The following is a 69,161-nucleotide window of genomic DNA, read 5'->3' as shown; positions in this document are numbered from 1 at the left end:
TTTGAATATAAATGCAAAAAATAGAGATAAACGTAAACGGAGCTTAAATAATGGGATTTTTTTAAAGATTTTGACTTGGATGGAGGCAGGGGTTTATTTTAAGCAATATAAACCTTCTAGAAATCTAAATCTAACTATAGAAATATATAAGCAATATATTAAGATATGTACTAAAATAGAATAAAATATAATAGAAATAAATGTAAGAAATTATAAAAATTCAGTTATACATCAATATACATTATAAATCCGAATGTGAATATAAATATGAAAAATATAAAAATAAAATACATTGAAATGCAGTTTAAAAGAAAAGGTTTTTTCTTTTGGTTCTTGTTGGGTTAGAGGCAAGGGGTTTTTTTTTTGTTGGCGTTCTTTTCCGCGCGGGATATTTTGGGGCATTTGCTACCGAGGATGTTCCGGAGGGGACGGCGCCCGTTCTTTTTGCCGCCTGCCCCGCCCGCGGCCCCGAGGCGAGCGGCGGCCCCCGGCGGTGGCGGGCGGCAGTGCTGCCGCCTTGTGGACAGAGGTGGGTACTACAGACACAGCCCGCGGGCGCCATCTTGGGAGTGGCTTGGCGCGGACTCGGCTTGACCTTCTCAAGAGGGTGCAAAAACGAGGACAAGAAAGTCGAGGACCCGTGTCTGTTTTCCACACTGCCTGAATTGCCCGCACCGCCGGCGCCCCCCTAGGGGATTTTCCGCGGCAGTTCTGGTGCCGTGCACACGGGCTGTGGGGTCAGCAGCACCGCGAGCCTGCGGGATTTTGGCACGAGCCGACAGGCATCGGCAAAACGCCTGTCTCCGTCAAGGTCCTCACGGGCCGCCATCTTGCGAGTGCTTGTCGCGCACTCTCTTGACAAGTGCTGCCGCCTTGTGGACAGAGGGTGGTACTGCAGCCCCCCAGCCAGCGCCCGGCAAAACCACCGAGACGGGGCGGGAGCGAGCGGCGAGTGGGGCGGTGTCTGTGAGTGAGGGGAGGGCTGAAGGCGGCTCAGCGGCGGCGAGGATGGCGGCGAGGGCAGCCCGGTGGGGCCGGTGCCGGCGGGCGGCGGAGGCGCGGTCGCAGCGCTCCCGGGCCGCGGCCGAGCGGCATCGGAGCAGGGCTGCGCCGCCTTTCCCGGCCCCGCGCCCCTCTCCAGACGCCGGGAGCGGCCGCGTGCCGGAAAATGCCGCCGGGGCGGCGGAGCGGGGCCCTGGCTCTGCCCGCCCCTCCTGCCGCCCTCCTTGGAATGGTTCGAGGCGTTATGGGTTTATTGAGGTAGGAATAATTATTTTGTTGTTGTTAATTTAATGTGGGGTTTTTTTTATTTGTTTGTTTTTGTCGTTTGATGTATTTGGTTTGTAGAGCAGGAACTGCAGACAGAATCCTGCAGAAGTAATATGGAATTTGTCCTCCCAAAACCCACCCGGCTTCAAACCACTTTCAGCACGTGGTCTTCCTTAGCAGCACATGGTTCCCCCATGCTTGAGAGGCGCTGCACTCTACTTTTCTCTCCACCTTTGCTGACAGATCCTGCTGAAGGCTGAGGACAAAGCCCTACCGCTACACGGACAAAGCAGCAGACCTGGTTCGGGAAGCCAGCGTGCTCCAGGTTGCTACAGGACTCTGATCAAACATCAGCATCCCCGTCTCTCACATTGATGGTATGTGGTAACCCCTTAAGAACAGAACTCCACGACTTGGGGCTACCTTTTCTAACCCTAAGCAACAAACTGGGGATGGATAACTCTAGAGATCCTGTTATGTAAGGATCTCCAGGATTCAGCCCTCCATGTGTCCTTGGAATCAGCAGAGTTTCCACTTTACTCCCAGACGTAATTTTTGATGTGGTTGTGCCACTTTAACAGTATTTGAAATCTCTCTTCGTGTTCTTGCAGCAGCATTATTGAACTACAATGGAAATGTAGTCCTGCCTGAAGCTGTTCACAGAATCGTGGAATCCCAGAAGGGTTTGGATGGGAAGGCACCTTTTTTTAAAGCTCATCCCGTTCCACCCCCTGCCATGGGCAGGGACACCTTCCACCATGCCAGGGTGCTCTAAGCCCTGTCCAGCCTGGCCTTGGACACTTCCATGGATCCGGGGGCAGCCACAGCTTCTCTGGGCAACCTGTGCTGGACAGCAGCTTTGAAAGGCAGAATGAAGTACAGCTGTGATTTTTGTGCTGCCCCCAACATTGTATTGCCTGGCAAATGTGCCTTTGAATTTTTTTTTTTTTTTTTTTTTTTTAAGGTTTTCTTGTTTGTTTTGTTTGCTTTCGTTTTTTTTTTTTGTTGTTGTTGTTGTTGTTTTGTTTTTGGGTTTTTTTGGGAACTAAAAAGATACCTTGTGTTCCTGGAATGTTGCATTCTACCTCTGTTGTTTTCCCAGTTAGTCTGGATCCTCTGCTTACATTTTTTCCTTCACTTATTAGATGTCGTGGATATGCTGGCTGTTCTGATGGAGGGCAGTGATGGCTTAGATGAGGAAATTGTGTTCTCTTTAAATGAAGGCGTGATTATCCAGACATTTCCCTTCAGTGCTGTTGTCCCTGCTGCATTAGCAGCCAGGAATATGCTGTTGCTTCAGTCTGAAAACGGAACAGGTACAGTTTTTTTTTTTTATGTTTTATGTGTCGTTTCTAGCAGTGGAGTGAAAGTGGCATCATTTCTACTCTCTTGTAATAATTTTTTACCGTTTATAATTTTTTACCTTGAGGCATGTTATTACCTTCCCTGCAAGCAGAAGGAGGTGCAGATTGATGGTGTTTTGTGCTCAAGAGGGGCATTGAAGCTCTGTAGGTGCTTCTGCCCTAATTCCCTGACCCTGAAGAGAAGGGACACTGTCCCTGCATGGACAGTCTTGGTCTGGAAGTAGTTGGCCTCAGTAACACAGCGTTTTAAGGGCAGAGCATGGCGATCAGGAGAGGAAGGTGTTTCCCGTGCCTGTGGGCAGCTCTTCCCGAGATCAGGGAGAGGGGACTGCCTTGTTAAGTAGGAAATGGATGCGTTTCCCAAGGAAAACTTCAGAAATTAAGCTCCAGGGGCAAATACTGCGAGGTTCTACTACCTCCTTGAGGACAGCGTTAAAACCACAGGGGCATCAGCAGGGCTTGGAACAGGACTGGCCAACCGCAGAGCACCTCACGAAGCCCTCTCTGTGTATGTGGCAGTCGAGTAGCACCTGGGGGGTGCTGAAAGTCCCAGTTCTGACAGAAAATTCTGTTTAACTTGTACACGTTGGCTGGGTGTATCCCCCCAGTACAGCTCGGTTCTTCTCTGAGGCGGTGCCTGGCAGGGTGTCTCCCTGTAAAGAGACGGGCGTGTTTTTGGCACAAGACAGCGAAGGTGGATTGTTTGCTTCAGCAGGAGCTGATGATGTCTGGAGGGTTTTTCAGGTACCTCTGCAGTCAGGAGCACGTGTCTAGGTCACTGCGAACACTTTTTGATCTCGTTCAGTTCTTTTCTGCGTGAGGCTCTGTGGGCTGCTGGCAAGGCCCAAAGTAAGGAAGGTTGCCCCAGTGTCCGTGCTCATGTCAATAGTTTAATTTATTTGGCTTTTCTAGGAGCAGATGTCGTGGAGGACTTTGTTGCTGTTTTCACTGGCCTCCTGCACTCTCCGAGAGAGCCCCTTTCTCCCTGCTTGACGTTCCAGCTCTGTGACAAAGCTGCTAAGTATCCTCAGCTCTACCAGTTTAACCGATACTATAGACTCTGGATGCCCAAGTAGTCCCAGGAACCTGTGGTATGGAATACCTGAAGTCACTGAATTCTTGAGCCAGTATTCCTATAAAATCCTCACAGTTGACAGAGGTTACATTTCCATCAGGAACAGCGTTTTTATTGAGGAGGTAATTCTGCATCCTTGTTGATCGTGCTGGGGACACACGTTTGCTCCAGGGCTTTTCTCTGATGACACAAGAGGTCTCTGTGGTGTTTGGGAGGCGATACCAGGCCTCAGGGCTCATACAGAGACTCCTCAGCAGGCACAGCAGAGCCTGGTGTGCGCTGTGGCCTCTGTTTACAGCGCCCGGAGTTCCCCCGGGTGGGTGGAGGATCACAGGCCCCTGGGCTGGGTTTGGTGAGTTTTTCTCAGTTCAGCAGTGTGAACACTCCAGATACCCCTGGGGACACTACTGGACAGCTCTGTTCTAGCAGGACTGCACGCCTGTGCTCCCAGAGCTTCAGTTCAGAGCTCATCTCAAACCAAAGGTGGCTGAAGAGACTTTTGTTTCATACTCATCACTGTTTTTCTCTTACGCTTTTTGTTTCGCTTTAAACAGTTTGAAAACCACAAGGAGGTCAGGCAAGAGCCTTCTGTGGCACCGGATTCTGTATTTGCTACTTTGCTGAAGGGAGCCCGGGAGAGAGGAAGCAGTACCTTCCTGGAAGATGGTGTTCAGACAAAGTGGAGAGACTTGGCTTCCCGGCTCCCCCCACCTGAGCAGCTTTTGTTGGGAGTAAAGCACGTGCTGCTGTACCTTAAACCTACAGTGGAGAACTTCAGCAGATAATACTGTAGTGATGCTTGGTTTACTTTATGGCACAAGTTACAAATGACTCAGCTGCTAAAACTTAGGTTCCAGTGCTGTAGCTCTTTTTCCTCGACTCGCCTCCGAGGGTACGCAGCACCATACAAAACTGCACCTAATTTGTAAACAAATGTCAGTTGTTCTGATTATTGAAGCTGGGCTTTATTCAGTTGTGTGTGCTGTGGCCAGGTCCTTTGTACAAATAGTATACGGAGGGTGGGGAAACCAGAACTGCACATTCCTTGTGATATGTATGGGATTTTGGGGGGGGGTTAAATGAAAAGGAGATGCAAAATGAGGGAATTGCTTTTAGATGTAACTATTCTTGTCCTAAAGGAGCCATCAGCTCTGTCCCGAGAGTTGAGTTACAAGTGTGTGTTGAAAGAGCCGCAAGCCTTTAGGGGCTGCAATTTGTGTGCCCTGGAATGAGGTGCCCTGAGGAAATGTGTGAGCCGGAGGGAGCCGAGCTGTGGGAGTGGGCGAATGGAGGCGGGTGCGGGCGGGAATAGCCGAGCGTGGCCGAAAGTGGCCGGGAGGGCCCGTGGAGGCGAGTGGAGCCGAGCTGCGCCGAAGAGGCGAGTGGGGCCGAATGCGGTCGGAAATAGCCGAGCTTAGCCGAAAGTAACCGAAGCTGGCCGAGGAGCCGAGCGTAGCCGAGCGGCTCCGAGTACAGCCGAGGCGAGCCGAGCTTTGCCGAAGAGGCTAATCGAGCCGAATGCGGCTGGTAATAGCCGAGCGTGGCCCAAAGTAGCCGAAGCTGGCCGAGGAGCCGAGTCCAGCCGAACCGAGCCGAGCTCGGCCGAGCGCAGCAGCCCGGGCAGGGCGGGGCGCCGGGGCGGAGCCGGGGCGCTGGGAGGATCCCCTCCTGTCCCTCTCTCTACCGCTCCATCCTCCTCCCCGTATTCCCCTCAGTTACCTCTCTTTCCCCCGTTTCCGTGTCCCCCCCCAAACTCGGCTCCTTCCTGTCCTGTCCCTGCCCTGCTCCTCCGTTCCATTCCCCCTCTCTCCCTCCTCTGTTCACCGTCCCTCTTCCTCCCCTGCCGGCCTTTCCCTTCCCCGCCCGCTTTCCTCCGCAGCCCGTCCTCCCTCCCCGACCTTTCGCATGCCCCGCTCTCCCTCCTCTCTTCCCGTCGCCCCTTCGCTTCTTTCCCCCGCAGCCGCGGGGCTCGGGGCGCCGGAGAATAAAGCCCCGAGGGCCGGAGCCCGGCGCCCCCCGGGCCTTGCGGGAGTCCCCGCACGGGGCCGGAGGCTCTCGGCGGATCCCCCGCGCCGCTCGGACCCCGCCCCGGCGCTGCCGGACCTGCGGCTCCGCCGGCATCGCGCTGCGAGCGGCCCCCGCTCTGTGCCGTGCCGGCCGTGCCGCGTCCCCGCCGCCTCTGCCGCTCCCTCTTTCTGCCCCTGGCCCGCGACAGCGAGGCGGGGCAGGAGCTTCGAGCCTTCTGGGGGCTGCCCCCCCTTCCTTGTTGCGGCGGAGTCCCTTTCTGGGGGGATGGACGCGTGGGAAGGGCTGGAAGGGAGTGCTGGGCTGCTGTCCGGGGCAGTTGGACTCGTCCTGTGCCTTCTTCGGGAGTCAGGGTTAGGGGCTGAAGACTCGGGGCTCTGATGTCATTTGGGGCACCCCAAGGTCGCTAGGAGAGGGACGCACACTGCGGTGGGGGAGCGGGTGGGTGGCAGATGAGAGGGGGGGTCACGCTGGGTGCCGTCCCGCAGAGGGACCCAAAGCTACCCCAAAATTCCCAGGGAGGGGTGTGTGTAGAATACTAAAACCTGGCAAGTGTTTCGTTTTCACAGGTATTGGTAAAGAATAGGAAGCTATGGCTAAACTAATTTGAAAAGAAGCCCTCTCTCGATCCACTCATTTGTACCCAGGAATGTAGGAAACTCTGACTGTGGATGGGCAGTAGTTTTGAAAATCATGCCGTAGCCTTTTTCTCTAGGAACGAACCAAGCGAGTGCCCTGAAACCAGCGGAGCAGCTGCAGGGGCTAAATGGAACAGAAAGGGCTCCCCGGCACCTTTTGCCTCCGTTCTCTGCCATTCCTCAAAACGTGTCGCAGCCCCGGAAGAGGCGTTTGTCATTCCAGCCTGCCAAAATAAAGACCTGTAAAATCCTAGCTCTGCCTTTTGTTTAACGTGTTCTTACTTTCTATTTATGTCATCACAGAAAGCAAGGAAAGAAGAAATGTGACTGGTTCCCACTATTGCTCCATGCAGGCATTTTTAAAGGCTTCTGTACTTCTATCCTCTTTTTCCACTCCAAGCTTCATTTTTCCCCTCCTTTTTCGAGGTCTGCTGCTTTGGGTGTCCCAAGGAGGGCTGGGTTCCTCAGCAGGGGTCTTAGGAGTTGGTGCTGATTCTGCTTTTCCACAGATATATCAAAGTGTGCTACCAAAGTGACTATTTTCTCCAGGGGAAAGCTTTCTCTCAATGACCATCAATGCATGTATGTGTTTTAATCGTGTAACCAGATGGATTAAGAAAAGCTGACACCCGTAGCAGATTTCTGTTGGATCTGTGTCTGTGAGAAGTGCGCTGTGTGCTGGAGAGGGAGAGACGCTGTTGGAGAGTGGCAACAGCGGCAGGTGTGAGCTGTTAGGATGATGGGGGCTCAGAGCAGCCCCAGGTGTGAGCTGTGAGGATGATGAGGAGGGGGCGGCTCCTCCGAGGGCTGATTTAGGGGGTTTTCCTCACATCGCTTTTGCACGGAGCTGCTGGAGAAGAGGAGTTTATGGGGGGCTCCCGGGGCTGTCTCCTGGAAGGACGGTGAGTGCTTCGGACGGGGTCTGGGGGATCACCTGGATATGCACTTGGAGACGTGGAGCATTGCTCAAAGGAGGAGCCGAGGGACAAACCCTTGTGCCGAGAAGCAGTAGCCAAACAGGTGAGCCGGTGCGCCTTTGTAGTGGGGGCTTTTGTCCTTTCCCTTTGAAATTTCGTCATCCTGAGGTTGAAATGGAGGGGTCAGTCCTGTGGTCCCGCCTTTTAAGAGGTTTGGATTGAGGTAAAATTCTCCCTTTTACCATTATTTGAGGCAGGCCCCTTGTTTTCTGCTCTTCTAGGGGACGCAATTGAAGGGGGGGAGCGCACGTTTCTGTGCCCTCGTTGGGGTGAGGTGAGCGCCGGAGCGTGGCGTCAGTGTCGGGCCTTCAGAGGAAGGGAGCTGCAGCCGTGGCAGCGCTGGCAGGGCGGGGATCGCGCTGTGCCGCTGCATTCGGGGCGCTTCTTCTGCCCCCGGCCCGGCAGCGAAGGGTCCGGCGCGGAGCCCTGGCGGCAGTGCCGGGGCTGGCCGGGGCGGAAGGGGAGCTGGGCGCGGCTGGGCTGCCGCGGGCCCGCCGGAGCCGCGCCGGTGCGAGCCGTGCGGAGCCGAGCGGAGCTTTGGCCGGGCCGGCGGGCGGGGGAGGCGGCGCGGGCGGCGCGCCCCGGCGCCGGCCGGTGCCGCCGCTCCGGGCGCGGGGCTCGGGCGCCGCCGGGGCCCCCCGGGCCCGGTGCCGGCCCCGCCGGGCCGGGGGCAGCGGGCGGGGGTCTGCCGGCGCGGCGCCGCCTCTGCCTGCCGGAGGATCCGCTTTCCTGCCGGAGCCGCGCTGCGCCCGGGGCCGGGAGCGCGGCTCCGCATCTTCCAGCCTCCCTCGCTGCGCTGCTTTTGAGGAATTTATGGGATCCTTTTCTTTTGTTCGTAGTTGCTGTAGGAGAAGGGCCATGGTGTTACTTTTTGGTTGTTACGGTTCTTGCTTCAGGTGCGCATGACAAGGGGGTTTTTTTTGATTGAGTGTTGTTGGATTTCTTTTTGATCCGTTCTTATGTTTCTAAAGAATGTGTTCTTAAAGGTTTACAATGGTTTTTATGGGTCGTAGCATGAAGTAGACGTTAGGTTTTTAATTCGTTTGTGAAGGCTTTTATTAGCATGAGCATATGTAGTGTTTGTTTTGGTGGGTTTGAGGTAGTGTCCTGTAGTTAATCAGTGAGGTTTTTTTTTAATATTGATTATTGCATTCTTGTTTATTATGTTATAGGGGTTTTATGCATTTGGCATATTTGATTGCCGTGTATGTTTTATTGTTGCAGAGAGTTCGGGAGTTATTAAAATTGTTACATTTCTCTTTTGGCGACGTGTTTATTTCTAGGTGGTATTTGTGTTTTGATGGTTTGAGGCATAATGGGTTTATTGAGTTAGGAATAATTATTTTGTTGTTGTTAATATATATATATATTTTTTTTTAGTTTGATGTATTTGGTTGTTGTTTTTTTATTAGTTTTATTTTTGGGAACATGGGTCTATCTATGGTGGGTCTTTATGCGCAGTTATTTTATCTGGGTGGTGAATTTTTTTTCCTTCGTGGTTTCGATTTTTTAATATCTGTAATTATTTGGTGGGTTTTTTTAGTTCATTTTATAGAGCATTGGGTTCTCTTTATGAGTTAGTGTAGTGGTAGAGTTTTGGTTATTTTTTTTAGAAACGTTCGGGGTCTGTTGTATGATTTGCAGTATAGTAAGTTAGTTGGGTTTTTTTTTTTTTCATTTTAGTGGTTTTTGTGATTTGCTGTGTGGATTTCTATAGGTTGTTTTAAATGTTTGTTTCGTTTTTGTGATGTGATAAGAACTGTTAGTGAAAGGAGTGTAGTGTGGGTTTTTTTGCTGGTAGTTGGTTGGCTGGTGGAGCCTTTCTGAATTTTTTGGATGGTATTGGTGGGAATTTGATGCTGTTTGTTTTGGCATTTTATTTTTAGGAATTGGATTATAACTGCAAAGTTTTAACTATAACTCTAATGAAACAAAAGAAATGCATAAATATGAAAATGGAATATAAACCTTCAATTTTAAATATAAACGGAATACATATAAATAAAACATGTAACATAAATAATGTTATCCATTACTATTAGGTATTATATTGTTTGATATAGAGTATTTTATATGTATATATAAATACATATAAATAGAGATTATAAATACAAGCAAAATAACCATATAGAGTTGTATAATTAATTCGTGTGGATATATAAATATAAAAATTACAAAATAATAGAAATCAATGCAGTACATAATGCATATTTTACAGTATATGTGTTATTATAACGCATTATATGTCATAAATATTATATATCAAAATATAGTACCTCAATATATTGTGATAGAAGATATAAGTACTATTAAAAATAAAATATAGAAATATTTAAATATCGTTTAAAATAAAGGGGATTTTTATTTTCTATTTGGTAGTAGGTAGGGGTTTTATTACAAAAATTATAAATATAAATAAAATAAAATTAGAAATCTATGTGTAGAAATATATCCTAAATACATTAAGATCTATATAAAAATTCAGTGGTAAGTAAATATAAGTATTAGCAGTATGTACGAAATAGAGTTTAAATAATAATTTATCTATCTTGCTACCTTATAATATATATAATATATATTTATAAATACATCAGTGTAAAGTAGAAATACAAATGTGACTATAATGACGAAAAATTATATGAATAATCAAGTATTGCTTATAGACAGAGCTTTTTTTTTTAAATTTGGTTAGAGACGGGGCTTTAATAGAAAAAATATGAATATACATTTTATTTTGATATCGTTCTAAATATGGAAATATATATTCAATGTATACAGATATATATAAAAATATAAAAAAATAAAAATAAGTATTAGGAAGAGATAGGCTATAAATAACATCATACATCAATCTACATTTAAAATGTAAATTTGAATATAAATGCAAAAAATAGAGATAAACGTAAACGGAGCTTAAATAATGGGATTTTTTTAAAGATTTTGACTTGGATGGAGGCAGGGGTTTATTTTAAGCAATATAAACCTTCTAGAAATCTAAATCTAACTATAGAAATATATAAGCAATATATTAAGATATGTACTAAAATAGAATAAAATATAATAGAAATAAATGTAAGAAATTATAAAAATTCAGTTATACATCAATATACATTATAAATCCGAATGTGAATATAAATATGAAAAATATAAAAATAAAATACATTGAAATGCAGTTTAAAAGAAAAGGTTTTTTCTTTTGGTTCTTGTTGGGTTAGAGGCAAGGGGTTTTTTTTTTGTTGGCGTTCTTTTCCGCGCGGGATATTTTGGGGCATTTGCTACCGAGGATGTTCCGGAGGGGACGGCGCCCGTTCTTTTTGCCGCCTGCCCCGCCCGCGGCCCCGAGGCGAGCGGCGGCCCCCGGCGGTGGCGGGCGGCAGTGCTGCCGCCTTGTGGACAGAGGTGGGTACTACAGACACAGCCCGCGGGCGCCATCTTGGGAGTGGCTTGGCGCGGACTCGGCTTGACCTTCTCAAGAGGGTGCAAAAACGAGGACAAGAAAGTCGAGGACCCGTGTCTGTTTTCCACACTGCCTGAATTGCCCGCACCGCCGGCGCCCCCCTAGGGGATTTTCCGCGGCAGTTCTGGTGCCGTGCACACGGGCTGTGGGGTCAGCAGCACCGCGAGCCTGCGGGATTTTGGCACGAGCCGACAGGCATCGGCAAAACGCCTGTCTCCGTCAAGGTCCTCACGGGCCGCCATCTTGCGAGTGCTTGTCGCGCACTCTCTTGACAAGTGCTGCCGCCTTGTGGACAGAGGGTGGTACTGCAGCCCCCCAGCCAGCGCCCGGCAAAACCACCGAGACGGGGCGGGAGCGAGCGGCGAGTGGGGCGGTGTCTGTGAGTGAGGGGAGGGCTGAAGGCGGCTCAGCGGCGGCGAGGATGGCGGCGAGGGCAGCCCGGTGGGGCCGGTGCCGGCGGGCGGCGGAGGCGCGGTCGCAGCGCTCCCGGGCCGCGGCCGAGCGGCATCGGAGCAGGGCTGCGCCGCCTTTCCCGGCCCCGCGCCCCTCTCCAGACGCCGGGAGCGGCCGCGTGCCGGAAAATGCCGCCGGGGCGGCGGAGCGGGGCCCTGGCTCTGCCCGCCCCTCCTGCCGCCCTCCTTGGAATGGTTCGAGGCGTTATGGGTTTATTGAGGTAGGAATAATTATTTTGTTGTTGTTAATTTAATGTGGGGTTTTTTTTATTTGTTTGTTTTTGTCGTTTGATGTATTTGGTTTGTAGAGCAGGAACTGCAGACAGAATCCTGCAGAAGTAATATGGAATTTGTCCTCCCAAAACCCACCCGGCTTCAAACCACTTTCAGCACGTGGTCTTCCTTAGCAGCACATGGTTCCCCCATGCTTGAGAGGCGCTGCACTCTACTTTTCTCTCCACCTTTGCTGACAGATCCTGCTGAAGGCTGAGGACAAAGCCCTACCGCTACACGGACAAAGCAGCAGACCTGGTTCGGGAAGCCAGCGTGCTCCAGGTTGCTACAGGACTCTGATCAAACATCAGCATCCCCGTCTCTCACATTGATGGTATGTGGTAACCCCTTAAGAACAGAACTCCACGACTTGGGGCTACCTTTTCTAACCCTAAGCAACAAACTGGGGATGGATAACTCTAGAGATCCTGTTATGTAAGGATCTCCAGGATTCAGCCCTCCATGTGTCCTTGGAATCAGCAGAGTTTCCACTTTACTCCCAGACGTAATTTTTGATGTGGTTGTGCCACTTTAACAGTATTTGAAATCTCTCTTCGTGTTCTTGCAGCAGCATTATTGAACTACAATGGAAATGTAGTCCTGCCTGAAGCTGTTCACAGAATCGTGGAATCCCAGAAGGGTTTGGATGGGAAGGCACCTTTTTTTAAAGCTCATCCCGTTCCACCCCCTGCCATGGGCAGGGACACCTTCCACCATGCCAGGGTGCTCTAAGCCCTGTCCAGCCTGGCCTTGGACACTTCCATGGATCCGGGGGCAGCCACAGCTTCTCTGGGCAACCTGTGCTGGACAGCAGCTTTGAAAGGCAGAATGAAGTACAGCTGTGATTTTTGTGCTGCCCCCAACATTGTATTGCCTGGCAAATGTGCCTTTGAATTTTTTTTTTTTTTTTTTTTTTTAAGGTTTTCTTGTTTGTTTTGTTTGCTTTCGTTTTTTTTTTTTGTTGTTGTTGTTGTTGTTTTGTTTTTGGGTTTTTTTGGGAACTAAAAAGATACCTTGTGTTCCTGGAATGTTGCATTCTACCTCTGTTGTTTTCCCAGTTAGTCTGGATCCTCTGCTTACATTTTTTCCTTCACTTATTAGATGTCGTGGATATGCTGGCTGTTCTGATGGAGGGCAGTGATGGCTTAGATGAGGAAATTGTGTTCTCTTTAAATGAAGGCGTGATTATCCAGACATTTCCCTTCAGTGCTGTTGTCCCTGCTGCATTAGCAGCCAGGAATATGCTGTTGCTTCAGTCTGAAAACGGAACAGGTACAGTTTTTTTTTTTTATGTTTTATGTGTCGTTTCTAGCAGTGGAGTGAAAGTGGCATCATTTCTACTCTCTTGTAATAATTTTTTACCGTTTATAATTTTTTACCTTGAGGCATGTTATTACCTTCCCTGCAAGCAGAAGGAGGTGCAGATTGATGGTGTTTTGTGCTCAAGAGGGGCATTGAAGCTCTGTAGGTGCTTCTGCCCTAATTCCCTGACCCTGAAGAGAAGGGACACTGTCCCTGCATGGACAGTCTTGGTCTGGAAGTAGTTGGCCTCAGTAACACAGCGTTTTAAGGGCAGAGCATGGCGATCAGGAGAGGAAGGTGTTTCCCGTGCCTGTGGGCAGCTCTTCCCGAGATCAGGGAGAGGGGACTGCCTTGTTAAGTAGGAAATGGATGCGTTTCCCAAGGAAAACTTCAGAAATTAAGCTCCAGGGGCAAATACTGCGAGGTTCTACTACCTCCTTGAGGACAGCGTTAAAACCACAGGGGCATCAGCAGGGCTTGGAACAGGACTGGCCAACCGCAGAGCACCTCACGAAGCCCTCTCTGTGTATGTGGCAGTCGAGTAGCACCTGGGGGGTGCTGAAAGTCCCAGTTCTGACAGAAAATTCTGTTTAACTTGTACACGTTGGCTGGGTGTATCCCCCCAGTACAGCTCGGTTCTTCTCTGAGGCGGTGCCTGGCAGGGTGTCTCCCTGTAAAGAGACGGGCGTGTTTTTGGCACAAGACAGCGAAGGTGGATTGTTTGCTTCAGCAGGAGCTGATGATGTCTGGAGGGTTTTTCAGGTACCTCTGCAGTCAGGAGCACGTGTCTAGGTCACTGCGAACACTTTTTGATCTCGTTCAGTTCTTTTCTGCGTGAGGCTCTGTGGGCTGCTGGCAAGGCCCAAAGTAAGGAAGGTTGCCCCAGTGTCCGTGCTCATGTCAATAGTTTAATTTATTTGGCTTTTCTAGGAGCAGATGTCGTGGAGGACTTTGTTGCTGTTTTCACTGGCCTCCTGCACTCTCCGAGAGAGCCCCTTTCTCCCTGCTTGACGTTCCAGCTCTGTGACAAAGCTGCTAAGTATCCTCAGCTCTACCAGTTTAACCGATACTATAGACTCTGGATGCCCAAGTAGTCCCAGGAACCTGTGGTATGGAATACCTGAAGTCACTGAATTCTTGAGCCAGTATTCCTATAAAATCCTCACAGTTGACAGAGGTTACATTTCCATCAGGAACAGCGTTTTTATTGAGGAGGTAATTCTGCATCCTTGTTGATCGTGCTGGGGACACACGTTTGCTCCAGGGCTTTTCTCTGATGACACAAGAGGTCTCTGTGGTGTTTGGGAGGCGATACCAGGCCTCAGGGCTCATACAGAGACTCCTCAGCAGGCACAGCAGAGCCTGGTGTGCGCTGTGGCCTCTGTTTACAGCGCCCGGAGTTCCCCCGGGTGGGTGGAGGATCACAGGCCCCTGGGCTGGGTTTGGTGAGTTTTTCTCAGTTCAGCAGTGTGAACACTCCAGATACCCCTGGGGACACTACTGGACAGCTCTGTTCTAGCAGGACTGCACGCCTGTGCTCCCAGAGCTTCAGTTCAGAGCTCATCTCAAACCAAAGGTGGCTGAAGAGACTTTTGTTTCATACTCATCACTGTTTTTCTCTTACGCTTTTTGTTTCGCTTTAAACAGTTTGAAAACCACAAGGAGGTCAGGCAAGAGCCTTCTGTGGCACCGGATTCTGTATTTGCTACTTTGCTGAAGGGAGCCCGGGAGAGAGGAAGCAGTACCTTCCTGGAAGATGGTGTTCAGACAAAGTGGAGAGACTTGGCTTCCCGGCTCCCCCCACCTGAGCAGCTTTTGTTGGGAGTAAAGCACGTGCTGCTGTACCTTAAACCTACAGTGGAGAACTTCAGCAGATAATACTGTAGTGATGCTTGGTTTACTTTATGGCACAAGTTACAAATGACTCAGCTGCTAAAACTTAGGTTCCAGTGCTGTAGCTCTTTTTCCTCGACTCGCCTCCGAGGGTACGCAGCACCATACAAAACTGCACCTAATTTGTAAACAAATGTCAGTTGTTCTGATTATTGAAGCTGGGCTTTATTCAGTTGTGTGTGCTGTGGCCAGGTCCTTTGTACAAATAGTATACGGAGGGTGGGGAAACCAGAACTGCACATTCCTTGTGATATGTATGGGATTTTGGGGGGGGGTTAAATGAAAAGGAGATGCAAAATGAGGGAATTGCTTTTAGATGTAACTATTCTTGTCCTAAAGGAGCCATCAGCTCTGTCCCGAGAGTTGAGTTACAAGTGTGTGTTGAAAGAGCCGCAAGCCTTTAGGGGCTGCAATTTGTGTGCCCTGGAATGAGGTGCCCTGAGGAAATGTGTGAGCCGGAGGGAGCCGAGCTGTGGGAGTGGGCGAATGGAGGCGGGTGCGGGCGGGAATAGCCGAGCGTGGCCGAAAGTGGTCGGGAGGGCCCGTGGAGGCGAGTGGAGCCGAGCTGCGCCGAAGAGGCGAGTGGGGCCGAATGCGGTCGGAAATAGCCGAGCTTAGCCGAAAGTAACCGAAGCTGGCCGAGGAGCCGAGCGTAGCCGAGCGGCTCCGAGTACAGCCGAGGCGAGCCGAGCTTTGCCGAAGAGGCTAATCGAGCCGAATGCGGCTGGTAATAGCCGAGCGTGGCCCAAAGTAGCCGAAGCTGGCCGAGGAGCCGAGTCCAGCCGAACCGAGCCGAGCTCGGCCGAGCGCAGCAGCCCGGGCAGGGCGGGGCGCTGGGAGGATCCCCTCCTGTCCCTCTCTCTACCGCTCCATCCTCCTCCCCGTATTCCCCTCAGTTACCTCTCTTTCCCCCGTTTCCGTGTCCCCCCCCAAACTCGGCTCCTTCCTGTCCTGTCCCTGCCCTGCTCCTCCGTTCCATTCCCCCTCTCTCCCTCCTCTGTTCACCGTCCCTCTTCCTCCCCTGCCGGCCTTTCCCTTCCCCGCCCGCTTTCCTCCGCAGCCCGTCCTCCCTCCCCGACCTTTCGCATGCCCCGCTCTCCCTCCTCTCTTCCCGTCGCCCCTTCGCTTCTTTCCCCCGCAGCCGCGGGGCTCGGGGCGCCGGAGAATAAAGCCCCGAGGGCCGGAGCCCGGCGCCCCCCGGGCCTTGCGGGAGTCCCCGCACGGGGCCGGAGGCTCTCGGCGGATCCCCCGCGCCGCTCGGACCCCGCCCCGGCGCTGCCGGACCTGCGGCTCCGCCGGCATCGCGCTGCGAGCGGCCCCCGCTCTGTGCCGTGCCGGCCGTGCCGCGTCCCCGCCGCCTCTGCCGCTCCCTCTTTCTGCCCCTGGCCCGCGACAGCGAGGCGGGGCAGGAGCTTCGAGCCTTCTGGGGGCTGCCCCCCCTTCCTTGTTGCGGCGGAGTCCCTTTCTGGGGGGATGGACGCGTGGGAAGGGCTGGAAGGGAGTGCTGGGCTGCTGTCCGGGGCAGTTGGACTCGTCCTGTGCCTTCTTCGGGAGTCAGGGTTAGGGGCTGAAGACTCGGGGCTCTGATGTCATTTGGGGCACCCCAAGGTCGCTAGGAGAGGGACACACACTGCGGTGGGGGAGCGGGTGGGTGGCAGATGAGAGGGGGGGTCACGCTGGGTGCCGTCCCGCAGAGGGACCCAAAGCTACCCCAAAATTCCCAGGGAGGGGTGTGTGTAGAATACTAAAACCTGGCAAGTGTTTCGTTTTCACAGGTATTGGTAAAGAATAGGAAGCTATGGCTAAACTAATTTGAAAAGAAGCCCTCTCTCGATCCACTCATTTGTACCCAGGAATGTAGGAAACTCTGACTGTGGATGGGCAGTAGTTTTGAAAATCATGCCGTAGCCTTTTTCTCTAGGAACGAACCAAGCGAGTGCCCTGAAACCAGCGGAGCAGCTGCAGGGGCTAAATGGAACAGAAAGGGCTCCCCGGCACCTTTTGCCTCCGTTCTCTGCCATTCCTCAAAACGTGTCGCAGCCCCGGAAGAGGCGTTTGTCATTCCAGCCTGCCAAAATAAAGACCTGTAAAATCCTAGCTCTGCCTTTTGTTTAACGTGTTCTTACTTTCTATTTATGTCATCACAGAAAGCAAGGAAAGAAGAAATGTGACTGGTTCCCACTATTGCTCCATGCAGGCATTTTTAAAGGCTTCTGTACTTCTATCCTCTTTTTCCACTCCAAGCTTCATTTTTCCCCTCCTTTTTCGAGGTCTGCTGCTTTGGGTGTCCCAAGGAGGGCTGGGTTCCTCAGCAGGGGTCTTAGGAGTTGGTGCTGATTCTGCTTTTCCACAGATATATCAAAGTGTGCTACCAAAGTGACTATTTTCTCCAGGGGAAAGCTTTCTCTCAATGACCATCAATGCATGTATGTGTTTTAATCGTGTAACCAGATGGATTAAGAAAAGCTGACACCCGTAGCAGATTTCTGTTGGATCTGTGTCTGTGAGAAGTGCGCTGTGTGCTGGAGAGGGAGAGACGCTGTTGGAGAGTGGCAACAGCGGCAGGTGTGAGCTGTTAGGATGATGGGGGCTCAGAGCAGCCCCAGGTGTGAGCTGTGAGGATGATGAGGAGGGGGCGGCTCCTCCGAGGGCTGATTTAGGGGGTTTTCCTCACATCGCTTTTGCACGGAGCTGCTGGAGAAGAGGAGTTTATGGGGGGCTCCCGGGGCTGTCTCCTGGAAGGACGGTGAGTGCTTCGGACGGGGTCTGGGGGATCACCTGGATATGCACTTGGAGACGTGGAGCATTGCTCAAAGGAGGAGCCGAGGGACAAACCCTTGTGCCGAGAAGCAGTAGCCAAACAGGTGAGCCGGTGCGCCTTTGTAGTGGGGGCTTTTGTCCTTTCCCTTTGAAATTTCGTCATCCTGAGGTTGAAATGGAGGGGTCAGTCCTGTGGTCCCGCCTTTTAAGAGGTTTGGATTGAGGTAAAATTCTCCCTTTTACCATTATTTGAGGCAGGCCCCTTGTTTTCTGCTCTTCTAGGGGACGCAATTGAAGGGGGGGAGCGCACGTTTCTGTGCCCTCGTTGGGGTGAGGTGAGCGCCGGAGCGTGGCGTCACTGTCGGGCCTTCAGAGGAAGGGAGCTGCAGCCGTGGCAGCGCTGGCAGGGCGGGGATCGCGCTGTGCCGCTGCATTCGGGGCGCTTCTTCTGCCCCCGGCCCGGCAGCGAAGGGTCCGGCGCGGAGCCCTGGCGGCAGTGCCGGGGCTGGCCGGGGCGGAAGGGGAGCTGGGCGCGGCTGGGCTGCCGCGGGCCCGCCGGAGCCGCGCCGGTGCGAGCCGTGCGGAGCCGAGCGGAGCTTTGGCCGGGCCGGCGGGCGGGGGAGGCGGCGCGGGCGGCGCGCCCCGGCGCCGGCCGGTGCCGCCGCTCCGGGCGCGGGGCTCGGGCGCCGCCGGGGCCCCCCGGGCCCGGTGCCGGCCCCGCCGGGCCGGGGGCAGCGGGCGGGGGTCTGCCGGCGCGGCGCCGCCTCTGCCTGCCGGAGGATCCGCTTTCCTGCCGGAGCCGCGCTGCGCCCGGGGCCGGGAGCGCGGCTCCGCATCTTCCAGCCTCCCTCGCTGCGCTGCTTTTGAGGAATTTATGGGATCCTTTTCTTTTGTTCGTAGTTGCTGTAGGAGAAGGGCCATGGTGTTACTTTTTGGTTGTTACGGTTCTTGCTTCAGGTGCGCATGACAAGGGGGTTTTTTTTGATTGAGTGTTGTTGGATTTCTTTTTGATCCGTTCTTATGTTTCTAAAGAATGTGTTCTTAAAGGTTTACAATGGTTTTTATGGGTCGTAGCATGAAGTAGACGTTAGGTTTTTAATTCGTTTGTGAAGGCTTTTATTAGCATGAGCATATGTAGTGTTTGTTTTGGTGGGTTTGAGGTAGTGTCCTGTAGTTAATCAGTGAGGTTTTTTTTTAATATTGATTATTGCATTCTTGTTTATTATGTTATAGGGGTTTTATGCATTTGGCATATTTGATTGCCGTGTATGTTTTATTGTTGCAGAGAGTTCGGGAGTTATTAAAATTGTTACATTTCTCTTTTGGCGACGTGTTTATTTCTAGGTGGTATTTGTGTTTTGATGGTTTGAGGCATAATGGGTTTATTGAGTTAGGAATAATTATTTTGTTGTTGTTAATATATATATTTTTTTTTTTTTAGTTTGATGTATTTGGTTGTTGTTTTTTTATTAGTTTTATTTTTGGGAACATGGGTCTATCTATGGTGGGTCCTTATGCGCAGTTATTTTATCTGGGTGGTGAATTTTTTTTCCTTCGTGGTTTCGATTTTTTAATATCTGTAATTATTTGGTGGGTTTTTTTAGTTCATTTTATAGAGCATTGGGTTCTCTTTATGAGTTAGTGTAGTGGTAGAGTTTTGGTTATTTTTTTTAGAAACGTTCGGGGTCTGTTGTATGATTTGCAGTATAGTAAGTTAGTTGGGTTTTTTTTTTTTTCATTTTAGTGGTTTTTGTGATTTGCTGTGTGGATTTCTATAGGTTGTTTTAAATGTTTGTTTCGTTTTTGTGATGTGATAAGAACTGTTAGTGAAAGGAGTGTAGTGTGGGTTTTTTTGCTGGTAGTTGGTTGGCTGGTGGAGCCTTTCTGAATTTTTTGGATGGTATTGGTGGGAATTTGATGCTGTTTGTTTTGGCATTTTATTTTTAGGAATTGGATTATAACTGCAAAGTTTTAACTATAACTCTAATGAAACAAAAGAAATGCATAAATATGAAAATGGAATATAAACCTTCAATTTTAAATATAAACGGAATACATATAAATAAAACATGTAACATAAATAATGTTATCCATTACTATTAGGTATTATATTGTTTGATATAGAGTATTTTATATGTATATATAAATACATATAAATAGAGATTATAAATACAAGCAAAATAACCATATAGAGTTGTATAATTAATTCGTGTGGATATATAAATATAAAAATTACAAAATAATAGAAATCAATGCAGTACATAATGCATATTTTACAGTATATGTGTTATTATAACGCATTATATGTCATAAATATTATATATCAAAATATAGTACCTCAATATATTGTGATAGAAGATATAAGTACTATTAAAAATAAAATATAGAAATATTTAAATATCGTTTAAAATAAAGGGGATTTTTATTTTCTATTTGGTAGTAGGTAGGGGTTTTATTACAAAAATTATAAATATAAATAAAATAAAATTAGAAATCTATGTGTAGAAATATATCCTAAATACATTAAGATCTATATAAAAATTCAGTGGTAAGTAAATATAAGTATTAGCAGTATGTACGAAATAGAGTTTAAATAATAATTTATCTATCTTGCTACCTTATAATATATATAATATATATTTATAAATACATCAGTGTAAAGTAGAAATACAAATGTGACTATAATGATGAAAAATTATATGAATAATCAAGTATTGCTTATAGACAGAGCTTTTTTTTTTAAATTTGGTTAGAGACGGGGCTTTAATAGAAAAAATATGAATATACATTTTATTTTGATATCGTTCTAAATATGGAAATATATATTCAATGTATACAGATATATATAAAAATATAAAAAAATAAAAATAAGTATTAGGAAGAGATAGGCTATAAATAACATCATACATCAATCTACATTTAAAATGTAAATTTGAATATAAATGCAAAAAATAGAGATAAACGTAAACGGAGCTTAAATAATGGGATTTTTTTAAAGATTTTGACTTGGATGGAGGCAGGGGTTTATTTTAAGCAATATAAACCTTCTAGAAATCTAAATCTAACTATAGAAATATATAAGCAATATATTAAGATATGTACTAAAATAGAATAAAATATAATAGAAATAAATGTAAGAAATTATAAAAATTCAGTTATACATCAATATACATTATAAATCCGAATGTGAATATAAATATGAAAAATATAAAAATAAAATACATTGAAATGCAGTTTAAAAGAAAAGGTTTTTTCTTTTGGTTCTTGTTGGGTTAGAGGCAAGGGGTTTTTTTTTTGTTGGCGTTCTTTTCCGCGCGGGATATTTTGGGGCATTTGCTACCGAGGATGTTCCGGAGGGGACGGCGCCCGTTCTTTTTGCCGCCTGCCCCGCCCGCGGCCCCGAGGCGAGCGGCGGCCCCCGGCGGTGGCGGGCGGCAGTGCTGCCGCCTTGTGGACAGAGGTGGGTACTACAGACACAGCCCGCGGGCGCCATCTTGGGAGTGGCTTGGCGCGGACTCGGCTTGACCTTCTCAAGAGGGTGCAAAAACGAGGACAAGAAAGTCGAGGACCCGTGTCTGTTTTCCACACTGCCTGAATTGCCCGCACCGCCGGCGCCCCCCTAGGGGATTTTCCGCGGCAGTTCTGGTGCCGTGCACACGGGCTGTGGGGTCAGCAGCACCGCGAGCCTGCGGGATTTTGGCACGAGCCGACAGGCATCGGCAAAACGCCTGTCTCCGTCAAGGTCCTCACGGGCCGCCATCTTGCGAGTGCTTGTCGCGCACTCTCTTGACAAGTGCTGCCGCCTTGTGGACAGAGGGTGGTACTGCAGCCCCCCAGCCAGCGCCCGGCAAAACCACCGAGACGGGGCGGGAGCGAGCGGCGAGTGGGGCGGTGTCTGTGAGTGAGGGGAGGGCTGAAGGCGGCTCAGCGGCGGCGAGGATGGCGGCGAGGGCAGCCCGGTGGGGCCGGTGCCGGCGGGCGGCGGAGGCGCGGTCGCAGCGCTCCCGGGCCGCGGCCGAGCGGCATCGGAGCAGGGCTGCGCCGCCTTTCCCGGCCCCGCGCCCCTCTCCAGACGCCGGGAGCGGCCGCGTGCCGGAAAATGCCGCCGGGGCGGCGGAGCGGGGCCCTGGCTCTGCCCGCCCCTCCTGCCGCCCTCCTTGGAATGGTTCGAGGCGTTATGGGTTTATTGAGGTAGGAATAATTATTTTGTTGTTGTTAATTTAATGTGGGGTTTTTTTTATTTGTTTGTTTTTGTCGTTTGATGTATTTGGTTTGTAGAGCAGGAACTGCAGACAGAATCCTGCAGAAGTAATATGGAATTTGTCCTCCCAAAACCCACCCGGCTTCAAACCACTTTCAGCACGTGGTCTTCCTTAGCAGCACATGGTTCCCCCATGCTTGAGAGGCGCTGCACTCTACTTTTCTCTCCACCTTTGCTGACAGATCCTGCTGAAGGCTGAGGACAAAGCCCTACCGCTACACGGACAAAGCAGCAGACCTGGTTCGGGAAGCCAGCGTGCTCCAGGTTGCTACAGGACTCTGATCAAACATCAGCATCCCCGTCTCTCACATTGATGGTATGTGGTAACCCCTTAAGAACAGAACTCCACGACTTGGGGCTACCTTTTCTAACCCTAAGCAACAAACTGGGGATGGATAACTCTAGAGATCCTGTTATGTAAGGATCTCCAGGATTCAGCCCTCCATGTGTCCTTGGAATCAGCAGAGTTTCCACTTTACTCCCAGACGTAATTTTTGATGTGGTTGTGCCACTTTAACAGTATTTGAAATCTCTCTTCGTGTTCTTGCAGCAGCATTATTGAACTACAATGGAAATGTAGTCCTGCCTGAAGCTGTTCACAGAATCGTGGAATCCCAGAAGGGTTTGGATGGGAAGGCACCTTTTTTTAAAGCTCATCCCGTTCCACCCCCTGCCATGGGCAGGGACACCTTCCACCATGCCAGGGTGCTCTAAGCCCTGTCCAGCCTGGCCTTGGACACTTCCATGGATCCGGGGGCAGCCACAGCTTCTCTGGGCAACCTGTGCTGGACAGCAGCTTTGAAAGGCAGAATGAAGTACAGCTGTGATTTTTGTGCTGCCCCCAACATTGTATTGCCTGGCAAATGTGCCTTTGAATTTTTTTTTTTTTTTTTTTTTTAAGGTTTTCTTGTTTGTTTTGTTTGCTTTCGTGTTTTTTTTTTGTTGTTGTTGTTGTTGTTGTTTTGTTTTTGGGTTTTTTGGGAACTAAAAAGATACCTTGTGTTCCTGGAATGTTGCATTCTACCTCTGTTGTTTTCCCAGTTAGTCTGGATCCTCTGCTTACATTTTTTCCTTCACTTATTAGATGTCGTGGATATGCTGGCTGTTCTGATGGAGGGCAGTGATGGCTTAGATGAGGAAATTGTGTTCTCTTTAAATGAAGGCGTGATTATCCAGACATTTCCCTTCAGTGCTGTTGTCCCTGCTGCATTAGCAGCCAGGAATATGCTGTTGCTTCAGTCTGAAAACGGAACAGGTACAGTTTTTTTTTTTTATGTTTTATGTGTCGTTTCTAGCAGTGGAGTGAAAGTGGCATCATTTCTACTCTCTTGTAATAATTTTTTACCGTTTATAATTTTTTACCTTGAGGCATGTTATTACCTTCCCTGCAAGCAGAAGGAGGTGCAGATTGATGGTGTTTTGTGCTCAAGAGGGGCATTGAAGCTCTGTAGGTGCTTCTGCCCTAATTCCCTGACCCTGAAGAGAAGGGACACTGTCCCTGCATGGACAGTCTTGGTCTGGAAGTAGTTGGCCTCAGTAACACAGCGTTTTAAGGGCAGAGCATGGCGATCAGGAGAGGAAGGTGTTTCCCGTGCCTGTGGGCAGCTCTTCCCGAGATCAGGGAGAGGGGACTGCCTTGTTAAGTAGGAAATGGATGCGTTTCCCAAGGAAAACTTCAGAAATTAAGCTCCAGGGGCAAATACTGCGAGGTTCTACTACCTCCTTGAGGACAGCGTTAAAACCACAGGGGCATCAGCAGGGCTTGGAACAGGACTGGCCAACCGCAGAGCACCTCACGAAGCCCTCTCTGTGTATGTGGCAGTCGAGTAGCACCTGGGGGGTGCTGAAAGTCCCAGTTCTGACAGAAAATTCTGTTTAACTTGTACACGTTGGCTGGGTGTATCCCCCCAGTACAGCTCGGTTCTTCTCTGAGGCGGTGCCTGGCAGGGTGTCTCCCTGTAAAGAGACGGGCGTGTTTTTGGCACAAGACAGCGAAGGTGGATTGTTTGCTTCAGCAGGAGCTGATGATGTCTGGAGGGTTTTTCAGGTACCTCTGCAGTCAGGAGCACGTGTCTAGGTCACTGCGAACACTTTTTGATCTCGTTCAGTTCTTTTCTGCGTGAGGCTCTGTGGGCTGCTGGCAAGGCCCAAAGTAAGGAAGGTTGCCCCAGTGTCCGTGCTCATGTCAATAGTTTAATTTATTTGGCTTTTCTAGGAGCAGATGTCGTGGAGGACTTTGTTGCTGTTTTCACTGGCCTCCTGCACTCTCCGAGAGAGCCCCTTTCTCCCTGCTTGACGTTCCAGCTCTGTGACAAAGCTGCTAAGTATCCTCAGCTCTACCAGTTTAACCGATACTATAGACTCTGGATGCCCAAGTAGTCCCAGGAACCTGTGGTATGGAATACCTGAAGTCACTGAATTCTTGAGCCAGTATTCCTATAAAATCCTCACAGTTGACAGAGGTTACATTTCCATCAGGAACAGCGTTTTTATTGAGGAGGTAATTCTGCATCCTTGTTGATCGTGCTGGGGACACACGTTTGCTCCAGGGCTTTTCTCTGATGACACAAGAGGTCTCTGTGGTGTTTGGGAGGCGATACCAGGCCTCAGGGCTCATACAGAGACTCCTCAGCAGGCACAGCAGAGCCTGGTGTGCGCTGTGGCCTCTGTTTACAGCGCCCGGAGTTCCCCCGGGTGGGTGGAGGATCACAGGCCCCTGGGCTGGGTTTGGTGAGTTTTTCTCAGTTCAGCAGTGTGAACACTCCAGATACCCCTGGGGACACTACTGGACAGCTCTGTTCTAGCAGGACTGCACGCCTGTGCTCCCAGAGCTTCAGTTCAGAGCTCATCTCAAACCAAAGGTGGCTGAAGAGACTTTTGTTTCATACTCATCACTGTTTTTCTCTTACGCTTTTTGTTTCGCTTTAAACAGTTTGAAAACCACAAGGAGGTCAGGCAAGAGCCTTCTGTGGCACCGGATTCTGTATTTGCTACTTTGCTGAAGGGAGCCCGGGAGAGAGGAAGCAGTACCTTCCTGGAAGATGGTGTTCAGACAAAGTGGAGAGACTTGGCTTCCCGGCTCCCCCCACCTGAGCAGCTTTTGTTGGGAGTAAAGCACGTGCTGCTGTACCTTAAACCTACAGTGGAGAACTTCAGCAGATAATACTGTAGTGATGCTTGGTTTACTTTATGGCACAAGTTACAAATGACTCAGCTGCTAAAACTTAGGTTCCAGTGCTGTAGCTCTTTTTCCTCGACTCGCCTCCGAGGGTACGCAGCACCATACAAAACTGCACCTAATTTGTAAACAAATGTCAGTTGTTCTGATTATTGAAGCTGGGCTTTATTCAGTTGTGTGTGCTGTGGCCAGGTCCTTTGTACAAATAGTATACGGAGGGTGGGGAAACCAGAACTGCACATTCCTTGTGATATGTATGGGATTTTGGGGGGGGGTTAAATGAAAAGGAGATGCAAAATGAGGGAATTGCTTTTAGATGTAACTATTCTTGTCCTAAAGGAGCCATCAGCTCTGTCCCGAGAGTTGAGTTACAAGTGTGTGTTGAAAGAGCCGCAAGCCTTTAGGGGCTGCAATTTGTGTGCCCTGGAATGAGGTGCCCTGAGGAAATGTGTGAGCCGGAGGGAGCCGAGCTGTGGGAGTGGGCGAATGGAGGCGGGTGCGGGCGGGAATAGCCGAGCGTGGCCGAAAGTGGTCGGGAGGGCCCGTGGAGGCGAGTGGAGCCGAGCTGCGCCGAAGAGGCGAGTGGGGCCGAATGCGGTCGGAAATAGCCGAGCTTAGCCGAAAGTAACCGAAGCTGGCCGAGGAGCCGAGCGTAGCCGAGCGGCTCCGAGTACAGCCGAGGCGAGCCGAGCTTTGCCGAAGAGGCTAATCGAGCCGAATGCGGCTGGTAATAGCCGAGCGTGGCCCAAAGTAGCCGAAGCTGGCCGAGGAGCCGAGTCCAGCCGAACCGAGCCGAGCTCGGCCGAGCGCAGCAGCCCGGGCAGGGCGGGGCGCCGGGGCGGAGCCGGGGCGCTGGGAGGATCCCCTCCTGTCCCTCTCTCTACCGCTCCATCCTCCTCCCCGTATTCCCCTCAGTTACCTCTCTTTCCCCCGTTTCCGTGTCCCCCCCCAAACTCGGCTCCTTCCTGTCCTGTCCCTGCCCTGCTCCTCCGTTCCATTCCCCCTCTCTCCCTCCTCTGTTCACCGTCCCTCTTCCTCCCCTGCCGGCCTTTCCCTTCCCCGCCCGCTTTCCTCCGCAGCCCGTCCTCCCTCCCCGACCTTTCGCATGCCCCGCTCTCCCTCCTCTCTTCCCGTCGCCCCTTCGCTTCTTTCCCCCGCAGCCGCGGGGCTCGGGGCGCCGGAGAATAAAGCCCCGAGGGCCGGAGCCCGGCGCCCCCCGGGCCTTGCGGGAGTCCCCGCACGGGGCCGGAGGCTCTCGGCGGATCCCCCGCGCCGCTCGGACCCCGCCCCGGCGCTGCCGGACCTGCGGCTCCGCCGGCATCGCGCTGCGAGCGGCCCCCGCTCTGTGCCGTGCCGGCCGTGCCGCGTCCCCGCCGCCTCTGCCGCTCCCTCTTTCTGCCCCTGGCCCGCGACAGCGAGGCGGGGCAGGAGCTTCGAGCCTTCTGGGGGCTGCCCCCCCTTCCTTGTTGCGGCGGAGTCCCTTTCTGGGGGGATGGACGCGTGGGAAGGGCTGGAAGGGAGTGCTGGGCTGCTGTCCGGGGCAGTTGGACTCGTCCTGTGCCTTCTTCGGGAGTCAGGGTTAGGGGCTGAAGACTCGGGGCTCTGATGTCATTTGGGGCACCCCAAGGTCGCTAGGAGAGGGACGCACACTGCGGTGGGGGAGCGGGTGGGTGGCAGATGAGAGGGGGGGTCACGCTGGGTGCCGTCCCGCAGAGGGACCCAAAGCTACCCCAAAATTCCCAGGGAGGGGTGTGTGTAGAATACTAAAACCTGGCAAGTGTTTCGTTTTCACAGGTATTGGTAAAGAATAGGAAGCTATGGCTAAACTAATTTGAAAAGAAGCCCTCTCTCGATCCACTCATTTGTACCCAGGAATGTAGGAAACTCTGACTGTGGATGGGCAGTAGTTTTGAAAATCATGCCGTAGCCTTTTTCTCTAGGAACGAACCAAGCGAGTGCCCTGAAACCAGCGGAGCAGCTGCAGGGGCTAAATGGAACAGAAAGGGCTCCCCGGCACCTTTTGCCTCCGTTCTCTGCCATTCCTCAAAACGTGTCGCAGCCCCGGAAGAGGCGTTTGTCATTCCAGCCTGCCAAAATAAAGACCTGTAAAATCCTAGCTCTGCCTTTTGTTTAACGTGTTCTTACTTTCTATTTATGTCATCACAGAAAGCAAGGAAAGAAGAAATGTGACTGGTTCCCACTATTGCTCCATGCAGGCATTTTTAAAGGCTTCTGTACTTCTATCCTCTTTTTCCACTCCAAGCTTCATTTTTCCCCTCCTTTTTCGAGGTCTGCTGCTTTGGGTGTCCCAAGGAGGGCTGGGTTCCTCAGCAGGGGTCTTAGGAGTTGGTGCTGATTCTGCTTTTCCACAGATATATCAAAGTGTGCTACCAAAGTGACTATTTTCTCCAGGGGAAAGCTTTCTCTCAATGACCATCAATGCATGTATGTGTTTTAATCGTGTAACCAGATGGATTAAGAAAAGCTGACACCCGTAGCAGATTTCTGTTGGATCTGTGTCTGTGAGAAGTGCGCTGTGTGCTGGAGAGGGAGAGACGCTGTTGGAGAGTGGCAACAGCGGCAGGTGTGAGCTGTTAGGATGATGGGGGCTCAGAGCAGCCCCAGGTGTGAGCTGTGAGGATGATGAGGAGGGGGCGGCTCCTCCGAGGGCTGATTTAGGGGGTTTTCCTCACATCGCTTTTGCACGGAGCTGCTGGAGAAGAGGAGTTTATGGGGGGCTCCCGGGGCTGTCTCCTGGAAGGACGGTGAGTGCTTCGGACGGGGTCTGGGGGATCACCTGGATATGCACTTGGAGACGTGGAGCATTGCTCAAAGGAGGAGCCGAGGGACAAACCCTTGTGCCGAGAAGCAGTAGCCAAACAGGTGAGCCGGTGCGCCTTTGTAGTGGGGGCTTTTGTCCTTTCCCTTTGAAATTTCGTCATCCTGAGGTTGAAATGGAGGGGTCAGTCCTGTGGTCCCGCCTTTTAAGAGGTTTGGATTGAGGTAAAATTCTCCCTTTTACCATTATTTGAGGCAGGCCCCTTGTTTTCTGCTCTTCTAGGGGACGCAATTGAAGGGGGGGAGCGCACGTTTCTGTGCCCTCGTTGGGGTGAGGTGAGCGCTGGAGCGTGGCGTCACTGTCGGGCCTTCAGAGGAAGGGAGCTGCAGCCGTGGCAGCGCTGGCAGGGCGGGGATCGCGCTGTGCCGCTGCATTCGGGGCGCTTCTTCTGCCCCCGGCCCGGCAGCGAAGGGTCCGGCGCGGAGCCCTGGCGGCAGTGCCGGGGCTGGCCGGGGCGGAAGGGGAGCTGGGCGCGGCTGGGCTGCCGCGGGCCCGCCGGAGCCGCGCCGGTGCGAGCCGTGCGGAGCCGAGCGGAGCTTTGGCCGGGCCGGCGGGCGGGGGAGGCGGCGCGGGCGGCGCGCCCCGGCGCCGGCCGGTGCCGCCGCTCCGGGCGCGGGGCTCGGGCGCCGCCGGGGCCCCCCGGGCCCGGTGCCGGCCCCGCCGGGCCGGGGGCAGCGGGCGGGGGTCTGCCGGCGCGGCGCCGCCTCTGCCTGCCGGAGGATCCGCTTTCCTGCCGGAGCCGCGCTGCGCCCGGGGCCGGGAGCGCGGCTCCGCATCTTCCAGCCTCCCTCGCTGCGCTGCTTTTGAGGAATTTATGGGATCCTTTTCTTTTGTTCGTAGTTGCTGTAGGAGAAGGGCCATGGTGTTACTTTTTGGTTGTTACGGTTCTTGCTTCAGGTGCGCATGACAAGGGGGTTTTTTTTGATTGAGTGTTGTTGGATTTCTTTTTGATCCGTTCTTATGTTTCTAAAGAATGTGTTCTTAAAGGTTTACAATGGTTTTTATGGGTCGTAGCATGAAGTAGACGTTAGGTTTTTAATTCGTTTGTGAAGGCTTTTATTAGCATGAGCATATGTAGTGTTTGTTTTGGTGGGTTTGAGGTAGTGTCCTGTAGTTAATCAGTGAGTTTTTTTTTTAATATTGATTATTGCATTCTTGTTTATTATGTTATAGGGGTTTTATGCATTTGGCGTATTTGATTGCCGTGTATGTTTTATTGTTGCAGAGAGTTCGGGAGTTATTAAAATTGTTACATTTCTCTTTTGGCGACGTGTTTATTTCTAGGTGGTATTTGTGTTTTGATGGTTTGAGGCATAATGGGTTTATTGAGTTAGGAATAATTATTTTGTTGTTGTTAATATATATATTTTTTTTTTTTTAGTTTGATGTATTTGGTTGTTGTTTTTTTATTAGTTTTATTTTTGGGAACATGGGTCTATCTATGGTGGGTCCTTATGCGCAGTTATTTTATCTGGGTGGTGAATTTTTTTTCCTTCGTGGTTTCGATTTTTTAATATCTGTAATTATTTGGTGGGTTTTTTTAGTTCATTTTATAGAGCATTGGGTTCTCTTTATGAGTTAGTGTAGTGGTAGAGTTTTGGTTATTTTTTTTAGAAACGTTCGGGGTCTGTTGTATGATTTGCAGTATAGTAAGTTAGTTGGGTTTTTTTTTTTTTCATTTTAGTGGTTTTTGTGATTTGCTGTGTGGATTTCTATAGGTTGTTTTAAATGTTTGTTTCGTTTTTGTGATGTGATAAGAACTGTTAGTGAAAGGAGTGTAGTGTGGGTTTTTTTGCTGGTAGTTGGTTGGCTGGTGGAGCCTTTCTGAATTTTTTGGATGGTATTGGTGGGAATTTGATGCTGTTTGTTTTGGCATTTTATTTTTAGGAATTGGATTATAACTGCAAAGTTTTAACTATAACTCTAATGAAACAAAAGAAATGCATAAATATGAAAATGGAATATAAACCTTCAATTTTAAATATAAACGGAATACATATAAATAAAACATGTAACATAAATAATGTTATCCATTACTATTAGGTATTATATTGTTTGATATAGAGTATTTTATATGTATATATAAATACATATAAATAGAGATTATAAATACAAGCAAAATAACCATATAGAGTTGTATAATTAATTCGTGTGGATATATAAATATAAAAATTACAAAATAATAGAAATCAATGCAGTACATAATGCATATTTTACAGTATATGTGTTATTATAACGCATTATATGTCATAAATATTATATATCAAAATATAGTACCTCAATATATTGTGATAGAAGATATAAGTACTATTAAAAATAAAATATAGAAATATTTAAATATCGTTTAAAATAAAGGGGATTTTTATTTTCTATTTGGTAGTAGGTAGGGGTTTTATTACAAAAATTATAAATATAAATAAAATAAAATTAGAAATCTATGTGTAGAAATATATCCTAAATACATTAAGATCTATATAAAAATTCAGTGGTAAGTAAATATAAGTATTAGCAGTATGTACGAAATAGAGTTTAAATAATAATTTATCTATCTTGCTACCTTATAATATATATAATATATATTTATAAATACATCAGTGTAAAGTAGAAATACAAATGTGACTATAATGATGAAAAATTATATGAATAATCAAGTATTGCTTATAGACAGAGCTTTTTTTTTTAAATTTGGTTAGAGACGGGGCTTTAATAGAAAAAATATGAATATACATTTTATTTTGATATCGTTCTAAATATGGAAATATATATTCAATGTATACAGATATATATAAAAATATAAAAAAATAAAAATAAGTATTAGGAAGAGATAGGCTATAAATAACATCATACATCAATCTACATTTAAAATGTAAATTTGAATATAAATGCAAAAAATAGAGATAAACGTAAACGGAGCTTAAATAATGGGATTTTTTTAAAGATTTTGACTTGGATGGAGGCAGGGGTTTATTTTAAGCAATATAAACCTTCTAGAAATCTAAATCTAACTATAGAAATATATAAGCAATATATTAAGATATGTACTAAAATAGAATAAAATATAATAGAAATAAATGTAAGAAATTATAAAAATTCAGTTATACATCAATATACATTATAAATCCGAATGTGAATATAAATATGAAAAATATAAAAATAAAATACATTGAAATGCAGTTTAAAAGAAAAGGTTTTTTCTTTTGGTTCTTGTTGGGTTAGAGGCAAGGGGTTTTTTTTTTGTTGGCGTTCTTTTCCGCGCGGGATATTTTGGGGCATTTGCTACCGAGGATGTTCCGGAGGGGACGGCGCCCGTTCTTTTTGCCGCCTGCCCCGCCCGCGGCCCCGAGGCGAGCGGCGGCCCCCGGCGGTGGCGGGCGGCAGTGCTGCCGCCTTGTGGACAGAGGTGGGTACTACAGACACAGCCCGCGGGCGCCATCTTGGGAGTGGCTTGGCGCGGACTCGGCTTGACCTTCTCAAGAGGGTGCAAAAACGAGGACAAGAAAGTCGAGGACCCGTGTCTGTTTTCCACACTGCCTGAATTGCCCGCACCGCCGGCGCCCCCCTAGGGGATTTTCCGCGGCAGTTCTGGTGCCGTGCACACGGGCTGTGGGGTCAGCAGCACCGCGAGCCTGCGGGATTTTGGCACGAGCCGACAGGCATCGGCAAAACGCCTGTCTCCGTCAAGGTCCTCACGGGCCGCCATCTTGCGAGTGCTTGTCGCGCACTCTCTTGACAAGTGCTGCCGCCTTGTGGACAGAGGGTGGTACTGCAGCCCCCCAGCCAGCGCCCGGCAAAACCACCGAGACGGGGCGGGAGCGAGCGGCGAGTGGGGCGGTGTCTGTGAGTGAGGGGAGGGCTGAAGGCGGCTCAGCGGCGGCGAGGATGGCGGCGAGGGCAGCCCGGTGGGGCCGGTGCCGGCGGGCGGCGGAGGCGCGGTCGCAGCGCTCCCGGGCCGCGGCCGAGCGGCATCGGAGCAGGGCTGCGCCGCCTTTCCCGGCCCCGCGCCCCTCTCCAGACGCCGGGAGCGGCCGCGTGCCGGAAAATGCCGCCGGGGCGGCGGAGCGGGGCCCTGGCTCTGCCCGCCCCTCCTGCCGCCCTCCTTGGAATGGTTCGAGGCGTTATGGGTTTATTGAGGTAGGAATAATTATTTTGTTGTTGTTAATTTAATGTGGGGTTTTTTTTATTTGTTTGTTTTTGTCGTTTGATGTATTTGGTTTGTAGAGCAGGAACTGCAGACAGAATCCTGCAGAAGTAATATGGAATTTGTCCTCCCAAAACCCACCCGGCTTCAAACCACTTTCAGCACGTGGTCTTCCTTAGCAGCACATGGTTCCCCCATGCTTGAGAGGCGCTGCACTCTACTTTTCTCTCCACCTTTGCTGACAGATCCTGCTGAAGGCTGAGGACAAAGCCCTACCGCTACACGGACAAAGCAGCAGACCTGGTTCGGGAAGCCAGCGTGCTCCAGGTTGCTACAGGACTCTGATCAAACATCAGCATCCCCGTCTCTCACATTGATGGTATGTGGTAACCCCTTAAGAACAGAACTCCACGACTTGGGGCTACCTTTTCTAACCCTAAGCAACAAACTGGGGATGGATAACTCTAGAGATCCTGTTATGTAAGGATCTCCAGGATTCAGCCCTCCATGTGTCCTTGGAATCAGCAGAGTTTCCACTTTACTCCCAGACGTAATTTTTGATGTGGTTGTGCCACTTTAACAGTATTTGAAATCTCTCTTCGTGTTCTTGCAGCAGCATTATTGAACTACAATGGAAATGTAGTCCTGCCTGAAGCTGTTCACAGAATCGTGGAATCCCAGAAGGGTTTGGATGGGAAGGCACCTTTTTTTAAAGCTCATCCCGTTCCACCCCCTGCCATGGGCAGGGACACCTTCCACCATGCCAGGGTGCTCTAAGCCCTGTCCAGCCTGGCCTTGGACACTTCCATGGATCCGGGGGCAGCCACAGCTTCTCTGGGCAACCTGTGCTGGACAGCAGCTTTGAAAGGCAGAATGAAGTACAGCTGTGATTTTTGTGCTGCCCCCAACATTGTATTGCCTGGCAAATGTGCCTTTGAATTTTTTTTTTTTTTTTTTTTTAAGGTTTTCTTGTTTGTTTTGTTTGCTTTCGTGTTTTTTTTTTGTTGTTGTTGTTGTTGTTGTTTTGTTTTTGGGTTTTTTGGGAACTAAAAAGATACCTTGTGTTCCTGGAATGTTGCATTCTACCTCTGTTGTTTTCCCAGTTAGTCTGGATCCTCTGCTTACATTTTTTCCTTCACTTATTAGATGTCGTGGATATGCTGGCTGTTCTGATGGAGGGCAGTGATGGCTTAGATGAGGAAATTGTGTTCTCTTTAAATGAAGGCGTGATTATCCAGACATTTCCCTTCAGTGCTGTTGTCCCTGCTGCATTAGCAGCCAGGAATATGCTGTTGCTTCAGTCTGAAAACGGAACAGGTACAGTTTTTTTTTTTTATGTTTTATGTGTCGTTTCTAGCAGTGGAGTGAAAGTGGCATCATTTCTACTCTCTTGTAATAATTTTTTACCGTTTATAATTTTTTACCTTGAGGCATGTTATTACCTTCCCTGCAAGCAGAAGGAGGTGCAGATTGATGGTGTTTTGTGCTCAAGAGGGGCATTGAAGCTCTGTAGGTGCTTCTGCCCTAATTCCCTGACCCTGAAGAGAAGGGACACTGTCCCTGCATGGACAGTCTTGGTCTGGAAGTAGTTGGCCTCAGTAACACAGCGTTTTAAGGGCAGAGCATGGCGATCAGGAGAGGAAGGTGTTTCCCGTGCCTGTGGGCAGCTCTTCCCGAGATCAGGGAGAGGGGACTGCCTTGTTAAGTAGGAAATGGATGCGTTTCCCAAGGAAAACTTCAGAAATTAAGCTCCAGGGGCAAATACTGCGAGGTTCTACTACCTCCTTGAGGACAGCGTTAAAACCACAGGGGCATCAGCAGGGCTTGGAACAGGACTGGCCAACCGCAGAGCACCTCACGAAGCCCTCTCTGTGTATGTGGCAGTCGAGTAGCACCTGGGGGGTGCTGAAAGTCCCAGTTCTGACAGAAAATTCTGTTTAACTTGTACACGTTGGCTGGGTGTATCCCCCCAGTACAGCTCGGTTCTTCTCTGAGGCGGTGCCTGGCAGGGTGTCTCCCTGTAAAGAGACGGGCGTGTTTTTGGCACAAGACAGCGAAGGTGGATTGTTTGCTTCAGCAGGAGCTGATGATGTCTGGAGGGTTTTTCAGGTACCTCTGCAGTCAGGAGCACGTGTCTAGGTCACTGCGAACACTTTTTGATCTCGTTCAGTTCTTTTCTGCGTGAGGCTCTGTGGGCTGCTGGCAAGGCCCAAAGTAAGGAAGGTTGCCCCAGTGTCCGTGCTCATGTCAATAGTTTAATTTATTTGGCTTTTCTAGGAGCAGATGTCGTGGAGGACTTTGTTGCTGTTTTCACTGGCCTCCTGCACTCTCCGAGAGAGCCCCTTTCTCCCTGCTTGACGTTCCAGCTCTGTGACAAAGCTGCTAAGTATCCTCAGCTCTACCAGTTTAACCGATACTATAGACTCTGGATGCCCAAGTAGTCCCAGGAACCTGTGGTATGGAATACCTGAAGTCACTGAATTCTTGAGCCAGTATTCCTATAAAATCCTCACAGTTGACAGAGGTTACATTTCCATCAGGAACAGCGTTTTTATTGAGGAGGTAATTCTGCATCCTTGTTGATCGTGCTGGGGACACACGTTTGCTCCAGGGCTTTTCTCTGATGACACAAGAGGTCTCTGTGGTGTTTGGGAGGCGATACCAGGCCTCAGGGCTCATACAGAGACTCCTCAGCAGGCACAGCAGAGCCTGGTGTGCGCTGTGGCCTCTGTTTACAGCGCCCGGAGTTCCCCCGGGTGGGTGGAGGATCACAGGCCCCTGGGCTGGGTTTGGTGAGTTTTTCTCAGTTCAGCAGTGTGAACACTCCAGATACCCCTGGGGACACTACTGGACAGCTCTGTTCTAGCAGGACTGCACGCCTGTGCTCCCAGAGCTTCAGTTCAGAGCTCATCTCAAACCAAAGGTGGCTGAAGAGACTTTTGTTTCATACTCATCACTGTTTTTCTCTTACGCTTTTTGTTTCGCTTTAAACAGTTTGAAAACCACAAGGAGGTCAGGCAAGAGCCTTCTGTGGCACCGGATTCTGTATTTGCTACTTTGCTGAAGGGAGCCCGGGAGAGAGGAAGCAGTACCTTCCTGGAAGATGGTGTTCAGACAAAGTGGAGAGACTTGGCTTCCCGGCTCCCCCCACCTGAGCAGCTTTTGTTGGGAGTAAAGCACGTGCTGCTGTACCTTAAACCTACAGTGGAGAACTTCAGCAGATAATACTGTAGTGATGCTTGGTTTACTTTATGGCACAAGTTACAAATGACTCAGCTGCTAAAACTTAGGTTCCAGTGCTGTAGCTCTTTTTCCTCGACTCGCCTCCGAGGGTACGCAGCACCATACAAAACTGCACCTAATTTGTAAACAAATGTCAGTTGTTCTGATTATTGAAGCTGGGCTTTATTCAGTTGTGTGTGCTGTGGCCAGGTCCTTTGTACAAATAGTATACGGAGGGTGGGGAAACCAGAACTGCACATTCCTTGTGATATGTATGGGATTTTGGGGGGGGGTTAAATGAAAAGGAGATGCAAAATGAGGGAATTGCTTTTAGATGTAACTATTCTTGTCCTAAAGGAGCCATCAGCTCTGTCCCGAGAGTTGAGTTACAAGTGTGTGTTGAAAGAGCCGCAAGCCTTTAGGGGCTGCAATTTGTGTGCCCTGGAATGAGGTGCCCTGAGGAAATGTGTGAGCCGGAGGGAGCCGAGCTGTGGGAGTGGGCGAATGGAGGCGGGTGCGGGCGGGAATAGCCGAGCGTGGCCGAAAGTGGTCGGGAGGGCCCGTGGAGGCGAGTGGAGCCGAGCTGCGCCGAAGAGGCGAGTGGGGCCGAATGCGGTCGGAAATAGCCGAGCTTAGCCGAAAGTAACCGAAGCTGGCCGAGGAGCCGAGCGTAGCCGAGCGGCTCCGAGTACAGCCGAGGCGAGCCGAGCTTTGCCGAAGAGGCTAATCGAGCCGAATGCGGCTGGTAATAGCCGAGCGTGGCCCAAAGTAGCCGAAGCTGGCCGAGGAGCCGAGTCCAGCCGAACCGAGCCGAGCTCGGCCGAGCGCAGCAGCCCGGGCAGGGCGGGGCGCTGGGAGGATCCCCTCCTGTCCCTCTCTCTACCGCTCCATCCTCCTCCCCGTATTCCCCTCACTTACCTCTCTTTCCCCCGTTTCCGTGTCCCCCCCCAAACTCGGCTCCTTCCTGTCCTGTCCCTGCCCTGCTCCTCCGTTCCATTCCCCCTCTCTCCCTCCTCTGTTCACCGTCCCTCTTCCTCCCCTGCCGGCCTTTCCCTTCCCCGCCCGCTTTCCTCCGCAGCCCGTCCTCCCTCCCCGACCTTTCGCATGCCCCGCTCTCCCTCCTCTCTTCCCGTCGCCCCTTCGCTTCTTTCCCCCGCAGCCGCGGGGCTCGGGGCGCCGGAGAATAAAGCCCCGAGGGCCGGAGCCCGGCGCCCCCCGGGCCTTGCGGGAGTCCCCGCACGGGGCCGGAGGCTCTCGGCGGATCCCCCGCGCCGCTCGGACCCCGCCCCGGCGCTGCCGGACCTGCGGCTCCGCCGGCATCGCGCTGCGAGCGGCCCCCGCTCTGTGCCGTGCCGGCCGTGCCGCGTCCCCGCCGCCTCTGCCGCTCCCTCTTTCTGCCCCTGGCCCGCGACAGCGAGGCGGGGCAGGAGCTTCGAGCCTTCTGGGGGCTGTCCCCCCTTCCTTGTTGCGGCGGAGTCCCTTTCTGGGGGGATGGACGCGTGGGAAGGGCTGGAAGGGAGTGCTGGGCTGCTGTCCGGGGCAGTTGGACTCGTCCTGTGCCTTCTTCGGGAGTCAGGGTTAGGGGCTGAAGACTCGGGGCTCTGATGTCATTTGGGGCACCCCAAGGTCGCTAGGAGAGGGACGCACACTGCGGTGGGGGAGCGGGTGGGTGGCAGATGAGAGGGGGGGTCACGCTGGGTGCCGTCCCGCAGAGGGACCCAAAGCTACCCCAAAATTCCCAGGGAGGGGTGTGTGTAGAATACTAAAACCTGGCAAGTGTTTCGTTTTCACAGGTATTGGTAAAGAATAGGAAGCTATGGCTAAACTAATTTGAAAAGAAGCCCTCTCTCGATCCACTCATTTGTACCCAGGAATGTAGGAAACTCTGACTGTGGATGGGCAGTAGTTTTGAAAATCATGCCGTAGCCTTTTTCTCTAGGAACGAACCAAGCGAGTGCCCTGAAACCAGCGGAGCAGCTGCAGGGGCTAAATGGAACAGAAAGGGCTCCCCGGCACCTTTTGCCTCCGTTCTCTGCCATTCCTCAAAACGTGTCGCAGCCCCGGAAGAGGCGTTTGTCATTCCAGCCTGCCAAAATAAAGACCTGTAAAATCCTAGCTCTGCCTTTTGTTTAACGTGTTCTTACTTTCTATTTATGTCATCACAGAAAGCAAGGAAAGAAGAAATGTGACTGGTTCCCACTATTGCTCCATGCAGGCATTTTTAAAGGCTTCTGTACTTCTATCCTCTTTTTCCACTCCAAGCTTCATTTTTCCCCTCCTTTTTCGAGGTCTGCTGCTTTGGGTGTCCCAAGGAGGGCTGGGTTCCTCAGCAGGGGTCTTAGGAGTTGGTGCTGATTCTGCTTTTCCACAGATATATCAAAGTGTGCTACCAAAGTGACTATTTTCTCCAGGGGAAAGCTTTCTCTCAATGACCATCAATGCATGTATGTGTTTTAATCGTGTAACCAGATGGATTAAGAAAAGCTGACACCCGTAGCAGATTTCTGTTGGATCTGTGTCTGTGAGAAGTGCGCTGTGTGCTGGAGAGGGAGAGACGCTGTTGGAGAGTGGCAACAGCGGCAGGTGTGAGCTGTTAGGATGATGGGGGCTCAGAGCAGCCCCAGGTGTGAGCTGTGAGGATGATGAGGAGGGGGCTGATTTAGGGGGTTTTCCTCACATCGCTTTTGCACGGAGCTGCTGGAGAAGAGGAGTTTATGGGGGGCTCCCGGGGCTGTCTCCTGGAAGGACGGTGAGTGCTTCGGACGGGGTCTGGGGGATCACCTGGATATGCACTTGGAGACGTGGAGCATTGCTCAAAGGAGGAGCCGAGGGACAAACCCTTGTGCCGAGAAGCAGTAGCCAAACAGGTGAGCCGGTGCGCCTTTGTAGTGGGGGCTTTTGTCCTTTCCCTTTGAAATTTCGTCATCCTGAGGTTGAAATGGAGGGGTCAGTCCTGTGGTCCCGCCTTTTAAGAGGTTTGGATTGAGGTAAAATTCTCCCTTTTACCATTATTTGAGGCAGGCCCCTTGTTTTCTGCTCTTCTAGGGGACGCAATTGAAGGGGGGGAGCGCACGTTTCTGTGCCCTCGTTGGGGTGAGGTGAGCGCCGGAGCGTGGCGTCACTGTCGGGCCTTCAGAGGAAGGGAGCTGCAGCCGTGGCAGCGCTGGCAGGGCGGGGATCGCGCTGTGCCGCTGCATTCGGGGCGCTTCTTCTGCCCCCGGCCCGGCAGCGAAGGGTCCGGCGCGGAGCCCTGGCGGCAGTGCCGGGGCTGGCCGGGGCGGAAGGGGAGCTGGGCGCGGCTGGGCTGCCGCGGGCCCGCCGGAGCCGCGCCGGTGCGAGCCGTGCGGAGCCGAGCGGAGCTTTGGCCGGGCCGGCGGGCGGGGGAGGCGGCGCGGGCGGCGCGCCGGTGCCGGCCGGTGCCGCCGCTCCGGGCGCGGGGCTCGGGCGCCGCCGGGGCCCCCCGGGCCCGGTGCCGGCCCCGCCGGGCCGGGGGCAGCGGGCGGGGGTCTGCCGGCGCGGCGCCGCCTCTGCCTGCCGGAGGATCCGCTTTCCTGCCGGAGCCGCGCTGCGCCCGGGGCCGGGAGCGCGGCTCCGCATCTTCCAGCCTCCCTCGCTGCGCTGCTTTTGAGGAATTTATGGGATCCTTTTCTTTTGTTCGTAGTTGCTGTAGGAGAAGGGCCATGGTGTTACTTTTTGGTTGTTACGGTTCTTGCTTCAGGTGCGCATGACAAGGGGGTTTTTTTTGATTGAGTGTTGTTGGATTTCTTTTTGATCCGTTCTTATGTTTCTAAAGAATGTGTTCTTAAAGGTTTACAATGGTTTTTATGGGTCGTAGCATGAAGTAGACGTTAGGTTTTTAATTCGTTTGTGAAGGCTTTTATTAGCATGAGCATATGTAGTGTTTGTTTTGGTGGGTTTGAGGTAGTGTCCTGTAGTTAATCAGTGAGGTTTTTTTTAATATTGATTATTGCATTCTTGTTTATTATGTTATAGGGGTTTTATGCATTTGGCATATTTGATTGCCGTGTATGTTTTATTGTTGCAGAGAGTTCGGGAGTTATTAAAATTGTTACATTTCTCTTTTGGCGACGTGTTTATTTCTAGGTGGTATTTGTGTTTTGATGGTTTGAGGCATAATGGGTTTATTGAGTTAGGAATAATTATTTTGTTGTTGTTAATATATATATATATTTTTTTTTAGTTTGATGTATTTGGCTGTTGTTTTTTTATTAGTTTTATTTTTGGGAACATGGGTATATCTATGGTGGGTCTTTATGCGCAGTTATTTTATCTGGGTGGTGAATTTTTTTTCCTTCGTGGTTTCGATTTTTTAATATCTGTAATTATTTGGTGGGTTTTTTTAGTTCATTTTATAGAGCATTGGGTTCTCTTTATGAGTTAGTGTAGTGGTAGAGTTTTGGTTATTTTTTTTAGAAACGTTCGGGGTCTGTTGTATGATTTGCAGTATAGTAAGTTAGTTGGGTTTTTTTTTTTTTCATTTTAGTGGTTTTTGTGATTTGCTGTGTGGATTTCTATAGGTTGTTTTAAATGTTTGTTTCGTTTTTGTGATGTGATAAGAACTGTTAGTGAAAGGAGTGTAGTGTGGGTTTTTTTGCTGGTAGTTGGTTGGCTGGTGGAGCCTTTCTGAATTTTTTGGATGGTATTGGTGGGAATTTGATGCTGTTTGTTTTGGCATTTTATTTTTAGGAATTGGATTATAACTGCAAAGTTTTAACTATAACTCTAATGAAACAAAAGAAATGCATAAATATGAAAATGGAATATAAACCTTCAATTTTAAATATAAACGGAATACATATAAATAAAACATGTAACATAAATAATGTTATCCATTACTATTAGGTATTATATTGTTTGATATAGAGTATTTTATATGTATATATAAATACATATAAATAGAGATTATAAATACAAGCAAAATAACCATATAGAGTTGTATAATTAATTCGTGTGGATATATAAATATAAAAATTACAAAATAATAGAAATCAATGCAGTACATAATGCATATTTTACAGTATATGTGTTATTATAACGCATTATATGTCATAAATATTATATATCAAAATATAGTACCTCAATATATTGTGATAGAAGATATAAGTACTATTAAAAATAAAATATAGAAATATTTAAATATCGTTTAAAATAAAGGGGATTTTTATTTTCTATTTGGTAGTAGGTAGGGGTTTTATTACAAAAATTATAAATATAAATAAAATAAAATTAGAAATCTATGTGTAGAAATATATCCTAAATACATTAAGATCTATATAAAAATTCAGTGGTAAGTAAATATAAGTATTAGCAGTATGTACGAAATAGAGTTTAAATAATAATTTATCTATCTTGCTACCTTATAATATATATAATATATATTTATAAATACATCAGTGTAAAGTAGAAATACAAATGTGACTATAATGATGAAAAATTATATGAATAATCAAGTATTGCTTATAGACAGAGCTTTTTTTTTTAAAATTTGGTTAGAGACAGGGCTTTAATAGAAAAAATATGAATATACATTTTATTTTGATATCGTTCTAAATATGGAAATATATATTCGATGTATACAGATATATATAAAAATATAAAAAAATAAAAATAAGTATTAGGAAGAGATAGGCTATAAATAACATCATACATCAATCTACATTTAAAATGTAAATTTGAATATAAATGCAAAAAATAGAGATAAACGTAAACGGAGCTTAAATAATGGGATTTTTTTAAAGATTTTGACTTGGATGGAGGCAGGGGTTTATTTTAAGCAATATAAACCTTCTAGAAATCTAAATCTAACTATAGAAATATATAAGCAATACATTAAGATATGTACTAAAATAGAATAAAATATAATAGAAATAAATGTAAGAAATTATAAAAATTCAGTTATACATCAATATACATTATAAATCCGAATGTGAATATAAATATGAAAAATATAAAAATAAAATACATTGAAATGCAGTTTAAAAGAAAAGGTTTTTTCTTTTGGTTCTTGTTGGGTTAGAGGCAAGGGGTTTTTTTTTGTTGGCGTTCTTTTCCGCGCGGGATATTTTGGGGCATTTGCTACCGAGGATGTTCCGGAGGGGACGGCGCCCGTTCTTTTTGCCGCCTGCCCCGCCCGCGGCCCCGAGGCGAGCGGCGGCCCCCGGCGGTGGCGGGCGGCAGTGCTGCCGCCTTGTGGACAGAGGTGGGTACTACAGACACAGCCCGCGGGCGCCATCTTGGGAGTGGCTTGGCGCGGACTCGGCTTGACCTTCTCAAGAGGGTGCAAAAACGAGGACAAGAAAGTCGAGGACCCGTGTCTGTTTTCCACACTGCCTGAATTGCCCGCACCGCCGGCGCCCCCCTAGGGGATTTTCCGCGGCAGTTCTGGTGCCGTGCACACGGGCTGTGGGGTCAGCAGCACCGCGAGCCTGCGGGATTTTGGCACGAGCCGACAGGCATCGGCAAAACGCCTGTCTCCGTCAAGGTCCTCACGGGCCGCCATCTTGCGAGTGCTTGTCGCGCACTCTCTTGACAAGTGCTGCCGCCTTGTGGACAGAGGGTGGTACTGCAGCCCCCCAGCCAGCGCCCGGCAAAACCACCGAGACGGGGCGGGAGCGAGCGGCGAGTGGGGCGGTGTCTGTGAGTGAGGGGAGGGCTGAAGGCGGCTCAGCGGCGGCGAGGATGGCGGCGAGGGCAGCCCGGTGGGGCCGGTGCCGGCGGGCGGCGGAGGCGCGGTCGCAGCGCTCCCGGGCCGCGGCCGAGCGGCATCGGAGCAGGGCTGCGCCGCCTTTCCCGGCCCCGCGCCCCTCTCCAGACGCCGGGAGCGGCCGCGTGCCGGAAAATGCCGCCGGGGCGGCGGAGCGGGGCCCTGGCTCTGCCCGCCCCTCCTGCCGCCCTCCTTGGAATGGTTCGAGGCGTTATGGGTTTATTGAGGTAGGAATAATTATTTTGTTGTTGTTAATTTAATGTGGGTTTTTTTTTATTTGTTTGTTTTTGTCGTTTGATGTATTTGGTTTGTAGAGCAGGAACTGCAGACAGAATCCTGCAGAAGTAATATGGAATTTGTCCTCCCAAAACCCACCCGGCTTCAAACCACTTTCAGCACGTGGTCTTCCTTAGCAGCACATGGTTCCCCCATGCTTGAGAGGCGCTGCACTCTACTTTTCTCTCCACCTTTGCTGACAGATCCTGCTGAAGGCTGAGGACAAAGCCCTACCGCTACACGGACAAAGCAGCAGACCTGGTTCGGGAAGCCAGCGTGCTCCAGGTTGCTACAGGACTCTGATCAAACATCAGCATCCCCGTCTCTCACATTGATGGTATGTGGTAACCCCTTAAGAACAGAACTCCACGGCTTGGGGCTACCTTTTCTAACCCTAAGCAACAAACTGGGGATGGATAACTCTAGAGATCCTGTTATGTAAGGATCTCCAGGATTCAGCCCTCCATGTGTCCTTGGAATCAGCAGAGTTTCCACTTTACTCCCAGACGTAATTTTTGATGTGGTTGTGCCACTTTAACAGTATTTGAAATCTCTCTTCGTGTTCTTGCAGCAGCATTATTGAACTACAATGGAAATGTAGTCCTGCCTGAAGCTGTTCACAGAATCGTGGAATCCCAGAAGGGTTTGGATGGGAAGGCACCTTTTTTTAAAGCTCATCCCGTTCCACCCCCTGCCATGGGCAGGGACACCTTCCACCATGCCAGGGTGCTCTAAGCCCTGTCCAGCCTGGCCTTGGACACTTCCATGGATCCGGGGGCAGCCACAGCTTCTCTGGGCAACCTGTGCTGGACAGCAGCTTTGAAAGGCAGAATGAAGTACAGCTGTGATTTTTGTGCTGCCCCCAACATTGTATTGCCTGGCAAATGTGCCTTTGAATTTTTTTTTTTTTTTTTTTTTTAAGGTTTTCTTGTTTGTTTTGTTTGCTTTCGTTTTTTTTTTTTTTTTTTTTTTTGTTGTTGTTGTTGTTTTGTTTTTGGGTTTTTTTGGGAACTAAAAAGATACCTTGTGTTCCTGGAATGTTGCATTCTACCTCTGTTGTTTTCCCAGTTAGTCTGGATCCTCTGCTTACATTTTTTCCTTCACTTATTAGATGTCGTGGATATGCTGGCTGTTCTGATGGAGGGCAGTGATGGCTTAGATGAGGAAATTGTGTTCTCTTTAAATGAAGGCGTGATTATCCAGACATTTCCCTTCAGTGCTGTTGTCCCTGCTGCATTAGCAGCCAGGAATATGCTGTTGCTTCAGTCTGAAAACGGAACAGGTACAGTTTTTTTTTTTTATGTTTTATGTGTCGTTTCTAGCAGTGGAGTGAAAGTGGCATCATTTCTACTCTCTTGTAATAATTTTTTACCGTTTATAATTTTTTACCTTGAGGCATGTTATTACCTTCCCTGCAAGCAGAAGGAGGTGCAGATTGATGGTGTTTTGTGCTCAAGAGGGGCATTGAAGCTCTGTAGGTGCTTCTGCCCTAATTCCCTGACCCTGAAGAGAAGGGACACTGTCCCTGCATGGACAGTCTTGGTCTGGAAGTAGTTGGCCTCAGTAACACAGCGTTTTAAGGGCAGAGCATGGCGATCAGGAGAGGAAGGTGTTTCCCGTGCCTGTGGGCAGCTCTTCCCGAGATCAGGGAGAGGGGACTGCCTTGTTAAGTAGGAAATGGATGCGTTTCCCAAGGAAAACTTCAGAAATTAAGCTCCAGGGGCAAATACTGCGAGGTTCTACTACCTCCTTGAGGACAGCGTTAAAACCACAGGGGCATCAGCAGGGCTTGGAACAGGACTGGCCAACCGCAGAGCACCTCACGAAGCCCTCTCTGTGTATGTGGCAGTCGAGTAGCACCTGGGGGGTGCTGAAAGTCCCAGTTCTGACAGAAAATTCTGTTTAACTTGTACACGTTGGCTGGGTGTATCCCCCCAGTACAGCTCGGTTCTTCTCTGAGGCGGTGCCTGGCAGGGTGTCTCCCTGTAAAGAGACGGGCGTGTTTTTGGCACAAGACAGCGAAGGTGGATTGTTTGCTTCAGCAGGAGCTGATGATGTCTGGAGGGTTTTTCAGGTACCTCTGCAGTCAGGAGCACGTGTCTAGGTCACTGCGAACACTTTTTGATCTCGTTCAGTTCTTTTCTGCGTGAGGCTCTGTGGGCTGCTGGCAAGGCCCAAAGTAAGGAAGGTTGCCCCAGTGTCCGTGCTCATGTCAATAGTTTAATTTATTTGGCTTTTCTAGGAGCAGATGTCGTGGAGGACTTTGTTGCTGTTTTCACTGGCCTCCTGCACTCTCCGAGAGAGCCCCTTTCTCCCTGCTTGACGTTCCAGCTCTGTGACAAAGCTGCTAAGTATCCTCAGCTCTACCAGTTTAACCGATACTATAGACTCTGGATGCCCAAGTAGTCCCAGGAACCTGTGGTATGGAATACCTGAAGTCACTGAATTCTTGAGCCAGTATTCCTATAAAATCCTCACAGTTGACAGAGGTTACATTTCCATCAGGAACAGCGTTTTTATTGAGGAGGTAATTCTGCATCCTTGTTGATCGTGCTGGGGACACACGTTTGCTCCAGGGCTTTTCTCTGATGACACAAGAGGTCTCTGTGGTGTTTGGGAGGCGATACCAGGCCTCAGGGCTCATACAGAGACTCCTCAGCAGGCACAGCAGAGCCTGGTGTGCGCTGTGGCCTCTGTTTACAGCGCCCGGAGTTCCCCCGGGTGGGTGGAGGATCACAGGCCCCTGGGCTGGGTTTGGTGAGTTTTTCTCAGTTCAGCAGTGTGAACACTCCAGATACCCCTGGGGACACTACTGGACAGCTCTGTTCTAGCAGGACTGCACGCCTGTGCTCCCAGAGCTTCAGTTCAGAGCTCATCTCAAACCAAAGGTGGCTGAAGAGACTTTTGTTTCATACTCATCACTGTTTTTCTCTTACGCTTTTTGTTTCGCTTTAAACAGTTTGAAAACCACAAGGAGGTCAGGCAAGAGCCTTCTGTGGCACCGGATTCTGTATTTGCTACTTTGCTGAAGGGAGCCCGGGAGAGAGGAAGCAGTACCTTCCTGGAAGATGGTGTTCAGACAAAGTGGAGAGACTTGGCTTCCCGGCTCCCCCCACCTGAGCAGCTTTTGTTGGGAGTAAAGCACGTGCTGCTGTACCTTAAACCTACAGTGGAGAACTTCAGCAGATAATACTGTAGTGATGCTTGGTTTACTTTATGGCACAAGTTACAAATGACTCAGCTGCTAAAACTTAGGTTCCAGTGCTGTAGCTCTTTTTCCTCGACTCGCCTCCGAGGGTACGCAGCACCATACAAAACTGCACCTAATTTGTAAACAAATGTCAGTTGTTCTGATTATTGAAGCTGGGCTTTATTCAGTTGTGTGTGCTGTGGCCAGGTCCTTTGTACAAATAGTATACGGAGGGTGGGGAAACCAGAACTGCACATTCCTTGTGATATGTATGGGATTTTGGGGGGGGTTAAATGAAAAGGAGATGCAAAATGAGGGAATTGCTTTTAGATGTAACTATTCTTGTCCTAAAGGAGCCATCAGCTCTGTCCCGAGAGTTGAGTTACAAGTGTGTGTTGAAAGAGCCGCAAGCCTTTAGGGGCTGCAATTTGTGTGCCCTGGAATGAGGTGCCCTGAGGAAATGTGTGAGCCGGAGGGAGCCGAGCTGTGGGAGTGGGCGAATGGAGGCGGGTGCGGGCGGGAATAGCCGAGCGTGGCCGAAAGTGGCCGGGAGGGCCCGTGGAGGCGAGTGGAGCCGAGCTGCGCCGAAGAGGCGAGTGGGGCCGAATGCGGTCGGAAATAGCCGAGCTTAGCCGAAAGTAACCGAAGCTGGCCGAGGAGCCGAGCGTAGCCGAGCGGCTCCGAGTACAGCCGAGGCGAGCCGAGCTTTGCCGAAGAGGCTAATCGAGCCGAATGCGGCTGGTAATAGCCGAGCGTGGCCCAAAGTAGCCGAAGCTGGCCGAGGAGCCGAGTCCAGCCGAACCGAGCCGAGCTCGGCCGAGCGCAGCAGCCCGGGCAGGGCGGGGCGCCGGGGCGGAGCCGGGGCGCTGGGAGGATCCCCTCCTGTCCCTCTCTCTACCGCTCCATCCTCCTCCCCGTATTCCCCTCAGTTACCTCTCTTTCCCCCGTTTCCGTGTCCCCCCCCAAACTCGGCTCCTTCCTGTCCTGTCCCTGCCCTGCTCCTCCGTTCCATTCCCCCTCTCTCCCTCCTCTGTTCACCGTCCCTCTTCCTCCCCTGCCGGCCTTTCCCTTCCCCGCCCGCTTTCCTCCGCAGCCCGTCCTCCCTCCCCGACCTTTCGCATGCCCCGCTCTCCCTCCTCTCTTCCCGTCGCCCCTTCGCTTCTTTCCCCCGCAGCCGCGGGGCTCGGGGCGCCGGAGAATAAAGCCCCGAGGGCCGGAGCCCGGCGCCCCCCGGGCCTTGCGGGAGTCCCCGCACGGGGCCGGAGGCTCTCGGCGGATCCCCCGCGCCGCTCGGACCCCGCCCCGGCGCTGCCGGACCTGCGGCTCCGCCGGCATCGCGCTGCGAGCGGCCCCCGCTCTGTGCCGTGCCGGCCGTGCCGCGTCCCCGCCGCCTCTGCCGCTCCCTCTTTCTGGCCCTGGCCCGCGACAGCGAGGCGGGGCAGGAGCTTCGAGCCTTCTGGGGGCTGCCCCCCCTTCCTTGTTGCGGCGGAGTCCCTTTCTGGGGGGATGGACGCGTGGGAAGGGCTGGAAGGGAGTGCTGGGCTGCTGTCCGGGGCAGTTGGACTCGTCCTGTGCCTTCTTCGGGAGTCAGGGTTAGGGGCTGAAGACTCGGGGCTCTGATGTCATTTGGGGCACCCCAAGGTCGCTAGGAGAGGGACGCACACTGCGGTGGGGGAGCGGGTGGGTGGCAGATGAGAGGGGGGGTCACGCTGGGTGCCGTCCCGCAGAGGGACCCAAAGCTACCCCAAAATTCCCAGGGAGGGGTGTGTGTAGAATACTAAAACCTGGCAAGTGTTTCGTTTTCACAGGTATTGGTAAAGAATAGGAAGCTATGGCTAAACTAATTTGAAAAGAAGCCCTCTCTCGATCCACTCATTTGTACCCAGGAATGTAGGAAACTCTGACTGTGGATGGGCAGTAGTTTTGAAAATCATGCCGTAGCCTTTTTCTCTAGGAACGAACCAAGCGAGTGCCCTGAAACCAGCGGAGCAGCTGCAGGGGCTAAATGGAACAGAAAGGGCTCCCCGGCACCTTTTGCCTCCGTTCTCTGCCATTCCTCAAAACGTGTCGCAGCCCCGGAAGAGGCGTTTGTCATTCCAGCCTGCCAAAATAAAGACCTGTAAAATCCTAGCTCTGCCTTTTGTTTAACGTGTTCTTACTTTCTATTTATGTCATCACAGAAAGCAAGGAAAGAAGAAATGTGACTGGTTCCCACTATTGCTCCATGCAGGCATTTTTAAAGGCTTCTGTACTTCTATCCTCTTTTTCCACTCCAAGCTTCATTTTTCCCCTCCTTTTTCGAGGTCTGCTGCTTTGGGTGTCCCAAGGAGGGCTGGGTTCCTCAGCAGGGGTCTTAGGAGTTGGTGCTGATTCTGCTTTTCCACAGATATATCAAAGTGTGCTACCAAAGTGACTATTTTCTCCAGGGGAAAGCTTTCTCTCAATGACCATCAATGCATGTATGTGTTTTAATCGTGTAACCAGATGGATTAAGAAAAGCTGACACCCGTAGCAGATTTCTGTTGGATCTGTGTCTGTGAGAAGTGCGCTGTGTGCTGGAGAGGGAGAGACGCTGTTGGAGAGTGGCAACAGCGGCAGGTGTGAGCTGTTAGGATGATGGGGGCTCAGAGCAGCCCCAGGTGTGAGCTGTGAGGATGATGAGGAGGGGGCGGCTCCTCCGAGGGCTGATTTAGGGGGTTTTCCTCACATCGCTTTTGCACGGAGCTGCTGGAGAAGAGGAGTTTATGGGGGGCTCCCGGGGCTGTCTCCTGGAAGGACGGTGAGTGCTTCGGACGGGGTCTGGGGGATCACCTGGATATGCACTTGGAGACGTGGAGCATTGCTCAAAGGAGGAGCCGAGTGCCCTTGTGCCGGGAAGCAGTAGCCAAACAGGTGAGCCGGTGCGCCTTTGTAGTGGGGGCTTTTGTCCTTTCCCTTTGAAATTTCGTCATCCTGAGGTTGAAATGGAGGGGTCAGTCCTGTGGTCCCGCCTTTTAAGAGGTTTGGATTGAGGTAAAATTCTCCCTTTTACCATTATTTGAGGCAGGCCCCTTGTTTTCTGCTCTTCTAGGGGACGCAATTGAAGGGGGGGAGCGCACGTTTCTGTGCCCTCGTTGGGGTGAGGTGAGCGCTGGAGCGTGGCGTCACTGTCGGGCCTTCAGAGGAAGGGAGCTGCAGCCGTGGCAGCGCTGGCAGGGCGGGGATCGCGCTGTGCCGCTGCATTCGGGGCGCTTCTTCTGCCCCCGGCCCGGCAGCGAAGGGTCCGGCGCGGAGCCCTGGCGGCAGTGCCGGGGCTGGCCGGGGCGGAAGGGGAGCTGGGCGCGGCTGGGCTGCCGCGGGCCCGCCGGAGCCGCGCCGGTGCGAGCCGTGCGGAGCCGAGCGGAGCTTTGGCCGGGCCGGCGGGCGGGGGAGGCGGCGCGGGCGGCGCGCCCCGGCGCCGGCCGGTGCCGCCGCTCCGGGCGCGGGGCTCGGGCGCCGCCGGGGCCCCCCGGGCCCGGTGCCGGCCCCGCCGGGCCGGGGGCAGCGGGCGGGGGTCTGCCGGCGCGGCGCCGCCTCTGCCTGCCGGAGGATCCGCTTTCCTGCCGGAGCCGCGCTGCGCCCGGGGCCGGGAGCGCGGCTCCGCATCTTCCAGCCTCCCTCGCTGCGCTGCTTTTGAGGAATTTATGGGATCCTTTTCTTTTGTTCGTAGTTGCTGTAGGAGAAGGGCCATGGTGTTACTTTTTGGTTGTTACGGTTCTTGCTTCAGGTGCGCATGACAAGGGGGTTTTTTTTGATTGAGTGTTGTTGGATTTCTTTTTGATCCGTTCTTATGTTTCTAAAGAATGTGTTCTTAAAGGTTTACAATGGTTTTTATGGGTCGTAGCATGAAGTAGACGTTAGGTTTTTAATTCGTTTGTGAAGGCTTTTATTAGCATGAGCATATGTAGTGTTTGTTTTGGTGGGTTTGAGGTAGTGTCCTGTAGTTAATCAGTGAGGTTTTTTTTTAATATTGATTATTGCATTCTTGTTTATTATGTTATAGGGGTTTTATGCATTTGGCATATTTGATTGCCGTGTATGTTTTATTGTTGCAGAGAGTTCGGGAGTTATTAAAATTGTTACATTTCTCTTTTGGCGACGTGTTTATTTCTAGGTGGTATTTGTGTTTTGATGGTTTGAGGCATAATGGGTTTATTGAGTTAGGAATAATTATTTTGTTGTTGTTAATATATATATATTTTTTTTTTTAGTTTGATGTATTTGGTTGTTGTTTTTTTATTAGTTTTATTTTTGGGAACATGGGTCTATCTATGGTGGGTCTTTATGCGCAGTTATTTTATCTGGGTGGTGAATTTTTTTTCCTTCGTGGTTTCGATTTTTTAATATCTGTAATTATTTGGTGGGTTTTTTTAGTTCATTTTATAGAGCATTGGGTTCTCTTTATGAGTTAGTGTAGTGGTAGAGTTTTGGTTATTTTTTTTAGAAACGTTCGGGGTCTGTTGTATGATTTGCAGTATAGTAAGTTAGTTGGGTTTTTTTTTTTTTCATTTTAGTGGTTTTTGTGATTTGCTGTGTGGATTTCTATAGGTTGTTTTAAATGTTTGTTTCGTTTTTGTGATGTGATAAGAACTGTTAGTGAAAGGAGTGTAGTGTGGGTTTTTTTGCTGGTAGTTGGTTGGCTGGTGGAGCCTTTCTGAATTTTTTGGATGGTATTGGTGGGAATTTGATGCTGTTTGTTTTGGCATTTTATTTTTAGGAATTGGATTATAACTGCAAAGTTTTAACTATAACTCTAATGAAACAAAAGAAATGCATAAATATGAAAATGGAATATAAACCTTCAATTTTAAATATAAACGGAATACATATAAATAAAACATGTAACATAAATAATGTTATCCATTACTATTAGGTATTATATTGTTTGATATAGAGTATTTTATATGTATATATAAATACATATAAATAGAGATTATAAATACAAGCAAAATAACCATATAGAGTTGTATAATTAATTCGTGTGGATATATAAATATAAAAATTACAAAATAATAGAAATCAATGCAGTACATAATGCATATTTTACAGTATATGTGTTATTATAACGCATTATATGTCATAAATATTATATATCAAAATATAGTACCTCAATATATTGTGATAGAAGATATAAGTACTATTAAAAATAAAATATAGAAATATTTAAATATCGTTTAAAATAAAGGGGATTTTTATTTTCTATTTGGTAGTAGGTAGGGGTTTTATTACAAAAATTATAAATATAAATAAAATAAAATTAGAAATCTATGTGTAGAAATATATCCTAAATACATTAAGATCTATATAAAAATTCAGTGGTAAGTAAATATAAGTATTAGCAGTATGTACGAAATAGAGTTTAAATAATAATTTATCTATCTTGCTACCTTATAATATATATAATATATATTTATAAATACATCAGTGTAAAGTAGAAATACAAATGTGACTATAATGATGAAAAATTATATGAATAATCAAGTATTGCTTATAGACAGAGCTTTTTTTTTTAAATTTGGTTAGAGACGGGGCTTTAATAGAAAAAATATGAATATACATTTTATTTTGATATCGTTCTAAATATGGAAATATATATTCAATGTATACAGATATATATAAAAATATAAAAAAATAAAAATAAGTATTAGGAAGAGATAGGCTATAAATAACATCATACATCAATCTACATTTAAAATGTAAATTTGAATATAAATGCAAAAAATAGAGATAAACGTAAACGGAGCTTAAATAATGGGATTTTTTTAAAGATTTTGACTTGGATGGAGGCAGGGGTTTATTTTAAGCAATATAAACCTTCTAGAAATCTAAATCTAACTATAGAAATATATAAGCAATATATTAAGATATGTACTAAAATAGAATAAAATATAATAGAAATAAATGTAAGAAATTATAAAAATTCAGTTATACATCAATATACATTATAAATCCGAATGTGAATATAAATATGAAAAATATAAAAATAAAATACATTGAAATGCAGTTTAAAAGAAAAGGTTTTTTCTTTTGGTTCTTGTTGGGTTAGAGGCAAGGGGTTTTTTTTTTGTTGGCGTTCTTTTCCGCGCGGGATATTTTGGGGCATTTGCTACCGAGGATGTTCCGGAGGGGACGGCGCCCGTTCTTTTTGCCGCCTGCCCCGCCCGCGGCCCCGAGGCGAGCGGCGGCCCCCGGCGGTGGCGGGCGGCAGTGCTGCCGCCTTGTGGACAGAGGTGGGTACTACAGACACAGCCCGCGGGCGCCATCTTGGGAGTGGCTTGGCGCGGACTCGGCTTGACCTTCTCAAGAGGGTGCAAAAACGAGGACAAGAAAGTCGAGGACCCGTGTCTGTTTTCCACACTGCCTGAATTGCCCGCACCGCCGGCGCCCCCCTAGGGGATTTTCCGCGGCAGTTCTGGTGCCGTGCACACGGGCTGTGGGGTCAGCAGCACCGCGAGCCTGCGGGATTTTGGCACGAGCCGACAGGCATCGGCAAAACGCCTGTCTCCGTCAAGGTCCTCACGGGCCGCCATCTTGCGAGTGCTTGTCGCGCACTCTCTTGACAAGTGCTGCCGCCTTGTGGACAGAGGGTGGTACTGCAGCCCCCCAGCCAGCGCCCGGCAAAACCACCGAGACGGGGCGGGAGCGAGCGGCGAGTGGGGCGGTGTCTGTGAGTGAGGGGAGGGCTGAAGGCGGCTCAGCGGCGGCGAGGATGGCGGCGAGGGCAGCCCGGTGGGGCCGGTGCCGGCGGGCGGCGGAGGCGCGGTCGCAGCGCTCCCGGGCCGCGGCCGAGCGGCATCGGAGCAGGGCTGCGCCGCCTTTCCCGGCCCCGCGCCCCTCTCCAGACGCCGGGAGCGGCCGCGTGCCGGAAAATGCCGCCGGGGCGGCGGAGCGGGGCCCTGGCTCTGCCCGCCCCTCCTGCCGCCCTCCTTGGAATGGTTCGAGGCGTTATGGGTTTATTGAGGTAGGAATAATTATTTTGTTGTTGTTAATTTAATGTGGGGTTTTTTTTATTTGTTTGTTTTTGTCGTTTGATGTATTTGGTTTGTAGAGCAGGAACTGCAGACAGAATCCTGCAGAAGTAATATGGAATTTGTCCTCCCAAAACCCACCCGGCTTCAAACCACTTTCAGCACGTGGTCTTCCTTAGCAGCACATGGTTCCCCCATGCTTGAGAGGCGCTGCACTCTACTTTTCTCTCCACCTTTGCTGATAGATCCTGCTGAAGGCTGAGGACAAAGCCCTACCGCTACACGGACAAAGCAGCAGACCTGGTTCGGGAAGCCAGCGTGCTCCAGGTTGCTACAGGACTCTGATCAAACATCAGCATCCCCGTCTCTCACATTGATGGTATGTGGTAACCCCTTAAGAACAGAACTCCACGACTTGGGGCTACCTTTTCTAACCCTAAGCAACAAACTGGGGATGGATAACTCTAGAGATCCTGTTATGTAAGGATCTCCAGGATTCAGCCCTCCATGTGTCCTTGGAATCAGCAGAGTTTCCACTTTACTCCCAGACGTAATTTTTGATGTGGTTGTGCCACTTTAACAGTATTTGAAATCTCTCTTCGTGTTCTTGCAGCAGCATTATTGAACTACAATGGAAATGTAGTCCTGCCTGAAGCTGTTCACAGAATCGTGGAATCCCAGAAGGGTTTGGATGGGAAGGCACCTTTTTTTAAAGCTCATCCCGTTCCACCCCCTGCCATGGGCAGGGACACCTTCCACCATGCCAGGGTGCTCTAAGCCCTGTCCAGCCTGGCCTTGGACACTTCCATGGATCCGGGGGCAGCCACAGCTTCTCTGGGCAACCTGTGCTGGACAGCAGCTTTGAAAGGCAGAATGAAGTACAGCTGTGATTTTTGTGCTGCCCCCAACATTGTATTGCCTGGCAAATGTGCCTTTGAATTTTTTTTTTTTTTTTTTTTTTAAGGTTTTCTTGTTTGTTTTGTTTGCTTTCGTTTTTTTTTTTTTTTTTTTTTTTTGTTGTTGTTGTTGTTTTGTTTTTGGGTTTTTTTGGGAACTAAAAAGATACCTTGTGTTCCTGGAATGTTGCATTCTACCTCTGTTGTTTTCCCAGTTAGTCTGGATCCTCTGCTTACATTTTTTCCTTCACTTATTAGATGTCGTGGATATGCTGGCTGTTCTGATGGAGGGCAGTGATGGCTTAGATGAGGAAATTGTGTTCTCTTTAAATGAAGGCGTGATTATCCAGACATTTCCCTTCAGTGCTGTTGTCCCTGCTGCATTAGCAGCCAGGAATATGCTGTTGCTTCAGTCTGAAAACGGAACAGGTACAGTTTTTTTTTTTTATGTTTTATGTGTCGTTTCTAGCAGTGGAGTGAAAGTGGCATCATTTCTACTCTCTTGTAATAATTTTTTACCGTTTATAATTTTTTACCTTGAGGCATGTTATTACCTTCCCTGCAAGCAGAAGGAGGTGCAGATTGATGGTGTTTTGTGCTCAAGAGGGGCATTGAAGCTCTGTAGGTGCTTCTGCCCTAATTCCCTGACCCTGAAGAGAAGGGACACTGTCCCTGCATGGACAGTCTTGGTCTGGAAGTAGTTGGCCTCAGTAACACAGCGTTTTAAGGGCAGAGCATGGCGATCAGGAGAGGAAGGTGTTTCCCGTGCCTGTGGGCAGCTCTTCCCGAGATCAGGGAGAGGGGACTGCCTTGTTAAGTAGGAAATGGATGCGTTTCCCAAGGAAAACTTCAGAAATTAAGCTCCAGGGGCAAATACTGCGAGGTTCTACTACCTCCTTGAGGACAGCGTTAAAACCACAGGGGCATCAGCAGGGCTTGGAACAGGACTGGCCAACCGCAGAGCACCTCACGAAGCCCTCTCTGTGTATGTGGCAGTCGAGTAGCACCTGGGGGGTGCTGAAAGTCCCAGTTCTGACAGAAAATTCTGTTTAACTTGTACACGTTGGCTGGGTGTATCCCCCCAGTACAGCTCGGTTCTTCTCTGAGGCGGTGCCTGGCAGGGTGTCTCCCTGTAAAGAGACGGGCGTGTTTTTGGCACAAGACAGCGAAGGTGGATTGTTTGCTTCAGCAGGAGCTGATGATGTCTGGAGGGTTTTTCAGGTACCTCTGCAGTCAGGAGCACGTGTCTAGGTCACTGCGAACACTTTTTGATCTCGTTCAGTTCTTTTCTGCGTGAGGCTCTGTGGGCTGCTGGCAAGGCCCAAAGTAAGGAAGGTTGCCCCAGTGTCCGTGCTCATGTCAATAGTTTAATTTATTTGGCTTTTCTAGGAGCAGATGTCGTGGAGGACTTTGTTGCTGTTTTCACTGGCCTCCTGCACTCTCCGAGAGAGCCCCTTTCTCCCTGCTTGACGTTCCAGCTCTGTGACAAAGCTGCTAAGTATCCTCAGCTCTACCAGTTTAACCGATACTATAGACTCTGGATGCCCAAGTAGTCCCAGGAACCTGTGGTATGGAATACCTGAAGTCACTGAATTCTTGAGCCAGTATTCCTATAAAATCCTCACAGTTGACAGAGGTTACATTTCCATCAGGAACAGCGTTTTTATTGAGGAGGTAATTCTGCATCCTTGTTGATCGTGCTGGGGACACACGTTTGCTCCAGGGCTTTTCTCTGATGACACAAGAGGTCTCTGTGGTGTTTGGGAGGCGATACCAGGCCTCAGGGCTCATACAGAGACTCCTCAGCAGGCACAGCAGAGCCTGGTGTGCGCTGTGGCCTCTGTTTACAGCGCCCGGAGTTCCCCCGGGTGGGTGGAGGATCACAGGCCCCTGGGCTGGGTTTGGTGAGTTTTTCTCAGTTCAGCAGTGTGAACACTCCAGATACCCCTGGGGACACTACTGGACAGCTCTGTTCTAGCAGGACTGCACGCCTGTGCTCCCAGAGCTTCAGTTCAGAGCTCATCTCAAACCAAAGGTGGCTGAAGAGACTTTTGTTTCATACTCATCACTGTTTTTCTCTTACGCTTTTTGTTTCGCTTTAAACAGTTTGAAAACCACAAGGAGGTCAGGCAAGAGCCTTCTGTGGCACCGGATTCTGTATTTGCTACTTTGCTGAAGGGAGCCCGGGAGAGAGGAAGCAGTACCTTCCTGGAAGATGGTGTTCAGACAAAGTGGAGAGACTTGGCTTCCCGGCTCCCCCCACCTGAGCAGCTTTTGTTGGGAGTAAAGCACGTGCTGCTGTACCTTAAACCTACAGTGGAGAACTTCAGCAGATAATACTGTAGTGATGCTTGGTTTACTTTATGGCACAAGTTACAAATGACTCAGCTGCTAAAACTTAGGTTCCAGTGCTGTAGCTCTTTTTCCTCGACTCGCCTCCGAGGGTACGCAGCACCATACAAAACTGCACCTAATTTGTAAACAAATGTCAGTTGTTCTGATTATTGAAGCTGGGCTTTATTCAGTTGTGTGTGCTGTGGCCAGGTCCTTTGTACAAATAGTATACGGAGGGTGGGGAAACCAGAACTGCACATTCCTTGTGATATGTATGGGATTTTGGGGGGGGGTTAAATGAAAAGGAGATGCAAAATGAGGGAATTGCTTTTAGATGTAACTATTCTTGTCCTAAAGGAGCCATCAGCTCTGTCCCGAGAGTTGAGTTACAAGTGTGTGTTGAAAGAGCCGCAAGCCTTTAGGGGCTGCAATTTGTGTGCCCTGGAATGAGGTGCCCTGAGGAAATGTGTGAGCCGGAGGGAGCCGAGCTGTGGGAGTGGGCGAATGGAGGCGGGTGCGGGCGGGAATAGCCGAGCGTGGCCGAAAGTGGCCGGGAGGGCCCGTGGAGGCGAGTGGAGCCGAGCTGCGCCGAAGAGGCGAGTGGGGCCGAATGCGGTCGGAAATAGCCGAGCTTAGCCGAAAGTAACCGAAGCTGGCCGAGGAGCCGAGCGTAGCCGAGCGGCTCCGAGTACAGCCGAGGCGAGCCGAGCTTTGCCGAAGAGGCTAATCGAGCCGAATGCGGCTGGTAATAGCCGAGCGTGGCCCAAAGTAGCCGAAGCTGGCCGAGGAGCCGAGTCCAGCCGAACCGAGCCGAGCTCGGCCGAGCGCAGCAGCCCGGGCAGGGCGGGGCGCTGGGAGGATCCCCTCCTGTCCCTCTCTCTACCGCTCCATCCTCCTCCCCGTATTCCCCTCACTTACCTCTCTTTCCCCCGTTTCCGTGTCCCCCCCCAAACTCGGCTCCTTCCTGTCCTGTCCCTGCCCTGCTCCTCCGTTCCATTCCCCCTCTCTCCCTCCTCTGTTCACCGTCCCTCTTCCTCCCCTGCCGGCCTTTCCCTTCCCCGCCCGCTTTCCTCCGCAGCCCGTCCTCCCTCCCCGACCTTTCGCATGCCCCGCTCTCCCTCCTCTCTTCCCGTCGCCCCTTCGCTTCTTTCCCCCGCAGCCGCGGGGCTCGGGGCGCCGGAGAATAAAGCCCCGAGGGCCGGAGCCCGGCGCCCCCCGGGCCTTGCGGGAGTCCCCGCACGGGGCCGGAGGCTCTCGGCGGATCCCCCGCGCCGCTCGGACCCCGCCCCGGCGCTGCCGGACCTGCGGCTCCGCCGGCATCGCGCTGCGAGCGGCCCCCGCTCTGTGCCGTGCCGGCCGTGCCGCGTCCCCGCCGCCTCTGCCGCTCCCTCTTTCTGGCCCTGGCCCGCGACAGCGAGGCGGGGCAGGAGCTTCGAGCCTTCTGGGGGCTGCCCCCCCTTCCTTGTTGCGGCGGAGTCCCTTTCTGGGGGGATGGACGCGTGGGAAGGGCTGGAAGGGAGTGCTGGGCTGCTGTCCGGGGCAGTTGGACTCGTCCTGTGCCTTCTTCGGGAGTCAGGGTTAGGGGCTGAAGACTCGGGGCTCTGATGTCATTTGGGGCACCCCAAGGTCGCTAGGAGAGGGACGCACACTGCGGTGGGGGAGCGGGTGGGTGGCAGATGAGAGGGGGGGTCACGCTGGGTGCCGTCCCGCAGAGGGACCCAAAGCTACCCCAAAATTCCCAGGGAGGGGTGTGTGTAGAATACTAAAACCTGGCAAGTGTTTCGTTTTCACAGGTATTGGTAAAGAATAGGAAGCTATGGCTAAACTAATTTGAAAAGAAGCCCTCTCTCGATCCACTCATTTGTACCCAGGAATGTAGGAAACTCTGACTGTGGATGGGCAGTAGTTTTGAAAATCATGCCGTAGCCTTTTTCTCTAGGAACGAACCAAGCGAGTGCCCTGAAACCAGCGGAGCAGCTGCAGGGGCTAAATGGAACAGAAAGGGCTCCCCGGCACCTTTTGCCTCCGTTCTCTGCCATTCCTCAAAACGTGTCGCAGCCCCGGAAGAGGCGTTTGTCATTCCAGCCTGCCAAAATAAAGACCTGTAAAATCCTAGCTCTGCCTTTTGTTTAACGTGTTCTTACTTTCTATTTATGTCATCACAGAAAGCAAGGAAAGAAGAAATGTGACTGGTTCCCACTATTGCTCCATGCAGGCATTTTTAAAGGCTTCTGTACTTCTATCCTCTTTTTCCACTCCAAGCTTCATTTTTCCCCTCCTTTTTCGAGGTCTGCTGCTTTGGGTGTCCCAAGGAGGGCTGGGTTCCTCAGCAGGGGTCTTAGGAGTTGGTGCTGATTCTGCTTTTCCACAGATATATCAAAGTGTGCTACCAAAGTGACTATTTTCTCCAGGGGAAAGCTTTCTCTCAATGACCATCAATGCATGTATGTGTTTTAATCGTGTAACCAGATGGATTAAGAAAAGCTGACACCCGTAGCAGATTTCTGTTGGATCTGTGTCTGTGAGAAGTGCGCTGTGTGCTGGAGAGGGAGAGACGCTGTTGGAGAGTGGCAACAGCGGCAGGTGTGAGCTGTTAGGATGATGGGGGCTCAGAGCAGCCCCAGGTGTGAGCTGTGAGGATGATGAGGAGGGGGCGGCTCCTCCGAGGGCTGATTTAGGGGGTTTTCCTCACATCGCTTTTGCACGGAGCTGCTGGAGAAGAGGAGTTTATGGGGGGCTCCCGGGGCTGTCTCCTGGAAGGACGGTGAGTGCTTCGGACGGGGTCTGGGGGATCACCTGGATATGCACTTGGAGACGTGGAGCATTGCTCAAAGGAGGAGCCGAGGGACAAACCCTTGTGCCGAGAAGCAGTAGCCAAACAGGTGAGCCGGTGCGCCTTTGTAGTGGGGGCTTTTGTCCTTTCCCTTTGAAATTTCGTCATCCTGAGGTTGAAATGGAGGGGTCAGTCCTGTGGTCCCGCCTTTTAAGAGGTTTGGATTGAGGTAAAATTCTCCCTTTTACCATTATTTGAGGCAGGCCCCTTGTTTTCTGCTCTTCTAGGGGACGCAATTGAAGGGGGGGAGCGCACGTTTCTGTGCCCTCGTTGGGGTGAGGTGAGCGCCGGAGCGTGGCGTCAGTGTCGGGCCTTCAGAGGAAGGGAGCTGCAGCCGTGGCAGCGCTGGCAGGGCGGGGATCGCGCTGTGCCGCTGCATTCGGGGCGCTTCTTCTGCCCCCGGCCCGGCAGCGAAGGGTCCGGCGCGGAGCCCTGGCGGCAGTGCCGGGGCTGGCCGGGGCGGAAGGGGAGCTGGGCGCGGCTGGGCTGCCGCGGGCCCGCCGGAGCCGCGCCGGTGCGAGCCGTGCGGAGCCGAGCGGAGCTTTGGCCGGGCCGGCGGGCGGGGGAGGCGGCGCGGGCGGCGCGCCCCGGCGCCGGCCGGTGCCGCCGCTCCGGGCGCGGGGCTCGGGCGCCGCCGGGGCCCCCCGGGCCCGGTGCCGGCCCCGCCGGGCCGGGGGCAGCGGGCGGGGGTCTGCCGGCGCGGCGCCGCCTCTGCCTGCCGGAGGATCCGCTTTCCTGCCGGAGCCGCGCTGCGCCCGGGGCCGGGAGCGCGGCTCCGCATCTTCCAGCCTCCCTCGCTGCGCTGCTTTTGAGGAATTTATGGGATCCTTTTCTTTTGTTCGTAGTTGCTGTAGGAGAAGGGCCATGGTGTTACTTTTTGGTTGTTACGGTTCTTGCTTCAGGTGCGCATGACAAGGGGGTTTTTTTTGATTGAGTGTTGTTGGATTTCTTTTTGATCCGTTCTTATGTTTCTAAAGAATGTGTTCTTAAAGGTTTACAATGGTTTTTATGGGTCGTAGCATGAAGTAGACGTTAGGTTTTTAATTCGTTTGTGAAGGCTTTTATTAGCATGAGCATATGTAGTGTTTGTTTTGGTGGGTTTGAGGTAGTGTCCTGTAGTTAATCAGTGAGGTTTTTTTTTAATATTGATTATTGCATTCTTGTTTATTATGTTATAGGGGTTTTATGCATTTGGCATATTTGATTGCCGTGTATGTTTTATTGTTGCAGAGAGTTCGGGAGTTATTAAAATTGTTACATTTCTCTTTTGGCGACGTGTTTATTTCTAGGTGGTATTTGTGTTTTGATGGTTTGAGGCATAATGGGTTTATTGAGTTAGGAATAATTATTTTGTTGTTGTTAATATATATATCTTTTTTTTTTTAGTTTGATGTATTTGGTTGTTGTTTTTTTATTAGTTTTATTTTTGGGAACATGGGTCTATCTATGGTGGGTCTTTATGCGCAGTTATTTTATCTGGGTGGTGAATTTTTTTTCCTTCGTGGTTTCGATTTTTTAATATCTGTAATTATTTGGTGGGTTTTTTTAGTTCATTTTATAGAGCATTGGGTTCTCTTTATGAGTTAGTGTAGTGGTAGAGTTTTGGTTATTTTTTTTAGAAACGTTCGGGGTCTGTTGTATGATTTGCAGTATAGTAAGTTAGTTGGGTTTTTTTTTTTTTTCATTTTAGTGGTTTTTGTGATTTGCTGTGTGGATTTCTATAGGTTGTTTTAAATGTTTGTTTCGTTTTTGTGATGTGATAAGAACTGTTAGTGAAAGGAGTGTAGTGTGGGTTTTTTTGCTGGTAGTTGGTTGGCTGGTGGAGCCTTTCTGAATTTTTTGGATGGTATTGGTGGGAATTTGATGCTGTTTGTTTTGGCATTTTATTTTTAGGAATTGGATTATAACTGCAAAGTTTTAACTATAACTCTAATGAAACAAAAGAAATGCATAAATATGAAAATGGAATATAAACCTTCAATTTTAAATATAAACGGAATACATATAAATAAAACATGTAACATAAATAATGTTATCCATTACTATTAGGTATTATATTGTTTGATATAGAGTATTTTATATGTATATATAAATACATATAAATAGAGATTATAAATACAAGCAAAATAACCATATAGAGTTGTATAATTAATTCGTGTGGATATATAAATATAAAAATTACAAAATAATAGAAATCAATGCAGTACATAATGCATATTTTACAGTACATGTGTTATTATAACGCATTATATGTCATAAATATTATATATCAAAATATAGTACCTCAATATATTGTGATAGAAGATATAAGTACTATTAAAAATAAAATATAGAAATATTTAAATATCGTTTAAAATAAAGGGGATTTTTATTTTCTATTTGGTAGTAGGTAGGGGTTTTATTACAAAAATTATAAATATAAATAAAATAAAATTAGAAATCTATGTGTAGAAATATATCCTAAATACATTAAGATCTATATAAAAATTCAGTGGTAAGTAAATATAAGTATTAGCAGTATGTACGAAATAGAGTTTAAATAATAATTTATCTATCTTGCTACCTTATAATATATATAATATATATTTATAAATACATCAGTGTAAAGTAGAAATACAAATGTGACTATAATGATGAAAAATTATATGAATAATCAAGTATTGCTTATAGACAGAGCTTTTTTTTTTAAATTTGGTTAGAGACGGGGCTTTAATAGAAAAAATATGAATATACATTTTATTTTGATATCGTTCTAAATATGGAAATATATATTCAATGTATACAGATATATATAAAAATATAAAAAAATAAAAATAAGTATTAGGAAGAGATAGGCTATAAATAACATCATACATCAATCTACATTTAAAATGTAAATTTGAATATAAATGCAAAAAATAGAGATAAACGTAAACGGAGCTTAAATAATGGGATTTTTTTAAAGATTTTGACTTGGATGGAGGCAGGGGTTTATTTTAAGCAATATAAACCTTCTAGAAATCTAAATCTAACTATAGAAATATATAAGCAATATATTAAGATATGTACTAAAATAGAATAAAATATAATAGAAATAAATGTAAGAAATTATAAAAATTCAGTTATACATCAATATACATTATAAATCCGAATGTGAATATAAATATGAAAAATATAAAAATAAAATACATTGAAATGCAGTTTAAAAGAAAAGGTTTTTTCTTTTGGTTCTTGTTGGGTTAGAGGCAAGGGGTTTTTTTTTTGTTGGCGTTCTTTTCCGCGCGGGATATTTTGGGGCATTTGCTACCGAGGATGTTCCGGAGGGGACGGCGCCCGTTCTTTTTGCCGCCTGCCCCGCCCGCGGCCCCGAGGCGAGCGGCGGCCCCCGGCGGTGGCGGGCGGCAGTGCTGCCGCCTTGTGGACAGAGGTGGGTACTACAGACACAGCCCGCGGGCGCCATCTTGGGAGTGGCTTGGCGCGGACTCGGCTTGACCTTCTCAAGAGGGTGCAAAAACGAGGACAAGAAAGTCGAGGACCCGTGTCTGTTTTCCACACTGCCTGAATTGCCCGCACCGCCGGCGCCCCCCTAGGGGATTTTCCGCGGCAGTTCTGGTGCCGTGCACACGGGCTGTGGGGTCAGCAGCACCGCGAGCCTGCGGGATTTTGGCACGAGCCGACAGGCATCGGCAAAACGCCTGTCTCCGTCAAGGTCCTCACGGGCCGCCATCTTGCGAGTGCTTGTCGCGCACTCTCTTGACAAGTGCTGCCGCCTTGTGGACAGAGGGTGGTACTGCAGCCCCCCAGCCAGCGCCCGGCAAAACCACCGAGACGGGGCGGGAGCGAGCGGCGAGTGGGGCGGTGTCTGTGAGTGAGGGGAGGGCTGAAGGCGGCTCAGCGGCGGCGAGGATGGCGGCGAGGGCAGCCCGGTGGGGCCGGTGCCGGCGGGCGGCGGAGGCGCGGTCGCAGCGCTCCCGGGCCGCGGCCGAGCGGCATCGGAGCAGGGCTGCGCCGCCTTTCCCGGCCCCGCGCCCCTCTCCAGACGCCGGGAGCGGCCGCGTGCCGGAAAATGCCGCCGGGGCGGCGGAGCGGGGCCCTGGCTCTGCCCGCCCCTCCTGCCGCCCTCCTTGGAATGGTTCGAGGCGTTATGGGTTTATTGAGGTAGGAATAATTATTTTGTTGTTGTTAATTTAATGTGGGGTTTTTTTTATTTGTTTGTTTTTGTCGTTTGATGTATTTGGTTTGTAGAGCAGGAACTGCAGACAGAATCCTGCAGAAGTAATATGGAATTTGTCCTCCCAAAACCCACCCGGCTTCAAACCACTTTCAGCACGTGGTCTTCCTTAGCAGCACATGGTTCCCCCATGCTTGAGAGGCGCTGCACTCTACTTTTCTCTCCACCTTTGCTGACAGATCCTGCTGAAGGCTGAGGACAAAGCCCTACCGCTACACGGACAAAGCAGCAGACCTGGTTCGGGAAGCCAGCGTGCTCCAGGTTGCTACAGGACTCTGATCAAACATCAGCATCCCCGTCTCTCACATTGATGGTATGTGGTAACCCCTTAAGAACAGAACTCCACGACTTGGGGCTACCTTTTCTAACCCTAAGCAACAAACTGGGGATGGATAACTCTAGAGATCCTGTTATGTAAGGATCTCCAGGATTCAGCCCTCCATGTGTCCTTGGAATCAGCAGAGTTTCCACTTTACTCCCAGACGTAATTTTTGATGTGGTTGTGCCACTTTAACAGTATTTGAAATCTCTCTTCGTGTTCTTGCAGCAGCATTATTGAACTACAATGGAAATGTAGTCCTGCCTGAAGCTGTTCACAGAATCGTGGAATCCCAGAAGGGTTTGGATGGGAAGGCACCTTTTTTTAAAGCTCATCCCGTTCCACCCCCTGCCATGGGCAGGGACACCTTCCACCATGCCAGGGTGCTCTAAGCCCTGTCCAGCCTGGCCTTGGACACTTCCATGGATCCGGGGGCAGCCACAGCTTCTCTGGGCAACCTGTGCTGGACAGCAGCTTTGAAAGGCAGAATGAAGTACAGCTGTGATTTTTGTGCTGCCCCCAACATTGTATTGCCTGGCAAATGTGCCTTTGAATTTTTTTTTTTTTTTTTTTTTTAAGGTTTTCTTGTTTGTTTTGTTTGCTTTTGTGTTTTTTTTTTGTTGTTGTTGTTGTTGTTGTTTTGTTTTTGGGTTTTTTGGGAACTAAAAAGATACCTTGTGTTCCTGGAATGTTGCATTCTACCTCTGTTGTTTTCCCAGTTAGTCTGGATCCTCTGCTTACATTTTTTCCTTCACTTATTAGATGTCGTGGATATGCTGGCTGTTCTGATGGAGGGCAGTGATGGCTTAGATGAGGAAATTGTGTTCTCTTTAAATGAAGGCGTGATTATCCAGACATTTCCCTTCAGTGCTGTTGTCCCTGCTGCATTAGCAGCCAGGAATATGCTGTTGCTTCAGTCTGAAAACGGAACAGGTACAGTTTTTTTTTTTTATGTTTTATGTGTCGTTTCTAGCAGTGGAGTGAAAGTGGCATCATTTCTACTCTCTTGTAATAATTTTTTACCGTTTATAATTTTTTACCTTGAGGCATGTTATTACCTTCCCTGCAAGCAGAAGGAGGTGCAGATTGATGGTGTTTTGTGCTCAAGAGGGGCATTGAAGCTCTGTAGGTGCTTCTGCCCTAATTCCCTGACCCTGAAGAGAAGGGACACTGTCCCTGCATGGACAGTCTTGGTCTGGAAGTAGTTGGCCTCAGTAACACAGCGTTTTAAGGGCAGAGCATGGCGATCAGGAGAGGAAGGTGTTTCCCGTGCCTGTGGGCAGCTCTTCCCGAGATCAGGGAGAGGGGACTGCCTTGTTAAGTAGGAAATGGATGCGTTTCCCAAGGAAAACTTCAGAAATTAAGCTCCAGGGGCAAATACTGCGAGGTTCTACTACCTCCTTGAGGACAGCGTTAAAACCACAGGGGCATCAGCAGGGCTTGGAACAGGACTGGCCAACCGCAGAGCACCTCACGAAGCCCTCTCTGTGTATGTGGCAGTCGAGTAGCACCTGGGGGGTGCTGAAAGTCCCAGTTCTGACAGAAAATTCTGTTTAACTTGTACACGTTGGCTGGGTGTATCCCCCCAGTACAGCTCGGTTCTTCTCTGAGGCGGTGCCTGGCAGGGTGTCTCCCTGTAAAGAGACGGGCGTGTTTTTGGCACAAGACAGCGAAGGTGGATTGTTTGCTTCAGCAGGAGCTGATGATGTCTGGAGGGTTTTTCAGGTACCTCTGCAGTCAGGAGCACGTGTCTAGGTCACTGCGAACACTTTTTGATCTCGTTCAGTTCTTTTCTGCGTGAGGCTCTGTGGGCTGCTGGCAAGGCCCAAAGTAAGGAAGGTTGCCCCAGTGTCCGTGCTCATGTCAATAGTTTAATTTATTTGGCTTTTCTAGGAGCAGATGTCGTGGAGGACTTTGTTGCTGTTTTCACTGGCCTCCTGCACTCTCCGAGAGAGCCCCTTTCTCCCTGCTTGACGTTCCAGCTCTGTGACAAAGCTGCTAAGTATCCTCAGCTCTACCAGTTTAACCGATACTATAGACTCTGGATGCCCAAGTAGTCCCAGGAACCTGTGGTATGGAATACCTGAAGTCACTGAATTCTTGAGCCAGTATTCCTATAAAATCCTCACAGTTGACAGAGGTTACATTTCCATCAGGAACAGCGTTTTTATTGAGGAGGTAATTCTGCATCCTTGTTGATCGTGCTGGGGACACACGTTTGCTCCAGGGCTTTTCTCTGATGACACAAGAGGTCTCTGTGGTGTTTGGGAGGCGATACCAGGCCTCAGGGCTCATACAGAGACTCCTCAGCAGGCACAGCAGAGCCTGGTGTGCGCTGTGGCCTCTGTTTACAGCGCCCGGAGTTCCCCCGGGTGGGTGGAGGATCACAGGCCCCTGGGCTGGGTTTGGTGAGTTTTTCTCAGTTCAGCAGTGTGAACACTCCAGATACCCCTGGGGACACTACTGGACAGCTCTGTTCTAGCAGGACTGCACGCCTGTGCTCCCAGAGCTTCAGTTCAGAGCTCATCTCAAACCAAAGGTGGCTGAAGAGACTTTTGTTTCATACTCATCACTGTTTTTCTCTTACGCTTTTTGTTTCGCTTTAAACAGTTTGAAAACCACAAGGAGGTCAGGCAAGAGCCTTCTGTGGCACCGGATTCTGTATTTGCTACTTTGCTGAAGGGAGCCCGGGAGAGAGGAAGCAGTACCTTCCTGGAAGATGGTGTTCAGACAAAGTGGAGAGACTTGGCTTCCCGGCTCCCCCCACCTGAGCAGCTTTTGTTGGGAGTAAAGCACGTGCTGCTGTACCTTAAACCTACAGTGGAGAACTTCAGCAGATAATACTGTAGTGATGCTTGGTTTACTTTATGGCACAAGTTACAAATGACTCAGCTGCTAAAACTTAGGTTCCAGTGCTGTAGCTCTTTTTCCTCGACTCGCCTCCGAGGGTACGCAGCACCATACAAAACTGCACCTAATTTGTAAACAAATGTCAGTTGTTCTGATTATTGAAGCTGGGCTTTATTCAGTTGTGTGTGCTGTGGCCAGGTCCTTTGTACAAATAGTATACGGAGGGTGGGGAAACCAGAACTGCACATTCCTTGTGATATGTATGGGATTTTGGGGGGGGGTTAAATGAAAAGGAGATGCAAAATGAGGGAATTGCTTTTAGATGTAACTATTCTTGTCCTAAAGGAGCCATCAGCTCTGTCCCGAGAGTTGAGTTACAAGTGTGTGTTGAAAGAGCCGCAAGCCTTTAGGGGCTGCAATTTGTGTGCCCTGGAATGAGGTGCCCTGAGGAAATGTGTGAGCCGGAGGGAGCCGAGCTGTGGGAGTGGGCGAATGGAGGCGGGTGCGGGCGGGAATAGCCGAGCGTGGCCGAAAGTGGTCGGGAGGGCCCGTGGAGGCGAGTGGAGCCGAGCTGCGCCGAAGAGGCGAGTGGGGCCGAATGCGGTCGGAAATAGCCGAGCTTAGCCGAAAGTAACCGAAGCTGGCCGAGGAGCCGAGCGTAGCCGAGCGGCTCCGAGTACAGCCGAGGCGAGCCGAGCTTTGCCGAAGAGGCTAATCGAGCCGAATGCGGCTGGTAATAGCCGAGCGTGGCCCAAAGTAGCCGAAGCTGGCCGAGGAGCCGAGTCCAGCCGAACCGAGCCGAGCTCGGCCGAGCGCAGCAGCCCGGGCAGGGCGGGGCGCTGGGAGGATCCCCTCCTGTCCCTCTCTCTACCGCTCCATCCTCCTCCCCGTATTCCCCTCACTTACCTCTCTTTCCCCCGTTTCCGTGTCCCCCCCCAAACTCGGCTCCTTCCTGTCCTGTCCCTGCCCTGCTCCTCCGTTCCATTCCCCCTCTCTCCCTCCTCTGTTCACCGTCCCTCTTCCTCCCCTGCCGGCCTTTCCCTTCCCCGCCCGCTTTCCTCCGCAGCCCGTCCTCCCTCCCCGACCTTTCGCATGCCCCGCTCTCCCTCCTCTCTTCCCGTCGCCCCTTCGCTTCTTTCCCCCGCAGCCGCGGGGCTCGGGGCGCCGGAGAATAAAGCCCCGAGGGCCGGAGCCCGGCGCCCCCCGGGCCTTGCGGGAGTCCCCGCACGGGGCCGGAGGCTCTCGGCGGATCCCCCGCGCCGCTCGGACCCCGCCCCGGCGCTGCCGGACCTGCGGCTCCGCCGGCATCGCGCTGCGAGCGGCCCCCGCTCTGTGCCGTGCCGGCCGTGCCGCGTCCCCGCCGCCTCTGCCGCTCCCTCTTTCTGGCCCTGGCCCGCGACAGCGAGGCGGGGCAGGAGCTTCGAGCCTTCTGGGGGCTGCCCCCCCTTCCTTGTTGCGGCGGAGTCCCTTTCTGGGGGGATGGACGCGTGGGAAGGGCTGGAAGGGAGTGCTGGGCTGCTGTCCGGGGCAGTTGGACTCGTCCTGTGCCTTCTTCGGGAGTCAGGGTTAGGGGCTGAAGACTCGGGGCTCTGATGTCATTTGGGGCACCCCAAGGTCGCTAGGAGAGGGACGCACACTGCGGTGGGGGAGCGGGTGGGTGGCAGATGAGAGGGGGGGTCACGCTGGGTGCCGTCCCGCAGAGGGACCCAAAGCTACCCCAAAATTCCCAGGGAGGGGTGTGTGTAGAATACTAAAACCTGGCAAGTGTTTCGTTTTCACAGGTATTGGTAAAGAATAGGAAGCTATGGCTAAACTAATTTGAAAAGAAGCCCTCTCTCGATCCACTCATTTGTACCCAGGAATGTAGGAAACTCTGACTGTGGATGGGCAGTAGTTTTGAAAATCATGCCGTAGCCTTTTTCTCTAGGAACGAACCAAGCGAGTGCCCTGAAACCAGCGGAGCAGCTGCAGGGGCTAAATGGAACAGAAAGGGCTCCCCGGCACCTTTTGCCTCCGTTCTCTGCCATTCCTCAAAACGTGTCGCAGCCCCGGAAGAGGCGTTTGTCATTCCAGCCTGCCAAAATAAAGACCTGTAAAATCCTAGCTCTGCCTTTTGTTTAACGTGTTCTTACTTTCTATTTATGTCATCACAGAAAGCAAGGAAAGAAGAAATGTGACTGGTTCCCACTATTGCTCCATGCAGGCATTTTTAAAGGCTTCTGTACTTCTATCCTCTTTTTCCACTCCAAGCTTCATTTTTCCCCTCCTTTTTCGAGGTCTGCTGCTTTGGGTGTCCCAAGGAGGGCTGGGTTCCTCAGCAGGGGTCTTAGGAGTTGGTGCTGATTCTGCTTTTCCACAGATATATCAAAGTGTGCTACCAAAGTGACTATTTTCTCCAGGGGAAAGCTTTCTCTCAATGACCATCAATGCATGTATGTGTTTTAATCGTGTAACCAGATGGATTAAGAAAAGCTGACACCCGTAGCAGATTTCTGTTGGATCTGTGTCTGTGAGAAGTGCGCTGTGTGCTGGAGAGGGAGAGACGCTGTTGGAGAGTGGCAACAGCGGCAGGTGTGAGCTGTTAGGATGATGGGGGCTCAGAGCAGCCCCAGGTGTGAGCTGTGAGGATGATGAGGAGGGGGCGGCTCCTCCGAGGGCTGATTTAGGGGGTTTTCCTCACATCGCTTTTGCACGGAGCTGCTGGAGAAGAGGAGTTTATGGGGGGCTCCCGGGGCTGTCTCCTGGAAGGACGGTGAGTGCTTCGGACGGGGTCTGGGGGATCACCTGGATATGCACTTGGAGACGTGGAGCATTGCTCAAAGGAGGAGCCGAGGGACAAACCCTTGTGCCGAGAAGCAGTAGCCAAACAGGTGAGCCGGTGCGCCTTTGTAGTGGGGGCTTTTGTCCTTTCCCTTTGAAATTTCGTCATCCTGAGGTTGAAATGGAGGGGTCAGTCCTGTGGTCCCGCCTTTTAAGAGGTTTGGATTGAGGTAAAATTCTCCCTTTTACCATTATTTGAGGCAGGCCCCTTGTTTTCTGCTCTTCTAGGGGACGCAATTGAAGGGGGGGAGCGCACGTTTCTGTGCCCTCGTTGGGGTGAGGTGAGCGCTGGAGCGTGGCGTCACTGTCGGGCCTTCAGAGGAAGGGAGCTGCAGCCGTGGCAGCGCTGGCAGGGCGGGGATCGCGCTGTGCCGCTGCATTCGGGGCGCTTCTTCTGCCCCCGGCCCGGCAGCGAAGGGTCCGGCGCGGAGCCCTGGCGGCAGTGCCGGGGCTGGCCGGGGCGGAAGGGGAGCTGGGCGCGGCTGGGCTGCCGCGGGCCCGCCGGAGCCGCGCCGGTGCGAGCCGTGCGGAGCCGAGCGGAGCTTTGGCCGGGCCGGCGGGCGGGGGAGGCGGCGCGGGCGGCGCGCCCCGGCGCCGGCC

The 69,161-nt window shown here is 50.0% G+C and overlaps 8 long non-coding RNA genes across 8 annotated transcripts in view; all 8 read left to right on the top strand.

The window, feature by feature from the left end:
• The first annotated feature begins 2,279 nt into the window (after positions 1–2,279).
• Positions 2,280–4,680, top strand: LOC144246688 (uncharacterized). The gene is made up of 3 exons (XR_013340355.1): positions 2,280–2,585; positions 3,546–3,830; positions 4,263–4,680. It is a non-coding gene; the product is annotated as an uncharacterized LOC144246688 (long non-coding RNA).
• Positions 4,681–12,494: 7,814 nt separating this feature from the next.
• LOC144246687 (uncharacterized) lies at positions 12,495–14,897 on the top strand. The gene is made up of 3 exons (XR_013340354.1): positions 12,495–12,802; positions 13,763–14,047; positions 14,480–14,897. It is a non-coding gene; the product is annotated as an uncharacterized LOC144246687 (long non-coding RNA).
• Positions 14,898–22,708: 7,811 nt separating this feature from the next.
• LOC144246686 (uncharacterized) lies at positions 22,709–25,096 on the top strand. Its single transcript, XR_013340353.1, has 3 exons — positions 22,709–23,001; positions 23,962–24,246; positions 24,679–25,096. It is a non-coding gene; the product is annotated as an uncharacterized LOC144246686 (long non-coding RNA).
• Positions 25,097–32,925: 7,829 nt separating this feature from the next.
• Positions 32,926–35,313, top strand: LOC144246685 (uncharacterized). Its single transcript, XR_013340352.1, has 3 exons — positions 32,926–33,218; positions 34,179–34,463; positions 34,896–35,313. It is a non-coding gene; the product is annotated as an uncharacterized LOC144246685 (long non-coding RNA).
• A 7,767-nt stretch (positions 35,314–43,080) lies between these two features.
• Positions 43,081–45,628, top strand: LOC144246684 (uncharacterized). The gene is made up of 3 exons (XR_013340351.1): positions 43,081–43,405; positions 44,366–44,650; positions 45,083–45,628. It is a non-coding gene; the product is annotated as an uncharacterized LOC144246684 (long non-coding RNA).
• A 6,901-nt stretch (positions 45,629–52,529) lies between these two features.
• On the top strand, positions 52,530–55,719 carry LOC144246683 (uncharacterized). The gene is made up of 3 exons (XR_013340350.1): positions 52,530–53,624; positions 54,585–54,869; positions 55,302–55,719. It is a non-coding gene; the product is annotated as an uncharacterized LOC144246683 (long non-coding RNA).
• A 7,812-nt stretch (positions 55,720–63,531) lies between these two features.
• On the top strand, positions 63,532–65,919 carry LOC144246682 (uncharacterized). The gene is made up of 3 exons (XR_013340349.1): positions 63,532–63,824; positions 64,785–65,069; positions 65,502–65,919. It is a non-coding gene; the product is annotated as an uncharacterized LOC144246682 (long non-coding RNA).
• A 2,655-nt stretch (positions 65,920–68,574) lies between these two features.
• Positions 68,575–69,161, top strand: part of LOC144246681 (uncharacterized) — a 7,684-nt gene continuing 7,097 nt past the window's right edge. The window contains exon 1 of the long non-coding RNA XR_013340347.1: positions 68,575–68,611. This is a non-coding gene — a long non-coding RNA (uncharacterized LOC144246681). The remainder of the gene's footprint in view (positions 68,612–69,161) is intronic.

This window comes from Lonchura striata, chromosome 8 (genome assembly GCF_046129695.1).
Source record: "Lonchura striata isolate bLonStr1 chromosome 8, bLonStr1.mat, whole genome shotgun sequence".
Lineage (NCBI taxonomy): Eukaryota > Metazoa > Chordata > Aves > Passeriformes > Estrildidae > Lonchura > Lonchura striata.
This window is presented reverse-complemented; position numbering and strand designations above follow the sequence as displayed.